This window comes from Cebidichthys violaceus, unplaced genomic scaffold (assembly GCF_023349555.1).
Source record: "Cebidichthys violaceus isolate CVI_PGR_0920_01 unplaced genomic scaffold, fCebVio1.0.p SCAF_20, whole genome shotgun sequence".
NCBI classification, from domain to species: Eukaryota; Metazoa; Chordata; class Actinopteri; order Perciformes; family Stichaeidae; genus Cebidichthys; species Cebidichthys violaceus.
Window position 1 is genome coordinate 5065318 of NW_027176373.1, and position 70695 is coordinate 5136012.

The window sequence follows — 70695 nt, forward strand, 5'->3', positions numbered from 1 at the left end:
TTATTTCTCCTGTTTCTTTGGCCTTATATGGAAGACTTCCTCAGTCACAATCACAGAAGTTGTACAATACGAGATGTTTTTTTTTTTTTTTTTTTACTTGAGTAGCAATAGCGGAGAATTTGAGGGCTTGGAGTGTCTCGTCATAGATGGAGGAACATGGGTTGATGTTGACCACCATGCTTGAAGTTCCTCTGCCACAGAAGAAACCCTGCAGAACCCGGGTCATTTTACTGTCCCTGAAGGGCACCACTTGAGGGGGTCGGGATCTGGGGATGTCAGAGAAAGTTGTTAAAAATATAGCTCTATCTCAGACAGCTCATTCCAATATCTTAGGATGCTGATAATTTACTACACCACTACTAACACATCAAAAAGAGTGTTCACCGGTGGTGTACCTTCTTTCCAAGTTATGGTTAAACACGTACTTGTTGTTCTGGTTGTGCCTCAGAGCAGCAATACAGCGTCCCAGTGTCAAAAGGGACGTGTTGATGTTGTTGGCCTCCTTCATCCTCTCACCATTACGCTGCTCTTTACAGCGTTCAGACCCAGCCAGATCACACACAGTCAGTCTAAAGAGGAGAGAGTGCAAGGCGCAGCACCGTTTTATTGATTTTGCAAACTCAAAAACAACAACAAAAAAAAAAAAAACATACCAAAAATCAACCAAAGCTCAAACTTAAAGTCGGTAACTGAAGGTTAACTTACTCGCTGATGTGCGTGGCCTGAGCTGAATCAGTCTCTGGGCGGACATGCAGGACACGGATGGAGAAAATGCTGTGGCTGAGTAGGTGACACGTTTATTATCAGAGATGCAATGAGTGTGCGCCAAGCACATTTGTCAAAAATATGGCAAAAGTTTAATGTGCTCCTACCTACGACTGGAGTTTTGGTTTAGGTGAGTGCTGGCAAAGCTCTGGTTACGACGTCCAGCCCTCAGAATCCTCCAAGCTTCCTCTGCACTGCGGACCTGGATCCAGGCAAGGTCTGGTATAACAAGTGGAAAAAGTAGAAAAAAGTAAGCGAGAAACAACAAAACATGTTTAATGTGCTACTGTACAGATTTTAAAAGTATCAATGACTATATTAAAAAAGCAAACATACCATTTAAAGTATTTTATCATCTATGGCAGTGTTTTTATATGGTGGCGTTTCACTTGCACCAAAAGAAGAAGTTTACAGTATTCAATGTAAATTCCTGTTTAATTAACTGTAACATCCATCAGAGGAAGGAAGCTGCATATTGGGATTGAGCTTCAGGAGGTCTCACACTCTCTACACGAAACAGTATTTCTGAGTGAGTGTTACCTTTCACATAAGGGTTGCCCTGCTTGTCGTCACTAAGCCGCAGCGTGACCCTCTTTCTGGGCTGCAGGGAAGGCGAAGCATCCAGTAGGTCATACAGGAACTCATTGTAGATCTCGTAGAAGGCCACCCAGATAGAAAACTGCACCCCTTCCGCCAGATCATCTGCTCCACTGTGTGAAAGGCTGTCAGGCTCCAGACAAACACTGTCTGTGTCTGCAAAATCAATGCATGATGGTCTTTTTAAAAAGAAAAGGCTTTTACAATCGCAGTAATGATTTGAATTAGAGATGTCAACGGAGAACATTTTTACGTCAATGGCGCACTGCAAATGAAATCCAATTAGGCACGAGTAATATAGCAATCCTGTTGACCTTTTTGCGTTGTCTTGTATTATGCCGTCTTCTGTAATTGGTCAACAATATCATACAACGATTTCCTACACTATCCACCCCTCATAACTACAACTGGCATTCTCCTCGACAATATGTGGTGTTTTATGCTGTTAAACATACCTCCTCTCCCAGTAAAAGTACTTGCATTTGCTCAAGAGCATATTTGAAAAATGTGTGTGACGGACTGTGTATCCATTTGGAATATACTGATGTCTTCCTCACCTTCAAGCTGGGTGGCAATGTTACTTGTAGAGGAGAGTCCTCCAATGCCGCTGTCCCAGATTGTAGTGTTACCACCTCGACGAGAAGTCAGATTCACATCCTGTAATAAACAACAATAAAGGATGTCAGCTCATATATTTGTCTAATCATGAATGAGTAAAAAAAGTTTATACTTCAGACTTTGTATTAAAAGATCCAATCTCTTCCTGTGTCTGATGTGCAAAGGGTGCTGGAAGTTTGTCTTAGTAAAGGAAAAGAACTCTCAAATACAAAGTATTTCGACACTACTTCCTTGGTTGTTGGTGTCATTTGCTTTCCATAGAGAGGTACATGGATATATTTGGAGATAAAAAAGCTTTTTATAACTGGAGCATCTATTGTGAGTCATGTGGTTCTAGCGGGATATTTTTCTGTCTTAAAACAGGCTGGTTGACATTGAACAAGATGGAATTCTAGGAGTTCAGCATGAGTAAGATATTGAAAATGACAATTTTACAAAAGTACATTATTAACATGCGGTACACTTGGCATCGATAAGACACTGGGACACAATGTAGCAAGAAAATTACATTATTAACTTCATACAACCTTGAGCATTTCTTCTTCTGTTTACCTCTTTGAGCAGAGAGTTTCTGCGGATTTCCTCCGACTTGACCTCACCGGAGTCAAGCTGTCTCACATCCTGATACATGACAGGCTTCAGGTCCAAGGCACCATAGAGGCGACCCTGCAGTTTCCTGAACAGAGATGCCAAAGCCCGGGGCAGGAGGCCTGCTTCTCGACCGCTGCCTGCAGGGCATGGTTCGAGATTTTACATTTGCATTCTAGGCATTTAACTGGCCACATAAGCGTTGGTAACACTATATCTGCAGCACCAATCATTCCACAGAGCTGCAAACACAACATCACAACCAATCCAGAGCTTTATACTGATGAAGATTATTGTTTTTTACCCTGTACAGTGTAGGTCTTTCCAGAATTGGTGACACCATAAGTATAGAGGAGCCTGTTTTCTCCTTGAAGCACATCTTTCACCATTTTCTTCATTGTAGACTCATAAAACTGTTGCTGTGTGGTCTCTGGCCCAAAAATCTATGAAAGATGGGTGATGAGAAAACATCAGTATGTGGCGTCTTTTCGTCTTCAAATAGAAAATATTAACAAAAGCAAAATGTTATTGCAATTATTGTTATTGCTTTACTTCAGGATACTCCTTGTTGTTGTTTATTACTGGCATTAGTTGCTATGTACACAACTAGCAATACTATAGCATTTAAGAAAATGCACAAGCATGACCCTACCTTTGAGAAACTAAACTTGTGCATGCTCTGGGTGATGCCCCTCTCTGCGGTCCTCATGTTCTGAGATTCTTTTGGAGCCTTGAGCAGGAGTGTCTCTTCATCTTGGACAGCCACACAACCCTAAAAGAAGAGTGAACGTTGAGTACAAAGTACAGGTGTACTAAAAACAATAAATGCACATAATCAGCTCACAGAATCATAGTCTTACCTGATCTTCTCCCCTCTGACCCTCAGTCTCAGTAAGCGGCCTGATGCGCAGAAAAACCTTCACCCTTTCTTTGTCCCCTTCGTCACAACTACCTTGTCTCACCGCTGCAGCTTTCACTGCTAGTTTCTAGAGACACAAATGAAAGATATCTTTATGTTTTGTTGCATATATTGAATAATTTAAAACCTTAAGAAGGAGACAGCAAGTCAATGTACAAAATAAAGGTTTCTAAACATTTAATAAAAGCCGTAGGGATACTCACTGGTTCAGTAGTGGAAGGCCGGGTGTCCAGGCCGGGGGAAATGACAGAGATCTCAGGTAGACGCGGTCTGGACGGGCATCCGTGCTCTGCTGCCGTAGACTCAAACACAGCCATTTCCTCGTCCTCATCGAAGGGACATCCACACGGGGAGGACAAAGACAGCGCCATGCTCACCTGTTACAAGAGGACACATTGCAATGAGTATGAAGTTGGAATAAAGTAATTACAACTCATTTCAAACCCTGACCGTGAGCCAGGCAATGCATTAATTAAAAAATAGATTCTAATGCTCAACCAATTACTCTCACACACAAAAGTGAAAAGGCCCCACCCGCCATATGAATTAAAATGAGTGTGTGTCATGAGACAAGGTGAGTAAACACACCTTGTCTCATGACACCCACTTTTTTTTACTTCAAAGCCAAACAGCCCAAAAGCAAGACTAGTTAAACAAGAAAATGAAATCCCAGGAAATCAACCTGTCTTGACAAGTTTAGTACTGAAGCAGAAGAATGACATCATCGGCATCAATAAAAAAATGTTTTGGCTGCGCTGGTTTAACCCTTCTTATAATAAACACCAAAACAGATTTGTTTTCAACAGTGGCAGCAAACACAACAAAAAGGCCCGTATATGACTGTGCTGTATTCAGAGTTAAACAACACGTGGAGTCTCCCAACAGTAAAGTTAACCGTGATACACAGAATGGATACGACTATGTGCTGGACGTCCTACAACAGACACAAACGCCGGAGAGGACGTTCAATTTAATGCTATTTATTTATTTAAAATAAGGAAACATCGAGTTTCGTTTAGATACATGTCATTTAACGTAATAGTATTATATATATATTATGCAAGACATTGCAAGATGTCGAGGTAACTTGAACTGGAATGTGTACGTTAACGTTAACCTTACTAGGAACATACTAAATACAGAGAATACTTAACCATCCAATCGTTTAACTTACCTCGAATGTCGAAAGTGCGATGAGCGGCTGGATTTCAGTAAGTTATCTAACGTTAAATGTTCTTAAGCTACTAAGTATGTTTATCAAAGCTACGTGAAACTAACCTACTGCTTCTTCTCGATACCGAAGCACTCTGAGCCTCCAGCTGATGTATTTTTACCGGACTGCGTTTGGTTTTTTGAACAATGCGCTTCCCCCTCAGAGGGAGTCGCTGATTGGCTAAAGCGAGTGACGTTGTGCTCAGAACATCCGACGCAACGCGACGTCGACAAAGCAGAAGTATCGCGATACTACTGCCTCGCGTCAACAAAACGTCACGTGACCATTCGTTTTCGAGAAGCTGTCTCGTTGGTTTTGAAAATGGGATGTAATTGTCAGTCTGCCTCAGTGGTGAACAAAAACAACAACATGAAAGCAGTAAAACCAATTCTATTCAGACTAATTCTGACTTTCATCATGGTCTCAGATTTAATCCATCCATACAAATGCAATACCAAGAGTTTGGCCAGCAGGTGTCGCATTTATTAACTATCAAATCAAATGAACCCCTTGAAATCAAATGCATCCAAATAGTGGACAATCAGTGCTTCAGGAAGCTTCGTTTCCCAAATGATAAGCTAAGCGCCCAACTGAAACTGTCACTTCTTAAATAAACACCCCTTTCATGAGGTCCTATTACCCTTGAAAATAAATGTGGCATGTCATCAAAACATAAGTGCATGGGTCAACAACATTATCACAAGTGTGCTTAAAGGAAAGAATCAGCAAAAGGAAAAAAGAAAGAGGACATCATTTTGTATGAGTGAGGGAGGAGACGGTTATTATTTTGTATAAAAAGTGTAAGTAAAGACAGGACGTGGATGACAGAGAAGTAGAAACTTACCCCAAAATTTAAATATCATGTTTATTTCACATGCATACCACACAAATTGTCAGACTACATTTTACATGATAATAGAAGTGATACAAATATGTTTAACAGGGGCTGGGGAACACAGGGTACAATCCTGCAGTGGAAAAAAAGCCAAGGAGCTCAACAAACGAAATCCCTGCCACTAGCAATATAATGTCATACATGAAACAGCCAAATGTATACATGTGAAGTACTTGTGGGTAATATGACCATATCATCTATACCGGAAATGCAGGGAAATAAAACACTGTATTGTCTCTAAACAAATTGTATAAAAGTTGAGTCCAAATCTAAATAATTTTGTTATCAAATTATATATTGATAACAAAATAATGAATTACACATTGCAAGATAACATCAATTCCTCTGAGGTATGAGCTGCATGTTGTGTAGATACTGAGACAAAGTACTTGAATAGTTTCTCTTAAACCTCAAACATTGCTCTCTACACTCCTCTACACTGTTATGTCAATATCAATAACTGAAACAGTTAAATTAAAACACAATTTTGAATGGAGCCTCATTCAGGGATAATTCAGTGTGATATATATATATATAATATATATATATATATATATATATATATATATATATAATATATATATATATAATATATATATATATATATATATATATATATATATATATATATATATATATCCATGTATCCACATATAAGTGTGTGGCTGCAATTTTTATTCACTATAAAAATCTAAATAGCCAAAAAATATATAATTAAAATAAAATAACAAACTAAACAAACTTTCCCAGACATTCAGCTTCCCAGAAAACAAGATAAAAATAGAGGTCAGAGGTTGTGACTGAAATGCTTTATTACATTTTTTTTTTTACCATATTTAACTTTCTGAATTCATGAACAAACACCATTCGGACATTAATGCATACTGGCCTTTTTATTTTTTATTAATTGAAAGCATTTAGCTTTTCTTGAAGATTCACCCACTGAATGCTTATATCAGTAAATCTGCATGTCACATTGTTTAGCCATTAAAGTCTTCTCCTGGTTCAAAGTTTTGCTCCATAGTGGTGGTGATGCTGTGAATACTGACGTGGTTGTGTGAATTTTGGAGCCTTTGTTTCTGCACACTGTGCTGAACACCATAACAGAAGTAGATGATCAAACCTGTTTGAAGAAAAAATCTTCTATGATCATGTTTGTTATTTTGATGCCTGTGAACATTTTGCTTAAATGAAAATGTGTATTTTATAGTGATAGTGATTCACTTACCTACTGCCATCCACACTGCATAGCGGATCCATGTGTCCGATCCAAGTTGAACCATAAGATAGACATTGACAAAGGTGCTGAAAACAGGAAGCACTGGCACAAAAGGAACCTGTACATATGAAAGAGCAGAAACATCAAGACAATGATATCAAATAAAAACTAAACTTCCCTGTTTGGGAGTACGCAGTTTAACATATGAAATGTTACTGGTTGGGTATTTTTTTTTCTTCCTGTTGGGACTGATTTCCTACATTTAGTAATGTAAATCATTAAATGTGCTTTTTAGCTTTGGTGAGCCATACCATGAAAGCAGCTTTGGTTGTGTTCTGTGGGTGTCTCCAGATGATCACAGTAATGAGGACAAGCACCAGTATGATGATAGAGACACAAAGCAAACACCACCACTCGAGGGCCTGCAGGGAGTCCACAGCCCCAGATATGACGAGGCTTAGGATGACAGCTAAAAAGACTGAGGAGAATAATGTAAGTTCCAATGATTGTGAACAATGGAAATCATCTATATGCTGTGTAATATTCAAGGATGGTGTTAAGTTCACTTACTCATAAAAACAGTTAAAAGAGACACATTCTTTGATGTCCGTGCCGTGGCTTGTGAAGGAGGAAATATGAATCCAGTAACTGTAAAGGGTTCTGGTTTGCTGGAACTTGAATCCTCGCTGAGGTCTGCTTGGTACCTGTGAAAGTGAGGAAATATAAGTAAATGCACTCAAGCATAATTAAATTATATATATTGATAAAGCTGTGACTTAAACAGTGCATTCTTAAGGTAGAAGCTGAAAGTATCTGCCAGCTGTTATAAATTACCAAAGTGTACTATTAGCTCATTAACTCATAAACATCACAAAACAAACAAAGTAACTATTATGATTAGAGTAATAATACCACACGTTCATTATCATGAATCATACCTTAATATGAGGATACATATGGCAACAAGTGTGTAGGCAAAAAGGGTCCCAATTGACATCATGTCAACTAGCGCCTTCAGGTCAAACAATAACGCCATGATAGCTGAAAAGACATGAATAATAATGACAAGAGTAATTCACATAAACTTAAATAATTTCCTCTAACGGTCATTTCAATTAATCATATTTTAGCTATAACTTTATCCTGAGGTTGGTCCACAATCAATCATCAATTAACACCAACAGTTTAAAGGGTTCCCTCTGCAGATTTACTCAGCTCTGTACGATACAACTTTAAAAGGAAAACATTATCCTCTCACCAAATATTTCCCCTCAAATAAATAAATACATTTATGTGTTTAGAATAAGTGGAGTTTACATAAACCATTTAACTCCTGATGTCAAAATAGGAGGGTATTTGAAAACAAAACCAAAACAGGATCAGACTCAATCTTTCGGAAACAAACTTTCAAATTATTGTGACTTGTGTTGGCAGTTTTACCTGCTACAACCCCTGAAGCCAGGGTCGCTATAACAGGACTTTGTCTGTCACTCATTCTACTGAGAGCTCTGAAGAGAAGTCCATCCCTGGCCATGGCAAAGAGGACACGGGGCATCGGGAACATCGATCCTAGTAAGCTGTGGGAATGGTTATTCATATTATTTGCTTTTGTTTTAATCCGTAATAGTGATTCCAATTAATTGTACTGAATGTTAGCCAAGGTGAAAGGTTAGCCGAGAATGAAACCATCCAATTAAAATTAAAATTTAAAATAAGGTAAATCCAAGTAATGATTGATTTGGCTTTGATTTGCAGAGTTGACTTGCGTTTCATACCTTGTTGACAGTGCACAAAGGGATCCCACAGCCACTACATACTTTGCAGGTCCCCAACCGATGTATGTAAAGGCCACAGGCAATGGGCTGTGAACACTGAGCAAATAGTATGGCATCAGAAGAGTCAGGGCTGCAGACACACCAAAGTAAGCCAGGAAGCAGATGAGGAGGGATGCCACGATGCCTAGTGGGATCGACTTCTGAGGGTTTTGAACCTCCTCTCCTGAAGAAAAAAAACACATTATTACTGAATAGTAACTTATTGTTCTAACTCACATAGGCTCTGCATTTGCCTGCTGAAAATTTGCACAAATGCAGCCGGCCAATCAAGACATGCCTCCTCGAATACGTACGGATCCCAGAGTTGGGGGTCGCAACAACACTTGGGATGATTGACCTCCTATGTCACGGTGTACACAGACGCATCCCCAACAGGATTGGACCTAACTGACAGCAGTGTATGCTTCATTATATACTCTGGGGTCTGCACATATTTGGGGAGGCATGTCCTGATTTGCCAGCTACGCTTATGGACATTTTAAGTGGGCGAATGCGTGGTCGTGATTGGAGAAGATTATTACCCATAGATGCCATTAAGAGACTGTGCCTGTGCTTATAGAACTAGGGCTAAGCCCCTGCATCCCCTTTAAGTCTTGCAGTGTACTACATCGGTGTTAGTTTACCTGTTGTGGCAATGCAATCAAATCCAACAAATGCATAAAAGCATGTGGCGGCTCCTGCTAATGTTCCCTCGAAGCCAAAAGGGAAAAATCCACCACTGCCATATCTGCTTGTGTCATTCAGTGATGTGTAGTTACTGCAAAGAACAGACATGTTGATGCTTGGTCATGCAATGATAATCGATGAATGATACATATTTCAAACCTACATTTAGCAAGAAAGGTCAACAATAGCAGCCTGAATAATACTCTTACTGTACAATACTGTTATTAAACACATAAAACCACAACATCAGTCCTAATTGAGTCAAGCCGTTTCACGTTGGTGTGGCACAGTATGGGGTGGAAACACTTTTCTTTTTCTTCATTATATAAAAAATACAAAAACCCATACTCATATCCATCCAGGAAAGAATCTTCACCGATGTACCAGTTGTTGATGTCCCCCTTAATGACTCCAGAGAGGATAACAAACAGCAACACCAGGATGTTAACTGCTGTAAAAACCTTATTTACAATAGCAGACTCTTTAACACCAAATGCAAGAATCCCTAGAAAGGAAACAGACAGAAAGTATAAAGTTGGTCATGATTACAATGGAACCTTGTTCATTAAAAGATACTCAATATGCATTAAACAATGTATTATAAAATGTCATAATCTACTATTATTTCCTTCAGTTTCCACACATGAATTACAATATTGAACTATTACACTTGGTTACAAACTGAAACTTGCCTGCCAAGAGCATTATGAGGCCAGCTGCAAAGAAGTCTGGGTAGGGAGCCAATCCAGGTAAGTTCATCGCAGCTTGTTTGCCCAGAGAGTTGGCGATGACATTTCCAATGAGATCGTCAAAGGTCCCACTCCATGCTCTGGCAACACTTGACGTCCCTTAAAAACAATTTATTTTAGATTTGAGGCTCATTTGAAGGTTTAGGACAGAAATATTTACAGGATACTTTCCCCAAGATGACTAATAAACATCCATCACATGCAGTAAATGTATTCAGAGAGTGGCACTATCTTTACCAATGACATAAGACAGCAACAAGTTCCAGCCAGTGATAAAAGCCCATATCTCTCCCACAGTCACATAGCTGTAGAGGTAGGCAGAGCCAGTCTTGGGAACACGAGCTCCAAATTCAGCATAGCAAAGTCCTGCAAAGACGGAGGCCACTGCGGCAATCAGGAAGGCGATTATGATACTCGGCCCGGCCACGGTTCTGGCCACTTCTCCCGACAACACGTACACACCAGCCCCCAGTGTGCTGCCGACCCCCAGGGCCACCAGGTCGAGGGTGGTCAGGCATCGCCGAAAGTTGGACACCTCTCCTTCAGGCTCCAGAGGTTTCCTACGGGACAAGCTCTGCAGGAATAGCAGTATCTTTGCACCAGACATCCTATTAATCAAGACATCGGGTTTCATTGATCGCTCAAGATAAAGCAACACAAAAAGGCTGAAGCATGTATGTTGAATTTAAAGGAGCTTTAAGACAAACAAGAAATGAAAAGATAGAATATTACTCAGTACACAGTTGTTTGAAAATAGCACACATTATGATTTTACCATACTCAATTACATTTTCTCTAGAAAATGTTAAATATAAGTACTTTTCCAAATCAAATGTTAGACACAAATAAAACCATTTGTAACTTAAATGTTATCCTAATCCTCAGTATTTGTCTCATTATTGTCCATTTCATCAGAATTGCATTGTATAAAAGTTGAGTCCAAGTTCAGCTATTGATAAAAACAATAGTTTAAAACTGAAATTGTCACAATGCCATCATATAGTTTTACAGTTTGTGCTGTAAAATTGCTGTAAAGCAGGAAGTCTTTCAGCCAAGCAATTACTAAGAAAATGATCACGTTGTACATCACATTCAGTAAACAGCAAGCACAAACACACACTAACACCCACAGTAAGTAATTAAAGGTCAGTGTTTATGAAACAGGAAGAAATTAAAGTAGGTAGTCGCTCCAATAATGTATGTTTTATTTTACTGTTTACATGATGTATCGATTATTAATCCCTAACTACATGAGGATTCATTTAATAACATTTAATTTAAAAATGATAGACATTTAGAGCTAAACAAATTATTATATTATCTAACAAACTGAGATCATATCCAGTAGATTCATAGACTCATTCTCATCAGAAAGACATCCTTACCTTTTCAGCTGAATACCGCAGTGTGTGTGACCACATGCTACTTGTGAGGATAAATCCATTCACTGTGAACTCTTTGCTGCTCAACATTTTTGACACATTATGTTACATTTCAGACATACATGCCATTTCTGAAAAATACGGGATACGAAGGATTTGTCTGAGGGCACTTCTGCAATGTCAAACAATAACACACATTTCAGAAAGGAGGCCTTTACGCCAGATTTTACTTGAATTTTTACAATGAACAAATTAACCACAATTCCATTTGTGATTCATATTTTTTACAATAAAACACAATAATAATAATAAAAATACCATGATTGGCATTAAAACATAATACATTTTACATAAGCATTAATGTCTTGATTGACCCCAAAAAATTACTTTGCTTTTATGAATTAAACTAATTCAAACAATACACAAAGAAAAGGTCATGTTGATGCAAAGAAACATGATCACTAACTCATAATTATTTCAACTCAAGGTTAAAATATTTATACGTTTTCAGATAACTTATTTTATTTTATTCTGTGCTAAAAAAACAATGCTGGGTGAAAACATCACACAGTTTAACAGAGCTGATTGAGAGTAATCACACTTTTTTTACTCAGTTTTTCAGTTACACTTTCTAATTCAAGATCCTGAAACCTGTTCAGTCTATAAGCCCTCAGTCCTCTTTCACATCGTCCAACTACTCCTTTTGTTGCTTTTTTGGACCTCTCTTTACTATACTTAAAGACTTAAATCATCATCTTTAGAAAGTGATTTGTTTCAGTTTGAGTTATAGTAACTATACAAGGAATGATGATATGCCAACTACAAAATCTGTAAAACCCTTTCAGTACTTTTTAACACCTCTTACATGTGGTGGTCCAACTGTGCTTTTCTTAACCCAGTTAAACTCTATTACTGATACTTTCTTCCAATGTTTCAAACTAATAAGAAACTATGAGTAAAGTTAGAGGGCAGACTTTTCATCCCATGTGCCCGACGTCTCGACGATGCACAGCTTTGGGTCGTGTCACAGATAAGTCAACATGTTGTAAAGTTAAATTGTTTTCACAGGAGACATCTGCCCAGCAACAAATTGAAGACCCGTTCATCAGAGCATAAGGAGGTAGCTAATTGTTTGAGGAACATAATGGTGCGATCCACTGCTTCCAGGGGTTCCTGGTATCATGCTGCAGCTCCTCTGGCAAAATGCAAAACAAGTTTAAACCTGCCTGGAAAAATTATCACTGACTGTCAACCCAATGAAGATCACACCTAAATGTGGGTACCAAGAATACTGAGAAACATGTTATTTATTGGAAATTTTTATTCATTTTGAGATGTCTTTTTAAAAATTAAAATATACCTTCATAAAATGTTTGCTGGAAAAAGAAATGATTATGTTTATAGTAATACAGACAAACATCCAGTTAGGCCTAAACAACTTAAAATACACGTTTATGAAGGCCGTAGACAAAGATAACCTTCACCACCTGTGTCTTTCTTCTCATGTTATTAGCTAGCATGCGTGACTGTATTCCTGTAGTTATGTGGTAGCAGTCGATACATTCTAAATCTCTCCCACTTTAGGTTGCGATGACTTTAGTTCAGGAGGAGTGAACTGAGTAGACTTCATTAGCTGAAGGAAATGGACTATCCCTCTCCCTGTTAATGATTCATCTGCAGAAAGAGGTTCAGAAGCTCACACTATTGTTCAGTGAATTCATTCAGCACCCTGGATATTTTAGGAAAAAGACCTTAAAATCTGTCTATGCCTGCAGATTAACTTTTTCATTTAAATCACGCACTCAGGAGTTCAGGTGGTAAGTTTGATTCTGTATCATTTTACATGTTTGATGTTTTTATTGTTTTTATTTTGGAGTTAAAAAGAACTGAATAACTGTTAGAGAGTTAGAATTCGTCAGCTTACTTTTTGATTCAGGTTTGATTAAGAATTGATCAGTTTTTTAAAACAGATGGTAATATTACAGTCAATTACTATATGCTGACTTAGCTTTGAAAACATTTATGTGTTTGTATCTATTTTTTATAAATTGTGTGAATTGTTATTTTGGCCTTTTTTTCATCGTTATTTAAAAAGAAGACATGGGGGACATTGGATACTAAATTTAACAATGGATAATTATTTGATTATACTCTATAATAATTTTGTTTAAATTGATAATTTAATGGAAAATATGCTTCCCATCCAAAATGATGACATTAAGAAAATTAAATATAATTATAATTCTGTGCAATGAACTTCTCCTAATACTGGTAATATGGCAAAGAGTGGCTCTTACAGCCGTTAGTCACTTCATTATCACAGCTCTGCCCCAGCATTTTTCCAGCAGTATTAGCCAGATGCAGTAGGCTTCTCTCCATGGTGACTGGCTTCACTGGCCACAGCATGAGACCGAGCACTTAAAAGAAGGAGGGTCATTAGAGTGTGACTTCACTCATGTATGTCCACAATCTATTTCAGTTCAGATGGATATTTCAAGCAGCATGACTGCAGCATTACTGAGGTGTGAAATGTTAAAATTAATCTCTTCTTAGAAACATTACCAGAGTAGTCAGCTCTTAAAAAAAACGATTTCCAGACTCTTACAAAAACATATAACTGCGTAGCCCTGCTAGAGAATAATAGCCTCGGGTCATGTTGGCTTTTAGCACCATTCTTACCTTTTTCCCTGCTTATAAGCGAGCTCAGTGCTTGGATTTTTTTCCACGCAGAATAAATTTTCAAGAAAATAAAAAGCATCTCAAACTAAAACAAAGTTTCCTTTTCTACATGTATGTTTATTTTTCAATAGAAATATATTGAATATCAGACTGTAGCCCATTTGACTAAAAAAAGCATGATATGTTTTTCCCTTTTCTCTACAGTCAGACAATCTCATCAGTGCAAACATGAATAACACAAAACAGTGCAGCAGGCAGATTGATGGGAGAAGATAATACTGAGAAGTACCTTCACTCTGGGGAGTTGTAGAGCATAATCGTACGCATTAGAAAAAAAAGAAAGATGAGATTAGTTTTGTATTACCTGATAGTGTTGGGGTCCAGTTATGTGATTTCAACCTATGGGCCCCATCAGAGAGCACAGATGACTGGTGATATTTTGCTCGGGGGTCTTTTCCCCATACACTTTGGAGTTGCATCCAAAGACCAAGACCTCGCAGCTCGGCCCGAGTCCACACAGTGTGTCAGGTAACATTTTTTTGAGACCGGTTTACATTTTATTTGACTGAATGAGTGTGCTCAACTTGTCTAAATCCATGCCTTGTTTGCTCTTACAGGTTCAATTTCCGTGGTTTTCGTTGGCTGCAGGCCATGATTTTTGCGATTGATGAGATTAACAACAGCAGTACTCTGCTGCCCAACATCACTCTCGGCTACAGGATCTTTGACACATGCAACACGGTGTCAAAAGCCCTGGAAGCAACGCTTAGTTTTGTGGCCCAAAATAAGATTGACTCCCTGAATTTAGATGAATTTTGCAACTGCACTGATCACATCCCAGCAACCATTGCAGTAGTAGGAGCAGCTGGATCCGCAGTCTCCACAGCTGTCGCAAACCTACTGGGTCTTTTTTATATTCCTCAGGTGAGTAACTGATTACTGGTCACAAGGCAACACTGTATCCTGAATATTATGCAAACATACAGTTTACTTGCAGTGGATTATACATTTTACAGGAACTGTAATGCATCCTGGATGATGTATTTTATCAACAAAATGACAAAATCTTTGTTAAATAATGATAATCAAACAGGGCACAATGGCAACCAAATTACCTGAAATCTTTACCGTTTCAGATCAGCTATGCGTCTTCTAGTCGCCTACTGAGCAACAAGAATCAGTACAAGTCCTTCATGAGAACCATTCCTACAGATGAGTACCAGGCCACAGCCATGGCAGACATCATTGAGTACTTCGAGTGGAACTGGGTCATTGCCGTGGCCTCAGATGACGACTATGGACGCCCAGGGATTGAAAAGTTTGAGAAGGAGATGGAGGAGCGAGACATCTGCATTCACCTAAATGAACTTATTTCTCAATATTTTGAGGATCATGAAATCCAAGCGCTGGCTGACAGGATTGAAAACTCCACAGCTAAAGTCATCGTGGTGTTTGCCAGCGGCCCAGATATCGAGCCTTTAATCAAAGAGATGGTGAGGAGAAACATCACAGATCGTATCTGGTTAGCCAGTGAAGCGTGGGCTAGCTCCTCTCTTATAGCTAAACCAGAGTATCTTGGTGTTGTAGCAGGGACTATTGGCTTTGTTCTAAAGGCAGGGAATATTCCTGGTTTAAGAGAGTTCTTACAGAAAGTGCAACCAAAAAGAGACAGTCATAATGAATTTGTCAGGGAGTTTTGGGAGGAAACCTTCAACTGTTATCTGGAAGACAGCCTGAGACAGCAAGAAAGTGAGAATGGCAGCACAAGTTTCAGGCCTTGTTGTACTGGTGAGGAAGACATCACAAGCGTTGAGACCCCGTACCTGGACTACACACACCTTCGTATCTCCTATAACGTGTATGTTGCAGTTTATTCCATTGCACAGGCCCTGCAGGACATACTCACCTGCACACCTGGACATGGACTCTTTGCCAACAATTCCTGTGCAGATATAAAGAAAATGGAAGCATGGCAGGTAAGATGTTAAACATTAACCCCAAACCAAAGCAATTCTTTACCAAATCATATACCTTTAGCCATGTTTGAAGCATCTAAATGTGTGGTTCTACCTCGCAGGCCCTGAAGCAGCTCAGACATTTGAACTACACCAACAGCATGGGGGAAAAGATGCACTTTGACGAGAACGCAGACCTGGCAGCAAACTACACCATTATAAACTGGCACAGGTCTGCTGAGGACGGCTCTGTGGTGTTTGAGGAGGTCGGATACTACAACGTGCACTTCAAGAGAGGAGCCAAACTGTTCATTGACAAGACAAAGATTTTGTGGAATGGATACAGTTCTGAGGTCAGTCTAACTGTTTTGTAGAGGATGTACACATTAATGTATTGTCCCCCCCCCCCTGTTATTTGGTGTATTTTCCTTTTCCTGGCATGAAAAACAAGGGAAACATTGACACCTTTGCACATTGTTACAATTGCTGCAGGGTCACTTAAAGCTGCAGCAACTGGATTTTTTTGTCCACTTGTGAGCGACAGAACTCACTATAGATACAACATTGATACCTCTTGAACATGTTATGGCAAACATGTTAGCAAATACTTGCTCATATCATTTGCTAGTCACTAACATTAGCTGTCTGGGCAGGAAGCATTCAGTGGCTTTACAAGTGCTGGAGACAAGTCGATAAGAGCAGTGAGAGTGAACCAAACAGTAAGTGTGAGGGATATAAAAACCAAAACAATGAAATGAAAGATGTTAAAACACTTTGTAGAGCTGAGGGGAATGGCAGAGTTGGCTGATAATTATCTTAGGTTTGTCACTACTACATTACTGCTTTTCACATTCCACATATTCATTTGACCAATTGTTCATAAAAATTGATTAGTGCAGCTTTAAGCTGATATTGGGAAATGGGGACCTGATTTTTTCTTAATCCTTTTACAATCCTTTGGATTTTTCTTTTTACTATTATTATTATTATTATCATGTAACAACAAAAAACAACAATAATAATAATATTAATGCATTCAATCATTAATAAATTAAGCGAAAACAAAAGACTACTCATCTTGCTCCTGATTTCTTGTTGGTTTTCTCTCGTGTTGACTTCATAGGAAAAGTATAAAATGCTTCTAAAATAGTTCACGCTTTTCCATCTCACTATTCTCCTTTTAATAAAAAACCTTACACCAATTACATTTGCTTTTTCTCATGCAACTTTTCTGTCTGTTTGCATCCTGTAGGTGCCATTCTCTAATTGCAGTGAGGACTGTGAACCTGGAACAAGAAAAGGGATTATTGACAGTATGCCCACATGCTGCTTTGAATGCACTGAGTGCTCAGATGGAGAGTACAGTAATCATAAAGGTATTGAGATGCCAAACATTCACAATCTCATATCCACTAATGTTACACCTGGCTAGTGTTGTGCTTATAACACAGATTATTATTCTTTTTTTTATCTATACAGATGCCAGTGTTTGCATCAAGTGTCCATATAACTCTTGGTCAAATGGGAATCACACATTCTGCTTCCTGAAGGAAATCGAGTTTCTCTCCTGGACAGAACCATTCGGGATAGCTCTGGCTATATGTGCAGTACTGGGTGTGCTCTTGACAGCCTTTGTGATGGGAGTCTTTGTCAGATTCCGCAACACCCCAATAGTGAAGGCCACAAACCGAGAACTGTCCTACGTTCTCCTGTTCTCACTAATCTGTTGCTTCTCAAGCTCCCTCGTCTTCATCGGAGAGCCACAGGATTGGACGTGCCGTTTACGGCAACCTGCCTTTGGGATCAGTTTTGTTCTCTGTATATCTTGCATCCTTGTGAAAACTAACAGAGTACTTCTGGTATTTGAAGCCAAGATCCCTACAAGTCTCCATCGTAAATGGTGGGGATTAAACCTGCAGTTTCTGTTGGTGTTTCTGTGCACATTTGTTCAAGTCATGATATGTGTGGTATGGCTTTACAATGCCCCTCCTTCCAGCTACAAGAATCACGACATTGATGAGATCATTTTTATCACCTGCAATGAGGGATCTGTGATGGCTCTTGGGTTTCTTATTGGCTACACATGCCTCCTAGCAGCTATATGTTTCTTTTTTGCATTCAAGTCACGGAAACTTCCAGAAAACTTTACAGAGGCCAAGTTTATCACCTTCAGCATGCTCATATTCTTTATTGTTTGGATCTCTTTTATCCCTGCGTACTTTAGTACTTATGGCAAGTTTGTTTCAGCTGTGGAGGTCATTGCTATACTGGCATCCAGCTTTGGGATGCTGGCCTGTATCTTCTTCAACAAGGTCTACATCATCCTCTTCAAACCCTTCAGGAACACCATCGAGGAAGTCCGATGCAGCACTGCAGCCCACGCTTTTAAAGTGGCTGCAAAAGCTACGCTGAAACATAATACAGCTGCGAGAAAAAAGTCTGGCAGCATTGGTGGATCTTCTGCCTCGACTCCGTCCTCATCCATCAGCCTCAAGACCAACGGCAATGACTGCGACGCGACTTCAGGAAAGCACAAGCCAAGGGTGAGCTTTGGCAGTGGAACAGTTACTCTGTCCTTGAGCTTTGAGGAGTCGAGGAGGAGCTCTCTGATGTGATAGCATATGTGTAAAAACATCAGCTTCATCTAACCCATTATGCGGTGGGTTTTGGGACTTTATTTTGAAATGCATTTACATGTAGACCTTTTCATCTTCCCGTGTTCTTAACAATTTGTCTGAAAGATGACCAGTCATAATAATATTCTGTAGTATACCTGAATCCTGTGACTCTTATTATTTTCAGCATAACCCTGATGTACACTAAGCTAATAACAACAATTTTGTACTATTAAAAAACATGGCATTAAATCTTTAAGTTGTTGTTTTTTTCTTTGGAGACTTTATATCTTATTTGCTTTAGTGAACTTTTAGTCTGTCTGTCTGTCTGTCTGTCTGTCTGTCTGTCTGTCTGTCCACTTAACATCTTAAATACACTTACAAGACAACACTGAATGGTCAGCACAAAGACATGCCTGGTGTGCCAATATTTGACCAGGCTCTTTAAGCGAGACAGGAGGATGTATGAGTCACACTGTAAATACACAATTACAGGATGTCGACACAACGTTCCATACTTCTATTGTGGTCAATGACAAGACAACAAAAGAAACGGATGTAAAGTCCGTCGACATTGCCAAATCCATGCCGCCTTATTCAGGGTGTATTTGGGTAGAACAAAGTGTGATACAAATTAGACATATTTGTTTGGTTTAATAAAAGAAACATCACTGCTGTCATCACAGTCAGACTAAACCACAACATCAAACGTGTCCCTATTCCGATTTAGACTCTTTCATAATCTATCATTTGGGATTTATTTGAGATATTCTGTATTTCTCGGTTTCCCTCCAGACAAAGTCTCCTTTCTGCATTCTTTCTAATGTTTAAAAATTACAAATGTTGTATTACAGCTCACACAACTGAAAGTACTTGAATTAGTTTGAAGTATAACCACGATCGAGGACAGGGGTGTCAAACATATGGCCCGCGGGCTGGATCCAGCCCGCCACATCATTTTATGTGGCCCGCAAATCCGCCAGCAAAAAAAAAATTTAATTTAATTTTTTTTGTTTTTTTAATAAAAAAAATAAATTAAAAGTAAAAATAAAAATAAAAATATCCCCCTGGTCGAAATTATGAGATATAAAGTCAAAATTATGAGATAGCATGTTGTCTGTGTGCTGACATTAAAACTATCACAACAGGTGGACAAGAGGCATCAGCCCGTAAAGTGGTTTTCCAACAAGCGATTGAGTTGAAAATGATCGACAAATAATCCCAAAATGTCCACGAAGAGACAAATTGATGCAGAGGGAAGAAAATTCAAAGAAAGATGGGAAAGCAAATACATGTTTGTGCTTCAAGGAGAAAAACGGTCTGTCTTCTGTGCTATGAGGCAGTGTCTGTGATGAAGGAATACAATTTACATCGGCATTTTGACACCAAACACGGAGCTAAATTTAGCCTCCAAGAAAAACATAAAATTGTCCAAGAATTAAAAGGCAGACTGCAATCGCAGCAGAATATAGCTGTATGCTATAAGGTATGTGAGCAGGTGTGCTGCGACACAGACTTTCAAAAACATCAGTTTGTGAAGAAACACCATTGCAGACCGAGTTCAGGAACTAGCAGACAATCTAACAACACAGCTAGCTGAAGATACAGAGGATACACGGATACAGCGCATCTATCAATGTTTATAGGAGGCTGAAGGCAGACCTGACCGTCAGTGAGGAGCTCTTGGGTGTCGCTCCCATGCACGGGACGATGGCGGGGAGGGACATTTTTAATGCAGAGAGGTGACAAAATTAGCTTTGAACAAAGTTAATGTAATAACTTGTGCTTGATGATATTTGTCTTTGTTATTTTCTTTAAAAGTTTGATCTTTGATAGAGTAATGTGGGTTTTTTAACCCTAAATTAAAATGATTCATGTTATAATAACAGAAATGTGCTTAAACATAATTTTACATTTATATAACTGCATGTACAATATTGTTACACTTGAATAAACAATAATCAAATGCAAAGACGGTTATTTAACAATATGTTAGGAGAAGTTACATTTATACAGTCTTACAGTTACAACCGGCCCTTTGAGGGCAACCATGATGCTGATGTGACCCAGAGTGAAAATGAGTTTGACACCCCTGATCTAGGATAACAACCAATATGCTTTTATAAATAACTCAAATTCTCTCAGAAATATAGATCTGAATAAAAGAAATATATCTGATCAAAACAAAACAATGAACATGCTGATAGAGGTCGATGGGACATTTTGGTCTCTCAAAGAACATTCGCTGCTTGAAATTATCACAAGTCTCTGACAACTGCAAACAGTACAGGCCTATCTCACATGTTAATGTCATTCTCGCAATAGGACTACACCTCACAGTCATGGCCTCACAGTTTGGAGGAGGTATAGAGAAGAGGGAGGAGCGGCTTGGGGAAGGCACTGTTTATTTTGATCCACTCAGAAATCAGTTACTATAAGCTGTCCTGAGTAGAAAAGACTCTTGGCCTATGAAGTAATAATATAACAATAAAATAACATACATATTTTGTAAAACAATATGAAAGGGACCATTCTGTATATGTTAAGTATATTTTGATTTATAAATTAAGTTCTAATTTTAAACATTACTTTTACTTGTTTTGTATATTTTCACTTTTACTTATTGTAAGAAAAGGATTTGAGTGCTTATTTTTCACATAATTACCAAGTGAAGGCTCCTGTAATGTGAGCTGAGAAGTGAAATACTTTATATTCCCTAAGGTCTTTGGGAACTTGTATGGTTAAATATATGAGTGTGACTCATTTATAGCTTGACAATGCTACCCTAGGATTTGCACCCAAGGAAATATTCATCAAGAAAATTCTGTGGTAAAATCCACTACATGCAAGACAAGATACTAATAATCAAATAAACTCAATACAGAGTGATATAATGTTAACAGGTCCAAACAACAGCAATTAATAGTAAGATACTGAAAATGCATCCCACTGTTTCTGTTTTACTATTTACACACAATAAAAAGTATGCAAAAAGGCGTTTGAGGACTGCAGGACCTCCCACATCGCTCAAGGGGAGGATGACATGCTGAGACATCCAGTGTCATAGACCTGAAACAGGCTGAGGAGCAGCTGGACAACCACCTCCTCTGTTGGCAGGAGGACAAGACATTTATCCTCAAAGCCAGTGCAGCAGAGAGACCAGCTGTTGTCTGTGTTTGATCTGCAGGATGGGTATTGCATGAAGGGAAAGTTTGTCACAGTCGTAGTCCTGGGCACAAGAGGAGCTTGTATAATTTATCCATATCATTTACAAATGGCTGAAGTCATATACATGGTTTTATTTGTGCTTCAAATAGTAATATTAAAATGAAATAGCTATGCAGTTGCAAAGTAGCATGGATCGATTTATATATATATATATATATATATATATATATATATATATATATATATATATATATATATATATATATATATATTATTAAACAAAAGTTGAAAAATAGCATGTAAATCAAAGAAAAACTAAAACAATTGTCATCAGGAGTGACGAGCTTTTACTTTGAAAACCACTTAACGGAAGTGTCCATACAAAACATGCATGGATATTATGCATCAAGCAACCTAAAAGACAGCAATGACTTCCTTTTTTGTTGATGCTGCCTTCAAAATGCTGTGTGTGAATCTTGTTTCAGTAGCATAATAAAACACACCGATATCTTGAGGTATCTGCCGAATACATTGCTGAATACATTGCTTTTTACTGAAAACTTTATAAATTTGTATCAATACGTATATGAATTTTCAGCTTTCAAGCTTTTAGTATGAAATACACCCAGCAGAAGTATAGTGTACTTATATTGACTTGACACACTGCTGGGTTGTAACATGGAATAATGTGAGCTCGTGTTAAAGGTAAGATGCGTCAACCAAACCAGTAACCGTTATCTGTAGCGTTACATCAGCAGTAACTGAAACAACAAGGCGTGTTCAAGCTCTGCACCGTTAACTTTTACAGCACTTTACAGTAACATCCGCATTCGTCGGCTAGCAAACAGCAGCTACGCTAACTCTGCTCAGAGAGCTCACCTTTGCGCAGCTGCAGGTTGCGGAATATATTTGAGCTTTTACTGTTAAAAAAAAATCACGGACCGTAACGTTAATGTGGAGACGACGGAGCTTTATATGAATAACGGTATGTTTCTCAGAGCTAGTGTTTGTTTAGCAACGCTCTACAGCGTAACATCCGCATTCCTGTCTCTCCATTCATGTTGTTGTATTTGTTATAGTTAGTGTTGAAATTCATGGCCTACAATTTAATTTAGTTGTATCACTGTAAACTGAATATATTGCTTTTGAGCTACCGGTTAGACAAAACAAGTGAATAGACGAGGTCAACATGTTATCTGGCATTCTTTAGATTGAACAATGATTCATCGATCTGTCAATTAATTAATCGAGAGATTAATCAATAATTAAAACTCGTTGGATATTTGATATATTAACATGTTCAAGTGAGGAGAAAAGTGAGACTCTGCAATGTAATACTAAACGTTGTCAAGGGGAAAAGACAAAAGACAGGTAAATAGCATTAAGTTACCATTTAGTGGTGTGTAACAGATTAAATGGGAAAAATAAGGAACCTGAACACTTTTTCTTTATTTGTTTTCTAAGATAACATGAAAAGTAATGGTGATATCTCTTTCAAACTAGAATCTGCCTTTTCAGGGTGCAGCTTTACATGATATCATGTGTTAGTAACAGAGTGATTGTGACACACACAGGACTATTCATGACAGTAACTTCATGTCTCTCACTATCAATCAACAGTTGTAGGAGAAGCCTCACCTCCTGAAACTGGATTTTGAGGGTTCAGCAATGGATTTTCACCAATAACTTTTTCCTTAATTCACAGTGATCATATATTTGATTCACTGTTTACTTCGGCATCATGTTTCATCGCCATGGGATGACTGGTTAGTGAAACTGTGGCTGTTGGTATTCTTGCCTAAATGTCCTGCACAGAAGAAATATCCTAAACTAGAACCTCCAGCATCTACAGTTTGCTACCTTTACTGTTCCACATCAGTGCAGTCACACAGCTATGGGCTTCTACTTGCCTGTGTGCAAGACTTTGCGGAGGGGCAAATATTTTCTCCTGCTCTTCGTTTCGCTGTCGGTGCTGGCATGGATCGCAACCTTTTCAGGCGAAACAGTGAAATCCGGTCAGGTTTTCTCAGCCGCGCCACAAACTCTTGTCAAAGCCGACAGTCTGGTGGAGAAACCCAACACTTGGACAGCGGCACCCAGTCGATTAAAAACTCCACCAACAAAAGTCGAATGCCCTCAGGAGTCACCATTGCTACGTACGTATTATGTTTGATATAGCTGATGTGTTTTCCATAAGTAATATAATTTGTAGAGGCTACAAGATAAATCGATTAAATGCAATATGAATCACCTATAACGGTATAACCCCAGAGACTCAGATTTGTGTTTGAATTTGCTAACCTCCACAGAGGGAGCTGTGAAGCTGTCCTTTGAATCCTCTCTGACGCTGAAGGACGTGGAGAGTAAAAACAAAGACGTGACTGAAGGCGAGTACGAGCCCTCAGACTGCACGGCGAGGCAGAGCGTGGCGGTGCTCATCCCTCATCGCAGCAGAGAGAGACACCTCCTCTACCTCTTGAACCACCTGCACCCCTTTCTGCAGAGGCAGCAGCTACACTACGCCATATATGTCATCCAGCAGGTAAACAGGCTCCACACCAGCACAGTTTTCTGTCACCTAGTTTTAAAACCCATCCAGGTTTAATGCTGATAGATCTGAGAGTATTGATTTATGATATCGGGGAACTGCACTGAGGTTGTACACATTATTTTTTATATATTTGTTATTAGTATTATTACTTAGTTGAAGTAGTTGTAATGCAAGCTCACAACTGTAACAAATTCCTCTGACTTTCTCAAACAAAAAGTAAAAATTGGCATAATTGTTTATCAACTAATATATGTCAGTCCCTGTTCACGACCTTTCAATTGAAAATAGAGACCGTTATTATGACCAATGTGTTGCAACTGCACCCAACTTTAGAGGAAGAAATGTGAGGAAATATGATGAATAAAATGTATCACGTTATATTATTTTTTTTAAATGACAAAATGTTAAACAGGTAAAACACAGAACTTGCAAGGAAAACTAAACAACTGGCTACTTGATCAATTGTTTTCCTCTAAATAATTGAAATGTGTTTCAGCCAGCAGTTTCCATCTTGTAGAAACTTGTAGACTCAAAGACTTCATGAAAGCAACCACTCATGTTCAGTCATGCACAGAAACACTGCTGCTGAAAACGAAGCAACTAGTGAAGCAAAACATTTTATGATGCCAAAGGCAAATCATCTGCAACCAAATAATGTTCTCAGTACTCCAAGAAAAAAAGGATCATTGTTAGTAAGGCAGACGTCTATAAAGAGAGACATGCAAATCATCAGTGAGTCAGCACTGGTTAAATGATTAGTTTATACTTTGAAAGCCGTGTTTAGCTATGAGTGTACGGCTAAGGGCTGGGCCACATTGAGAAAATCAAATATCACAATATTTTATACCAAATACTTCAACATCGATATTGCGATGATATTGTAGGTTTAATTAAACAGCTAGAACAGTCTGGTAAGTTCAGAAAATTACATCACTTGACTGTAATGCATCCTTTAAAACAAGGAAAAGACAACACTTATGCTATATTAGGATATCCAAAATCAAAGATGATATCTAGTCTCATATCACATCAATATATATGTATATATATATATGTATATACATATATATATACATATATATATATATACATATATATATATATATATATATATACATATATATATATATATATATATGTATATGTATATACATATATATATATATATATATATATATATATATACATACACACACATATTTATCCAGAGTAGTTTATTCTCTGTCTTGTATGAAATACTTTACAATGTTTTGGTTCCTATGTGATCTTCTGGTGCCATCCTGAGGCGGTCTATGGCGTTCATGGGGGTTATTTGTAAAAATCAATCAGCATAAAGCACATTAAACTCTTTCATATAAGTATATTTTAATAAGTATATTTTATTTAATAACTGGCCTACACAAGTAGCATTAAATCACTTTCTGAGCTGCGGTTGTTCTGTAGTTGACTCTACACTCCGACCCTCCTACTTTAATCTTAATCTTCTTTTTGATAAAGCATAATGACGCATCAGATACAGACATCTACACTGAACTTTAAACTGTTCAACAGCAGATAGTCAACTTTTATTGTGTTTTCTGTTCTTTTAAAGGCTGGTGATGCAACTTTTAACCGTGCCAAGTTACTCAATGTCGGGTATTTGGAAGCACTGAAGGACTACAGTTGGGATTGCTTTATCTTCCACGATGTGGACCTGGTTCCTGAAAATGATCACAATTTATACGTCTGTGACAAGCAGCCCAAACACCTGGTGGTCGGCAGGAACGCCACGGGATACAAGTAAGTATATGATTAAGAGTAATTTACTTTAAGTCACGAGTCAGCAGTCAAACTTTATATTACCCATGTGAATAAACTACACAATGTTAACGGATGGCGAGCTCCTCAGGCCTGATGTTATCTTGAAAGCTCGGATATAAAATCCAAACAAAGAACTGTAATGTTTCTTCGTATTCTTCCTCTCTCAGGCTGCGTTACAAAGGCTACTTTGGAGGAGTCACGGCTATGACCAAAGACCAGTTTTATCAAGTGAATGGATTCTCAAACACTTACTGGGGTTGGGGCGGAGAAGATGACGATCTTCGCATCAGGTGAGACAGAAACAAGAGAAGAAGAAAAAAGATCACATCTGGAGCAGATGTAGTACTCTCCTTCATTAATTCACATGTGGGTCTGCTGTCTGCAGGGTTGAGCTGCAGAAAATGAAGATTGTGCGGCCGCCCGCTGAGGTCGCTCGCTACACCATGGTGTTTCACAAACGGGACAGCGGCAACGAAATAAACAAAGACAGGTGAGTAAATGCAGACGAGGGGATAATGTGCTTGTCTCAGCACATTATCATTGGTCAATTAAATGTGATCCTGATTTGGGCTGAAAATGTAATCTCTTCATTGATTTTTTTTTAGGATGAAGTTGTTAGGACGAACACCTCTGGTTTGGAAAAAGGACGGACTGAACAGCTGCTCATATGAGACTATGTTGCTCGAGAGGCAGCCTCTTTATGTGAATGTTACTGTGGACATTGGTAAGCCACAGAATTGAGATTACAACTGGGAAGCTTTACTGTGACCAAAACATATTTTATGGTACACGTCTTTCAAGACTGAGCAATATTACTAACTATAGTGACAAATTTAAACAGTTTACCTGAACCACTCCTCTTCTTGTATTCATAGCTTTATTATAACTACAGGTTGCTCTTTTCACACTGTTGATGAACTGAATAACTGTTCTTACGTCTACAGAATGCTGCAGCCGTTAGGAAGCTCTTGAATTAGTTACATTGTTTTTAGATATACATTTTATACAAGTTGTTGGTGGTCGGTCTGTTCATTTCATGGTCATATTTCATACATATATGATTGTTTTAGGGTTGCTTTTCTCCGGTGGGTTGAAAACTTTTACATGTAAAAAATATTTTTAAAACTACAACTTCTCAATATGATTTTGTAAAAAAATGATCACAACCAAGAAAATTGTGGTAATATTGTAGCATCAAACATTTCACTGACATTTTTTTATTTGAATTTGTACTTAACAAACCCTTAATATGAATCAATGTTCAAAGTGATGCCATGTTAACTCTCTGAGAATGTCATCTGTTGGATTAATTTTAAATGTTTGCATGTTGATTTGTCATGTTTTGTATGTGTTGATGGGAGAACCCAGATCATCTCCTCTAACAGGATTTGTTCTCTTTAGAACACATATATAATAAATAGTATTTTCTTATGAATTGTCTTCTGGTGTTTATAAATGCAGGGACATGAACCTACAGTTTTGGCAAATCAATTTTAGTTTATTCAACAAGATATGCACTTGAATTTATAACAATGTCTATATTTTTGACTATGGATATTTTTAGGATAAAACAAATTCCTCTAAAAAGCTTCCCCCTGGTTATTTGAAATACCATAACTAATTGTACTACTAATATTTTATGGAATTAATGTTACAGTATGATTGGAGTAGTTAGCATATAATTGGCACCAAGATGGTAACAACCTGCAGTATGTGGATCTGACAGTAGGGGGCCCTGAGAGCACAAAGTGTGGATTAAGTTGAACACTGCATTACTGGGTCAATCAAATCAGCTGCTCACATTCCCATGAAAATAAGTTTAGTCCCTTAGTGACACATTGTTAGTGAGAGGAGAGATACAGAGTGTGAATATACATCATGGCATCCAAAACATGAATTGTCTTGCACCATATGCCGACTGTATCGCTGAGGGCAACTGGAATCAGTTTTACGATTGAATTTTCATCTTCACATCAACAACAGTTTTATATAAGGAATGTTGTGATTTCTTCTCTCTGGCATTTAGCCGAAGCTAAACTACGCTGCAGATATATCACAGCACTGCATCCCTCTGAGGACATAAAGGACATGTACTAAAAGTAAGGACAAGAATAACCCCTTACTATTCAGATACAATGAACTGTCTTCTCAGCATAGACAGCATAGCTTTTTTTTTGTTTACCAGTGCAAAGAAAGAGCGGGGTGTCTGACGCTTTGTATGGAAAGAATGATGTCATCTCCTCTTCCTATAGTGCAGAAAGAAAGCTTTGTCTTGTTGAGGCCAAGCCTGGTCATCTAGATCACATGTGACTTTCACAAAACACTTCTAGCACACAAAATATCAACTCTGCAAGTCAGAGCACTACAAACTAGTCCATTCAGATATGTTAAAATGCCAGTGGTGCCTGGAATGTGTACTTTATCGTTCCTGCTTGTAAATATAGCAACACTTGTACGAGTGTAGAATGTAGAGTGGGGTGTTCGTATCTTTATTTTTGAATAGCAAGGAGAGCAATAATTTATGGAAAAGCAACGCATCTGTGCTTTGGATTGAATAGAAACTTCTTGGTTTAGTTCACGCTTTCTCAAAAGATTATTATTTGATGGAAAAGTAAGCAATAAATACAATCATTAAAATCATGTTTTTGGTCTGTTTTGGTTTTCTGGCCTGCAACTTCACCATTTTGGTTCAGCGCTCTCATCAGTGTCGTTTTTGGCCTCATCAGGCAGCTATTGCTAAATATCTCTGATAAACCCACTTTATACTACCTGGCCAACATTAAATGGGCAACTGGGCAACTGTAGCAAAGAAGTTTGCTATATCAACTTAAAAGTGATAATTTGTCGATGTTGTTTCACAGCTTGTTTTCACTGCCACCAAGTGATTGCAGTATGCCACACTTTCATATGTTTTTAAGGCAGAGCTGTGACTTGGAAACCATAATTGTTGTGCCGTTATGAGGCTAGTAAGACTAGACTGTGTGTATGCCAACAAATCAAACCAAGTTTCCAAACATAGAGTAGCTTTTTGGCCTCCAGTTCTTGTGTCAAATTTGAATTTGATAAATTGTCTCCAACACAGTAAATCACTGTGGTTAACATAGATATACTGCAATTAGTGTTTAGGTTTTTAAATATCATCCCAGGGAAAGTTACAGCTAAAAAAATTCAGACCTCAATTTATGGAATTTATGTTTTAGGATCTGTAATTTTTCGTGTGAAACTGTTAAAAAGCTACAAATATGAGGAATATGTTCATCACTACCCAGGGAGTCTGCCATGAATTGTTTCAGGTTAGATTGGGGATGTAATTGAATTACATTTAGTAAAGACAGGAAGTAATAAAGACACTGTAGTACATGACTAACATTTAAAAGCTATACGTTTAATGCAATCCTTGATTACATCTTTGTGATAACGTTGCAGTCTGGTTTGAAAAAGAAAAACATAACATGCATAGCAGTTAGTAACGAGAACCATGTGTGTCGTCCATCTCCTCACCCTTACCCCTCCAACCCCTCCAACCCCCCCCCCCCCCCCATTTCCCATCTGTGCCCTTCAGGCCCTCACTTCAGTCACCTCCCACTTCCCTCTTCCTTCAGAACCCGTCTGTTTTTGTTTTCGAGCCCGGGCTCTTTGCACAGGAAATTGTATACATTGGGAGCATTCAGGAAGGCAGAGAACAGCTTTCCCGTTAGCTCCAAGTTTGGACACATGAAAAAAAAATGGATAGAGGAGGTCAGTAATTCCTAAACCAGGAGAGAAACAGAAGTCAGCTGTTCTCCTCCCCTCACTTGACTTCCCTCCTCTTTACACAGTCTCAACATTTCATAAATCTCTGCCACGAGTCCATCTCTAAATATAGAATATTCTAAAAATCTCAAAGTGGAAATCTGATTAAAAATAAAAACTAATGCTCCTGAGGGGATTTGCCTCTGTTCATATGCTTCCTGGGCTACAGAGGAGCTTGTGAAAAGGGGGGACTGTGGAATGAAGGAAAAGAGGAGGAGATAAAAAAGGAGCAGAGAGAGACTGGCTGGGGGTAAAAGAAAAAACAACAGGAAAACGACCGATTCTAATGCTGTTTCTGCAAATCCTTCAGAGATAAAGCAACAGACTGCCACGTCCCAGCCAAGCAACAGCTACACCAGGAATTTTCATTGATCATCACTTCAAGTTATGACAATCTAAAGGACTTAAAGTTCAAAATGTGACGTCACTTCTGCTCTCAGCCTCCAACAGTGTGGTTAATCAGAATGTGAGCGGATACAGAGTTTTCGGAGCTGTTCGCTGGGATTTCTATGTGGCTGCTTTTCTGACCTACAAACTCAACCTCTGTCGGGGTCATATGGATCGATCGCTGTGCTTCCAAGGATCTGTTTGTTTTAATCACCGGGACTACTAACTGGAGCCACATGAAGAATAAAGGGACTAAGCAGAAGTCCAAAAAGAAAGGAAGTGAAAATGTGTTCGGCTGTGACCTGATAGAACATCTCCAGAACTCAGGACAAGATGGTAAACTATTTATTTAGCTTTCTTGTACAACTAACACTCTTTTACAAACAGCTATCATCAAACTACACACGGTTTCTTTCATTTATTACTTGACTCATATGTTGAGGATAATATTTATATTGAAAATGTAGGTTCATTTTCTGGATCATAATAGCTAAAATAACCTTTTACATACACATCATGTGGCTAAATTAGGACAGGAAAGACAAAAAAAGTATATTCATGTAACAAATACAGGCTTTGTTCAAAGAGTACATATATGAATAGTAGGTCTACGTGTGTTCTACATTTACTGTAGTAAGGCCATTCATTCACACATTGGCTGTATTAAATGGTCATTTGTGACTTTGGGTGTGGCTCTTACATTTTTTGAGTCAATTTCTTAAGGTGACTATAGTTCCTATGGCTGGTTTTATGTCTGACAAAAGACTGGGCGGTGCTGCTGACTATGGATGAGAGGAAATCATGAGTTATGATAAAAACAGAAGAGAAACTAAATGTATCATTAAATATTAAAATAAGTGGTCAGGTTTATTTGGGAGAATATGTCATTTGATCTGTTTTCTGTCTTCTGATCGTATGTTTCTTTGTTACAACCATCATCTGTGATTTTTTTGGGGGGGAGAGAACCATGCTATGTCCAAAAAAGAGAAGTAACCCACGTGCAGAAGCATATGAATAGCGGTGTTGAGGATAACTTTAAGGAAGACCAGTAAGAGTGGACACTCTGTGAGGCGGTGCATTCAGTGCAGGAAGTGAGGGAGGAGGTTTGTGTCGTACCTCTCCGTCATGGATGTCCAGCAGACATATTGTGGTTTTAGATTGGGTAGTGCATTAATTTGTTACTGCTTTTGAATATTACTGCAAGCTCCTGACAAACTAACAGACACAAAGTAGATGTTAAGTTAAGAAGTAGTGACCATCAAAAACGATTTTAGGTTAAGATATATTTGTGAGCAGTTAAAGTGTACCTGATGCCCACGTGTTCCCTGCATAGCTCAACTTTTGTGTTTAAAGTTAAGTGTTGAAATAGATCACATTTATGCATCACAACTGCACAGAAAATGTAAGCTAATTTTTATTTTTATGCCTCACTTGCACAAATGACAATGCAAAGTTGCACACTTACAATCAAAACCCTCTCAGTATTTGTGAGAGAAGTCTTTCAAGAGAGAAAATACGATTGACCGTTCACGTTGATAGGGTTAAACATTGAAATATCTCAAATAATGAGCAATAGAGAATGATCAATAAACAAATCTGCTGGATGAAAAAAAAGTGTATGGTATCCACATTTCCTGTCTCACACAGACAAAAGTAATCATGATTATGTTCAGTTGTTTATAACATTATGTCATTGAAAAACTACAATAAATTCAGACTACAAAACAAACTTTAAATCATCAGATATACAAACATGAATCATCGGGAGGAGGAAATACACAAATTTAATCTTTTCACTTTGCCAATTCTATGACAAGGTTTTTGTTAATCTGGCCCTGCACCTTTAAAGTCCAATGTTACCATAGGATACGTTTATAAAACCCGACCAAAAGAAAGACTACAGGGCTCTTACGTGTTGTTGTAAAGCCAACCACTGAGTGTCAGCTGCAGTTTCAACGTTTAATGGAACGTTTAAGATTATTGTGTGAACAAACAAGTTGCATCTCTGGACTGTGTTGAGATTGAGTCCAATTGTAAGCTAAAGTTTACCTCTCAACACACCATTGAACGATTTGATTTCATGTGTGATCATAAAGTACCTTTAGAAATCTGTCCAAACTGTACTTTTGTTGCCAGCCTACAAGAAGCAGAGATCTTCCCTCAGTGCAGAGACTGAGAGGCGCTAAATGAAGGCTCCAGAAGTAAATTTGACCACAGGCATGTCGCTGAAAGTCCAATTAAATCAAATAGATGAGAATGTAAATGACAGATTCTTGGTGTCTGCGGCAATTTCTGAGAAATGAAACATTTCCAAAACTAGATGGATTTTGTTTGTTTTTTATTCAACAAGAGACATGGGAATAAGAGTGTAGTTAAAATTTTAAAGTCTACAAAAGTAACTACCAAAAAGAATAACTAATTACTAGGAGATAATGGAATAAAATAGCATTCGTTCATATAGCCAAAAGCATTAGAAATGTAAGGCAGCATATGGAAATAAAGACGTGAAAATGTCAATATTTTTTTCTGTGAAATATTTTTTCTGTGAAAGAAAGTTATGCCATATTAACTGTTGATGTTCAAATGTAAATATAAAGTATCTTCTTTAAACCTGCACTGACACATAATTCATTTCTCATTACTACTTAAAATCTCACACTGCTTTGAGGTAAAAATGTGTTGGTCCATGTCAGACTTTAAAAATGCAATGAAAAGCAAAGCAAAACCAAATTTAAAGCTATTCTTTATATCTGAATTAACCAATTAATCCATATTAATTAACATTAATATGGAGCCAGGATTAATCAACATTTGGTTTCCCATCATCTCTACAGTCTGTTCCTTAAACTTTACACAGAACTGTAGATAAAATACAGCTGATCTTGATTGTCTTTGTTTAAAAAGAAATCAAAATGCAATCCAAATCAACTTTTTCCAAGTATGCTGATTTGCATTCAATTGCTAATTTCAGTATTAGCTAAAGGGAAGTTGTGGCCAGACCAATCAGAACATGTGATTTAGCTGTAAAGCCACAGGTTTTTTTTTAAACTGCAGGTAAACACGCTTGTGTACAGAAGGTGATGTACTGTAGTTCGTAAAGCTGTGCAGGTCAGTGGTAACATTTCAAAAGCCATTTTCTATTAGAGGAAATGTCGTAAGTAATACCAGCTACAAGGACTGGGTGTGTCAACCTTCCTCTGAAACAAACAAACCATTTTTAACTTCCTGTCAAAGTCCACCTACAATCAGTGGCCCTAAGGAATAGAAAACAGACCTAGTGGAACAAACCCCTATATACCATGAAGTCAACCGTATGTGCATTGTTTCTGCCGAAACATTAGTCACAGTTCCTTCTCCTGCTTTTAAGATGTGTGTGTGCCCATCAAGTCCGGTATATGACTAAAAGTATATTAATAACACAGTTTCTTAACTTCAGTTCCTCAGGTTCTTAAGAAATGTGCAGAGTTTATTGAGGAGCATGGGATTGTGGACGGGATCTACAGACTGTCAGGGATCACCTCAAATATCCAGCGTCTCAGGTACTCATGCAACAATTACAGTAATGCTTTTGAAGCAAAAAAAACCCTCAAGTCATGAAAAATATTAGGTGATAAGAATTATGATTTCATTATAAAGCAGCAATGTTTTAACTTTACATTCTCTATAATTACTTGTGTTTACTTCCTGGTAATTAAGAAAATGATGCTCTCCTAAATCAAATAGTCCAACTACGTGGGCTGAATATATAGTCATGACTATCGTTAATTTACATAATATTGTTTTCTCAGATTAGTTTTGAGAGCGTTTAGCATTGCTTGTTTTTTTTTCCACAACAACGTTAGTCGACTGAATAGACCTCAATCTATTATGCCACATACTGCAACAGTTAGCAGAGGTAGGAACAATCAAAGCATTCAGCTAACTGTGTGTTTGTGTGTGTGTGTGTGTGTGTGTGTGTGTGTGTGTGCAGGCAGGAATTCTGCTCCGAGGCGTGCCCTGACCTTACAAAGGAAGTGTACCTCCAGGACATCCACTGTGTGGGTTCCTTATGTAAGCTGTTCTTCAGGGAGCTACCCAATCCTCTGCTCACATACGAGCTATACAGCAAATTCACCGTGAGTACATTCACAATTACAGTTTTGCTGAAGTGGAAAAAAAAATTCTGCGTGGCCTAGGCGTGGTTTCACGGCAGATACATGCTTTACAAACAATAATTAGTAACAGATAGTCCCAGAGTTGTGGCAACACTATGAAGACATTATTTATTACAGTTTTTCATGAATGTGGCCTCATGTCTTCAGCTCACTATTGATCAGCTGTTTTCATCTCTTCCCTGGAGAATGCAGTATCATTAGCAGATGTCAACTGAACTGAATGCAAACAACATACTGTATTAAGTAATTAAACTACAGTATGATTTAATATCATTCTTCATCTTTGTTATTAAAAGTAGTAGGTTTGCTGCTTATAATCATAAAAAGATGTCCCTGCATATACTGTATCAAAAAACTCATTGTAAGAGACTGAATTATTATCTGTTTTATCTTGTATGTGTGTGCTTTTGTGGGCAACACTGTTGCCAAGAAGTTCTGGCAAGTAACAATTTATTGATAATGCACTATTTAAAGGTTAAAACATGTTGTTGCTGTCCCTTTTGGATCTCAGGGGGGTTTAAGGTTTGTTAGGAAGCAAGAGCAAAAACATTCAAATTTAAATTTCCAAATGTATCTGCTAACCTGTGGGGCCAACATCGGGGTGACACAATCTCTACATTTAGTATTTTCTGGATGAACTGCAGATGTGAAAGAGACTTTAGAGAGGAGCAGGAGAGGAGGAATACCAGACTGTAAGACCTGGTTCATGCTTTCTGTGAAGCTTTCTGTGTACCCTGACGGGCCATTAGCATACCTTGGCATTAATACCTCTGGTGCGGCTCGTGCTTGAAAACTCCAGTACTGCATTGTTTTAGGAAAAGTCAGTTCCTCACAAGGCGTAATATAAAAAAAACCACCAAAACCCAGTTTAGCCTTTCTAGCCAAGTTGTCCTGGAAAGAATGAACTCTTAACAACATAGTCATTGAGCAGGATATGTACATTACTAGTGTATTATTGATTAATTCACCTATTTGACCTGGCATCATGTTTACTCATGCATAATGTCGATTTGAAGTTAATCTTTGTGCTTCGGCTATTAGACATAATGGCACAAGACTGTGCAAGAGCACGTTTTAACAACTGCTAATGTTGACAACCTCACACATGACTAACAAATGCAGCTAACATGCTCAGCTGTTTGGACCTCAATCACATTAGTGTGACTGCACGCACTCCAGCATATCTGTTTATCTTTGTTGAGCAGGGAAAACTGTTTGGAGGCTTGATGGAAGGACAGGGCATGCAATGGGAAATTAGATTTACCCTTTTACACACAGACCCTATTAACTGGCAATCTGTTTGTTTTGTATGTATGCAGACAAATGAAAGATTATTATTATCAGACAGAATTTCAAGAGAGCTGCAGAGACCACACGCGTAATAATTCAATTCATATCTGGCACTAAGTATCTATCGGAAGTAAAGTTTTATGGTGAATTCTTTTGACATGGACATCTTTCTGTTTTGCATGCAGGAAGTGGTCTCGGTCCAGGGGGATCATGAGAGACTTTTACACATTCAAGGGGTCATCAAAGAACTGCCGACCCCTCACTTCAGGTAAACTTCGGCCCTTCACACTCATTTCACAGCAGTAAAGACAACTGCCCTGACAGCCCAGATTTTACGAATTCTGTTGTAATAAATGTGACAAGAAGTGTTTGTCAACTCTCCTCAGGACTCTGGAGTACCTTACTAAACACTTGGCCCACCTTGCCACCTTAAGCACCCAGACAAACATGCATACACGTAACCTGGCCCTGGTTTGGGCTCCAAATCTATTACGGTGAGTTTAGCTTCACAGATGTGCTTCAAACACTAAAATAACCTTCAATAAAGAAGGCAATGTCGAAATACTTTCCAGTTTAAAAGATTTGTACTTTTTTGCTCCTTTCATTTTGTATTCATACTGAAAATGTTTGGAAAGTTTGCATAAATACATTTTTTTTTCTTCAAAGGATTCTAATATTTATTACTTTCATTTTGTTAGATCTAAAGATATTGAGGCGTCATGTAATAATGGAGACATGGCTTTCCAGGAGGTGCGGATACAACAGTCAGTGGTTGAGTATATTCTAAACCACACAGAGGAGATCTTCAGTGATTCTGTGCAAATCAAACCCAAAGAAGGTATTCAAAAAATGCATACAAACTCTTTTGTGGGAGATTTGTTAATTGCTAATTCACCATTTAAAAAAAACCCAACGTATTATACTTCTCCAGAACCGAGTTTGATGTGTGGGGAGAAGTATGCCACACTACCGATCAGTGGCCAGTGTGTGCCGATGAAACTGATGAGCCTGGAAGAAGCCCAGGCCCGTTCCTTAAGTCCAAACCATCCTGTGCATAAAGAACGTCAGCGAGAGAACAGTCTGCCTAACACCAGCACTGCCACGCTCTACCACACCGTCATAGACATATCAGACAGCAAGTATGACAGATTTGGATTCAGTCCATTGAAAGTGTTTGATTCATGCACAATTACTGTATTTATGTATTACTGTCAGGGTGCTGTTTGATAGCACTGGACTTAATAATCTCTGTTGGTCTGTTAGGAGAAAGTTTTCTGGGAAATCAAAGAAGTGGAAGTCCATCTTCAACCTGGGACGGTCTGTGGACTCGAAGGGAAAACTCAGCCGGAACGGCAGTGTGTTCATAAGAACACAAGGGACAGGTAAAATGTCCAAAGGGAGAGTTAACAATGATCTAACCATGTCAACAAACTATACATAATATATATTTTTAAACATTTTTACAGCTTCCCGACACTTATAATATTTTTGTCAAAGTGTGATAATGTTTTTTCAAACAGAAAAGGCAGCTCTTCGTCCATCCAGGAGCATGGAGTCGTTGTGCTCCTTACCAACAGGTGGGGCTAAAACCTGGATATTTAATTTAAACACAGGGCAAAATTAATATGATGGTGTAACACTTATTTTTACCACACAGATGATGACAAAACAGGAAACAAAAGTCAGGCCAGTGGATCCGGCAGCATTTCTGTTCCGGATGTAAAGTCCAGAACGCTGGACTCACTCTTTGATCTGAGTGAACACGATGCAAACTGGGAGTTTAAAGGGACGAAAACTGTAGGGGCAACAGGTGGCTGGAGCTCTAGCATGGACCAAAAAGGGGCACCAGGTGCCTCTGCGGCCCCTCAAAAAACACTGCCTGAGCAACTGAAGGTGTTCAAAGGTGATGACCTCAGCGGCTACAAGCCCACCTCTCCGAAAAGCAGGAGGATGTTGTACTCGGGCTCCTCCCACAACAGCTCCTCTCGGCCCTCCTTCCCAGGAAGCTTCTTCCCGCTGGAGTCGTCACCGAGGCATCAGCGCAGAGCTGTCAACATATCCGAGCCTTTTGCTGTGTCTGTACCCCTGCGTGTGTCAGCTGTGATTAGCTCCAACAGCACGCCATGCAGGGTGCACGTCAAGGACAAAGCTGCTGCTCTGAAACCTTGCAGAGAGAGCTCAGAGCAGAGCGTCAACAGTGGAAAGAGCAACACTTTCCCCCAACTGGAACCCAAGAAGCAGGAAGGAACGGAGAAGAAAAACAGAGAGGAGCTGCCCCCGAGAGTCCTGCCAGAGGGTGAGGACACATTATCACATGCTAAAGTTAGGTTTCTTATTAAAGTCATACATGTGTTATAAGATGTCATGAAAAAACTATTTTTTTTTATTCAGAAGCAAGCAAAGAAATATTGCAAAAAGGTCAAGGAGGGGTGAATACTTTGCAACTGGAACCAGCGTCCAATAATAATGCAAGAGAAGGCAAAGATGCAGCGCCATCTCCTGGGAAAGAACTGCACAACCAGCAGATAACTATGCAACTGGTAAATCATGTTTGTTGTGCTTCCACTTGAGCAGAAGTACAGATGCTATGTTAGATTGGGGCTTAAGTTTTCTGTGTGTAAGTTTTTTAAATATAAAAGGCTTAAAATATTTAAATAAAAAGTAATAGTGAACTGAACACCACCTGGTATCGGTATTGTTAATTGTTAGTGACCTCGGATTAATCACTGGTCCATCCACTTCTCAGAAGTAAGTAAAATTGAGTCAGATAACTGGGATTTACAGGTATGTGAATAATTCTCAGATATATAAGAATAATTATGTTGGTTTATGAATGAGTGGTGGAATCATTGATTATATGTAATCCTTTCTATTTTTTTATTGTTTCTCATTAATACTTCCTCAGGACAAGGGATCTTCTACTGGGAAAGAACTTTGGTCTGACCTCCACCAAGAGCTGAAGATAACTGAACCTGAAATCGACCTGCTGGATGAGACTTTCAAACCCGTTTTCAACTCCAAGAGCACCTGTGAGGGCATCAAGTTAACAATGGATGTTAAGTCAAAACGGAGCCGCAGCTCTCCGTCTCTGTCGTTGTTATTTAGGGATCAGCCTTCGTACACCTCTCTGAGTGATCACGTAATGCCCTCTGCAAAGAAACAGCCCTCAGAGTCTGACATCTCATTTCCTCTTCACAATAACACAGAAAGCGTTTGCGCTGATATGGTGGGTGCAAAAAAAGAGAAGAAGCTGCATCTAAAAATCAAACCCTTAAACAAAGATGACACAAAACAGTGCCAGCTTCCCTTAAAAGAAACCTGTTTGGATAAAGTCATGAATCCTTTGAAGATAGAGGATACTCCAACTGTTGTAGGCTTCTCAGGAGCAGATGACACCGACAAAAAATCGGAGAAACTTGAAATCCCCCAAGGAGACAAAAACGACTCTGCTGATGCAGCAAAAAAGAATGGGGTTCCTGCGATGGAGGTTATTCAGAGACTGTCGGTGTGTTTGGAGGAGAGACGTCACGCCTTGGAGCTGCCAAACCTCGACAACAACGAAGGATGCGGAGCAAACCCAGAGGAGCTGGACTTGGTGGAGCCCTGGGAGGATTTCTGCTCCACCAAGCAGTGGGTTACCAGTCCACTCCACTCACCTGACATAGAGGAGTTGTTTCAGCAGCTATCACCCTTCGGCACTCGTGGGGAAACTCAGATTTCATCTCCTTCAGTTGATAACAACAAACAGTGTCTCATTAAGAGCACTGAACACTTCTCAGGAAACGTTCCTCAGACTACCAGTAGCAAACCAGAGACTAAATGGACGCATTTGCCGTCAGGGATCAGTGGGAACAGCAGTAACACAACACAACCTCACACAGGGAAATGCAGCACAACAAAACAGAAGAATACAGCATCATCTCAGAGGTTTTACAGGCAGATGTCTTATGAGGCAGAGAAAAGAGAGGAAAGTTGCTTTTCTAAACACAGACCGTATTCACTTAATTTAGACCTGGGGCATCGATGCATCAGAGACATTTCAAATCAGCAAAACCGTAATTCATCAGTGTTTTCCTCTGGTCAGAGAGGATTACTGACCTCCTCTGAGTCTGTGAATAACAGGCTTCCCTCAGAGTTGGAGTTGTTTCTGAGTGATCGACAGGCGCCTCTACGCCGAAATTCAGCCCCGGTCAGCGTGTCATCAGTGCGAACAGCCTTCATGATAAAAACATGCCAAGCCAAAGCTGTGCCAGTCGTCCCACCAAAGCTGCAGTACAGCCAGATACCTCCCTCCAGACACGAGAAGGATTTTGATGCAGCGAAAGAACAAGAAAAGGAACATCCTAAAACGACTGCAGAGAAAAGCTGTACCGCATCTCCTCCAGTGATGTCAGATCTAAAGGAGGAGCTGGAGAATAAAGAGCCTGAACCCAAACACCAAAAACACCCACATGTTGCTGAGTCTGTGAAGACCACATCTACTCCAGAGCTGCCAGTCATAACGAGGAGACACGCGCCCAGTCTGGAAGTCTTTGTAGATTGTCCCAGACCCAACAGAGGGAACGTCTTACAAAGGCCGTCCTTCAGGAACAGACAGAGACCTCAAAGTCTCATCCTGCTCAGCCCTCCTTTTCCCATCATGGACTATCCTCCGTCAGGAGATGACGGCAAGCTCCTTTCGTCCATCAAGAGCCTGAACGACACCTCGGCAGCGAATGTCTTTTCTAAAGAGATGGCGGACAATTTAAGGACGCCGGAGGGGATCGCCCTTCAAAACAAAATGACCATTCCAAAAAGTGGACAGAGACTGGAAACGTCAACCAGCTGCTTCTACCAGCCGCAGAGGAGGTCAATGATCTTTGACAGCAGGAGCCACAGACAGATTGAGTGACTGCTGTCACTGACTGTGAGACTGGCTGTGTGTTTGAAGAGGAAAGTGAAAGGAGGGTGATATGATAACCTAACGTGAATCATAGCATTGTGTTTGCTATGATTCACACATTTCTTGAGGGAGAAAGGCTTTGTAAAATGTCAGTATTTGAGAAAGTTGTGAGGAAGCCGTGATGTATGTGAAAGCCATTTAAGCTTGAATGAGATCTAGAGCTGCAACTAATGATTTTTTTATTTTGCCGATTATTTTCCCAGTTAGTCGATTAAATGTTTGGTCTTTAAAATATCAGAAAATAGTGATTTGTGCCCAACTTATGTTTTAAAATGGTATTCAGTTTATTATCACAGAAGACTTTAAAAACAAGTAAAAAGTAGTTCAACAAAAGGGAGGATTAACTCAAGGTCCTCTTACTAGCTTTTTCAAGAGGTTTCAACCGCATCTCACAGTCTTTGTCAGAGGATGGAGTTTATTCAGTTGTCATGGAAATAGCTCACTGAGCAAGTGCCATCCACTGATGAAGACATGCGGTTGAAACCTCCACAAAAAGCTAGTAAGAGGAACATAAGTTTATATCTTTTTTTGTCTAATTCAAAAGGATTAGTTTTAAAATATATGTCTTTTTCCTCCTCCCTCATTCTAAAATATGTTTTTGTCCTGAAATAAACAGGTCACCAGGTTTCTAGTGAGCACCAAACAGTTTGTGGTCGTCACTGGAAAGGTGGACAAAAACTTGCTCATGTCAATTCTTTGAACAGTTTAACAACCACAAATTTGATCACGTAGATGAAGATGTGTTTATTTATTCCTTTATTAAGATACACATGATATGAAGTAAACGTGATACCTATATGCTGTATGTATTAATTGGCTCTGTGATAAGCTGATGTCAATGTGATTTTTTAAAACTAATATTTAAAAAGGAAATTCATTTTTCTGATTTCAATACATCAAACTAGATTGATAGTATTAACCCACAGAGGAACTTTAATTCATGTGTATCTTTGTTTTCCGTAATTGTTTGGTATTTTATGTCCATTTTTTGTTGTTGTTTGGTTTTTGACCAAGAGACCAAGAGAACCAGCATTGTAGAAAAGAGTAAAGAGTATGTGACGTTATCAACAGTAAAACCCTGGAGCTGCTCCGCTGACAGTGAACTGGAGGTTGACTGTGTGCACGCTGACTGTATTTCATGTGTTTGAGTCAAAGTCAGCTGATGGTATCTCCAGGATTTTGTCTATTTTCTTTGCATTTAAAGAACAACGGTTCTGATGTATTTAGCTTTATCAGCCATGAACACAACATAGTTTGGATGTTACAGTGTATTTTCTAAAGGTGCGGATGTTATTAAGGTGACAGTATTTGTTTTACTGAAGTTTGGATGGACTGGATGAATGACTGCAGTGTTTTGTTCAACCAAAAAAATGTTTAAAAAATGAGAATTGTTTTTTAAATTTGTTTTGTAACTTTTGTATACTTGTTGATACTGAAAATGATTGACTGAAGCCTCTGTATTCATAGGAAAAACAACTGAGCTGAGAATTTTGAGATGAAAGTTTTGCTTTAAGTATCTAATGGCGGCACCTGAAGTAATGTAAAAAAGATACTTGATGAGTTTTGTTAAAACCGAAGTTTATGAGAATAAAAAGTTCTGAAAATCACACGAGTCACTGGTTCATGTGGCTTTCATTGAAACATGCAAAGCAGTGAAATTCTAACAACCTGGTAAACTTAAGTCACCTGTTAAAAATGACTTTTTATTTTGTTAAATGTCACTTGAGGTCTCAACAAGCAGATGTTTCATTTGAACTTAACATTACACTACTGACAACTCAAAATTAATGAAATATTACAGTACTCTACAAAACTTTACAAAGATTATCACCAACTATCACATCAAATACAAGCTTTGTTATTGACTGCAGTGTTTTTGCCATCAAAGCACACTTTTAGCAAATTTGTAAAACAGGCGTCATACTGTAAAGGAGTCATGATTTTAACTTTCTTCCGGACTTGTTGTCTTTTCTTTCTCCTTCATCTCCCTCTATTCATCTCTGCTTGAGCACTATATCTCCTAAGGTATGAAGCTTTGCTTCTCTCTCTTTTTTTTAAGTATTTTAGCCAATGCATATGGAAACATTGTCAGACAAATTAAACATGTTCTCATATGTTGTCGAATTAGCACCTAAGTGACTGTCTGGTTTGTTAATCCAAATGTCAATAACTGTCTAACAATGTATATTATCAGATGCTATATTTTACATCATAATTTGAAATGCCTCTATTGTTTCAAGGGAACTTCATAACTATCATACAATCCTACTGGCAGCTTCTCACTAGAGGAGCAATATGAAAGAGGTCGTGGTGCTGCTGTGTGAATGAGGAGTATTCAGGTCCCCACGTGGTCTGGGGCCCTTTGGAGATCAGATGTGATCCTGCAGTCTGTTACATGTGATATGGTTGGGACCTATAGAAGATTTTGTATTCCTATGATCGTTTACTATTCAGAAATAATAATGTAGGCTACAGTGAAATTGTTGAACTGTGCATAAAATATATATTTTATTTTGTCAAAATTCTCCAAATTCTGGTTGTGCAGCTCCATGTTTATCAGCTAACTCTGGTCGTTGCCACCAGATGACGCTCCTGCTCCACACTGCATTTCTGAACGAGCCACTAAACTGCGGGATAAGCAGAGAGTCACACAGTGACACTCCGCGTGCTTCAGTGTATTAAGCGCTACAACTACTCAACATATACTGTGGCCGAGAAGGGACCGTTATCCTGTCTATACAGACCAAAACACCGTCGCCTTTTGAACCCTGCCCCATTTTGCGTCTGTGTGTTTACGCGTGTACGCGTGGGCTGTGCGCGCGGAGGGCGTGCGTTCAGCTTCCATTCACCAAAGGACCTGCACTTGCCTCTCTGCCGTCCTTTCAAACAACAAATTGTCACTTTTAACTGCGTGATGTCATAATGCAAAAAACACAATAAAATCCAAACAGTGTTAAATGCAGAGTAGTACTCAGGAGATGATACACAACAAGTGTTTTAAATAACACAGACCATTAGAGATGAAGACATGGTGTAAGAAATATTTTTTTTTTATAACATACCTTATATTTTAACTGGCTACAGTCACAAAAAAAATATTTTAACTGTTGTTTTTATATACCTCATTGACCAGGAAGGACATTTTCCAATTGTCTCGCCTCCTGTCCATGTTCACACGTGGACTGAGTGAAGGATGGTGAAAAAAAAGTCCACTGTAATATTTTATCCAAATGTCAAATCTAATATTTTGTCCAAAACCCCATTCAGCAGCATTCCGTTTGGAGCTGCAGTTGCGCTTGCAGAGGTCACTTCCATGTCTGCGCAGTTCATTATTTGTCGACCTTTGACACTGCTTGTGTATGGGCTGAGAATTAGAAAGGCGCATTCTCAAGCTCACTGAAAAAGGCAGAGCACGGTGCGCGCGTTGAATATTCAATTAGAGGGGGGGAAGTAAGGGAAAGGGACGCTGCGTGCCAGTCCTTCATCTTACGTTACTGATTAGCTGTTAAACAGATTATACACAGCTGAATGGGTTCAAATGTTGCTGCCGAAAACAGTCCGAGTTCAATGCAATGCGGTTTCCTTCCCTGCCACTTCAGCGGAATGAACACACTTTGTCACCACTAACAGCTCCATAATGAAACATGTAGCTGTTAAATTTTTACCACTTTAACCACAGTTGTTTAAAAAAACAAAAGCAAAAAAGCATCGAGAGCAACTGGAAATGCAGGTTGAGTTGTTCGTATAAAGCTCTACCAAAATATAGATATTAATACCTTTTATTCGGACTATTAACATAATTCATATTAAGCTGAATTCCCAATGTTGATTCAAAGGTATCACTTTTGCCAATTCATACACAAAATTACTCATATTTCGATATCAGCAGTCTATGTCCCTCCAATGTATTGAGGAAACAGCTGCACACCAAATAAAAAATGACATCAAACGCCTTGAAGTACTGAAATATGAAGATAAAGGTGCATTACACTATTAAATACTTGTTTTTGAAAAACATCCTCTTGAAAATAGCCTCCCCTCTGCCAACAATGACCCAGTTCTCTACATTTACAAGCAAGGCTGGAAGCCTGGAGCAGCAGGCGTTTTTCTTTTAAAAATGTGCAAACATACACGTTATACATGTGCCAAAGTGTTAAAAAGTTTCTAAACTACTTTGTTAAAGTTTGTATGTTAACATGTTAGATTTAGTATAAACATTTACTAAGCTGGATAAGTTTAAAGTAGTTGAATGTGCAGTGCCACAGCAAGCCACGCGGGTCCAAAGGAGCTCTCATTGAGAAGCCACGTGTCCGTTTCCAAAGCCTCTCCAACTTAACCACCTCCTTTGTACGACTAACCCACATCGGCAGCGTCCCTCCACATAAAGGGATTTGCAATTTCAAGATATTTCAGCTTAAATGTTTTTGACAGTTCCCTCGCTTTTACTTCGGCTTGGTTATTTTAACTGTGCCAAATGGGTCACCTTGGGTTGCTGTCTGCGCGCAAAGGGCTTTTGCGCGCATTCAGTCTGAATTTTTTCCAACTTTCCTTGACGGGGAAACCAGCTGCTGGTCGTGAAAAGACGGCTTATTAATTGTCCTTTGTCATGCAGAATTGCTTGATTTCTAAAGAAACGTACAAAGGCTCTTTTTCAGGATTCAAGTATTTTGTTTCGTGCGTATTTTCAAACCATCGAATCAGCTGCAGCGCCGCGCCGTCTACCAGACTCTCAGGTACTGACTGCCTGCTCCCTTTGTCCCCTTTTAATGCTGTTGTAAATCGTGCAGACTGATTTGTTACAAGCTGTTCTTTTAATCTGATAGATAAGAGACATGTCAAAGAAAAGCCGTAAATAAAAAATTAGCCAGAATAAAGACAAGGGCGAGTCTGCTAGATGGGCGCCTGTTGACTCAAGCGGCTCTCCAGCGTCAGGGGAGCCCTCTCCTTAGCTCCGTCAAGGTTACGTCCACAATTCCCTTTTCTTCTTTTTAAAAAGACACCGTAGTCCGTTTTGCTTCAATGAATTGATCGGCACAAAATTAAGAATAAATAAATTGAGCATTTGGAGCACCGAGCGTATAAGCTCCCCCAGGGCGCATACCCCCGGGCTATTGAATGGATAAAGGGCGCTTTGCAGAGGACGTTGTGAGCAAAATGGGGCTCTATGGTGCAATTAACAAAATAGTCTAATCCCATATCTTAACAAATGCAAATATTTGAGTTTTGTTAAAATGGTTAAGTGAACAATTAAATGAAAGTTTACAAGTGAAAATTCACATCCAAAACGGCACACTGATGGAGATAATGTGCTGCACGCAATTTAAGAGTTTTTACTCCTTTTTTAAAAGCATAGAGATACGTTCCCAGTGAAGCAAATATATATTAAAGCCTATTCAACATAGTAAATATTATTTTGAGAACCAAAGCTTCAGTCAGAGAGCAGGTGTAGCGGTGCGTAAAATAGGCGAACAAAACTGGATCAACTCCTGGTTTGTTCTTTAAGGAGATGTTTTGGTGATCCGATGACATATTTTTTACTTGAAATAAGAACAAATACATATTTACTCCTTTTAGACCTATTTTACCAGAATAGCCAACAGAAGTATTTTGCTTTCAAGAAATTTATGTTTGAGGATGCTGCGTACTATTTTACTTGGCACATTATTTCAGTTTGTGGGTTTAATGACTTGCCATGAAAATAACATTATGTACTAATTAACGATTATGTTTTTGTTTTATTATAACATAATATTGGTGGAGCCGAAGAGGCTTATATTAACTCTTAAACACACCTGGAGCTCATAAAACCGACAATAAACTTGACCACACTGGTGCGTAACAACAATAAGAATAATGTGGGTCATGGACACCAAACTGTGTCTTTTCCTCATTTATTTTCATGTTAGATCGATATCTTAAGATATGCAAACTCCTGATGCACCATTATACACCCACCATGATTATTAACTCAGTCACACGAGACGGATCATTTCAGCTGGGACTAAACTTGAAAGAAGCTCCAAAGGGCCAGGCAGCGATATTTGCGTTGAGTGTCCCCCAGGGAAAGCATATAAAAGGACCCCATAACAACGTCTTTATCACCTCTTAGTGATAAAGATTATTGAGCATTTGATTTACTCCTTCAGGGTGGAGTTCAGCTCATGTTGCCTAATGAGCTTCTTCTAGATATACAAGTACACTTTGCTTGTCCGGAGTGCAAGCTGGGAATACTTTTGTCCTCCCCAATTTATTTTTGGCTCTCTGAGAAGACATTATGAGCTTTGTCAATCACCGTTTTAGTGGTATTCTCCTACACCAAACACCCCTCACCCACATTAACTGTACCTTCATGTGAGAGAAGATAAAAATATATATTTAAAATGGCAAAGAAAATGGGTCTTGCGTCTAAAATAATGCACTGCGCATGTTGCCACATACAGCCAGGACGAGATTACATGTGTGTAGATGTAATTCATGTTACCATTTTGACCAAAGACTATCGCACAGTATTTAACATTGATTGTCTTCTCACGGCGTATTTTTTTATATAATTTAATGCCCAAACTGCTGATATCAACCCGAGGTTACGTGCGCCACTGTGCGCACTCAGCGGTGCGCAAAGACCAACATATTTAACTCACACCACAACATCGTCTTCCGCTCAGAAATATTTTTATTTAAGTATCAACATTTTTAAATAAATAAATATTTTTTCAATTACACTGAAGATATAATTTCAGAGTCATTTCAGCAATGTGACATTGAGGGAATTTATCTCCAACTTTCCATATTTGAAGTCACAGTTCCATCCACAGAATGAATCTAACCAGTAGTCACCATGTATACAAAATACTGTCTGCCCCAAAATACTAATAAACAATGTTGCTATTGTTTTTTTGGGGGTTTGTCTTTACAAATATGCCTACCATACTCATCGGATTGGCAACAACAAATGGACCGTTTTCAGAAAAAAACTACATACAAAACGTACAACATGTATACAGCTATACAATAATTCAGGGCAAATCCCTGATTAAATATTCTCTTTCTATGTACAGACGACTGAACACAAGTGGAACAGTCTATTTTTTTGGCTGTATTCAAAATCAAGAGGACCAAAATGTTTTAGAGGGGAGTAAGCGGGAGAGTTCAGGGGGAGACGGAGAGGTCCACGTCTTCCTTTTCGGACGAGGAGGGAGATATGGGAATGTCATCCTCCTCTTCCTCCGAGCATCTCGCGGTTGACAGGGACGAACATTTGCAGTTGTGTGATCCAGTCCTTTGGCCGCTGCTCTTGCCCTCCTTTTTGTGCTTCACTCTGCGGTTCTGGAACCAGATTTTCACCTGTTTCTCGGACAAGTTCAGGTATGTAGCGATCTCGATGCGCCTCAGTCTGGAGAGGTACATGTTGGAGGTGAACTCTCGCTCCAGCTCCAAAAGTTGTGTGCTGGTGAAGGCCGTGCGCATGCGCTTACTGCTCTGAAGTTTGCTGTTGCTGTTTTCTGTGAAAAATAAAAGAGAGAGAGAGATCGTCAAGCCACGGCGATATTATGCCAACACGTGAAATGTGGCTTTGCACACGCAATGAAACGTTACATGAGCCCTTTACTCACCGATGGAGATGCAGTGGAACTGTCGCGGGTCTGGGACCGAGTACGCAGCTTGGTATATCCCCGGTCCGTGGCTGAGGTTGGATGAAGCGTGTTGCCTCGACAGAGCCGAGTGGCAGTACTGTGAGCCGAAGGGAGAAAAGGACGCCTTGAGAAGCGGCAGAGTCGGTGGAGACGGGTGGAGCTGGGTCGCGGTCATGCACAGCGGACAGAAGCACAGCAGCCCGGCTTTCCTGGAGTGGCAGGAGCCCGGCAGCCCGTGAGGGTGGTGCGGCGAGTGCACGGCGTACGGGAATAACGGCGGGTGGTTCTCATTCCCCTTATCGTTGGCCTCCCGTAAAATCAAGGAATCCACGAGAAAAGACCTCGGCATGTTTGCAAACTTGTTGCTCTGCAGCGTGGTTGAAGTTGAAGCCTGCGCGCGGTCGTGTCAGCGTGCTCTCCTCAGGACGGTGGACAGCGAAGTGGTGCTGAAGGCGCATGCACTGCTCCTTAAATAGCCGCCGAGGACTCGGTTCGGCCATGTGACGGTTACGCCGTAAGCGGCCAAGAGCTCTCAATAGGGTTTTGTGCCTTTCTCTCGGCATTCCCACTGCACGCTTCCCCATTATTTCACTTGTTAACTAAATGAACTGCATAATGTAGTCTATTCTTGTCAGCCCCACCCACGCCGCAAGAGGCGGCACTGCCCATTCTCCCTTTTATCATCACTCTCATTTTATCATAGAGCACAGCTTAAATTTGCGAGAGAAAACGTCCCTGTCACATTTGGAAAGCCGGTATATGTATTCAACTTTTGTCTTAGACATTGAGCAGCCTATTAGGTATGTATGTAGTTTTAATTATGTCTGTATAACCAGGGTGAGAAGGGGAAACTTTCAGAAATATTTACAACTGCTAATGTACTACACTTATCTTATTAACAGTAGGTAAATGACAGAATCATTTCCCATCGTTTCTTTAATATTAAAGGATAACTGTATCTCTTGAGATTATGAGAATGTATTTATCAATAGCTGCATTTGTAGGCCTGTATCTACTTTTCGCCACGTTATTTTTCTGAATAAACGCCAATCATTCTTGCATCCATTTTTGTAAGTTTTAGTAGTTAATTATTTATGTGACAGATCTTCTGCACTTGTGTGGCTACTTGACTGAGTGTTGAGCGCAAACATAAATGCAACAGCTGAATGTAAAGTTTATGCATATCCATTTTAAGGTTAATGTGTCATTTCTGGGCACAAAAAAGGGACAAGTCATTGCCTGAAGGCAGTGCTGTTAAAGAGCAGTGATTAATTCCTTTGCTCGGGCCCCTGCCGAGTCGGGGGAAAGAATATGTAAAAATAACCAGGTTTTCACTCTGCGGCCCTTATTGAATGTCATTGTGGAGGGTTTTCAATGAGAGAGAAAGAGAGTCGAATTAAAGTGTGTGACAGCGGCGGATAGACGCAACAAAGGCGACTCTGTCATAGAGGAGCCCAATGCGCGGCGCGTGAAGCCCCCGCCTCGCGCACTGATTGAATTAAGTAATAGGAAAACATTTTCTTTCACTTTAAGGCTCTCTGAACAAGACCTTCAAAGGGACGGGACCCGTAATGTGTGAGTAAATAGTGGAATGTGCTTTCTCTTCCTACGAGTAAACAGTTTGTTGATATCTTAAATTAAAGATTAATGTGAGATCATAAACAGACAGGGTTAGCCGCAATGCCTCGGGACGTTATGTTTGATGGAGGGGGCAATGATAATGTCAAATACATTTACGTTATTGCATCGCTACGTCCTAGAGTTTAACCTGCTTTCTGCTTTATTATTCGTTCTCACTGAAGAGGTTCGCCTATTTAATTATTTTGATATTGTCGTCTGTCAGGGTCTATATATTGTCTGATTTAGGCATATTTCCCATAAATTGTCACGTCCAGCGTATTAGCTCTTCAGCTCCAAAACATGCCCACATGAGGGTGTGATGCTATCTGTTTTCTCCTCATTAAAGAGGCCTAATGCGCTCAGCTTCACACCGCTAATCTTCCATAAAGGCTGGACCTGTAATTAGGCTGCGCCATTAAAGTAGGTACAAATTAGGAGCAGTTAAACCCTTTAACGACACAAAATATCTGTCCGAATGACTGTTGTATCTGCGAGAGCCATTTCCATTTTTCTATTAGTCTGTCCTTTCATTTCCTGCCAGGAAACAGCCATTAACTAGTCTGTCAATCTTGTTGCACTCTATGAAACCTGTAAATACAAATCTATCGCTTTTATTCCGATTCTTAATGAGGTAATAAGTTAATGACATGTTTTCATCATACGTTAAAAGCACCATTATTCTCATGAAGAGTGTGCCAGATTATGTGCTCAAGCACAAAATTAAATCGGCAAAATGTGTATTTTTTTCAGCCCTGGGCTAAACACTGCAGATTTAAAAAGTATCGTGTCTCAAATCCTGCTTTTTGCAGCGGCAGAGAGGCTGCATGTGGTGGCAGCTTGATGTATTGCTTAACATAAAGATGTTATCAAAGGCCCTAATTTTCAAATTATGTACAGCAGTCGCCCCGTGGATAGGAATAGAGGTTTCATGGGTCGTCACGCAGGGAGGCTCATCCTAATTTGCAAACCCAACTGGAGACTGACAAATAGTTTTGACCTCCCTCTGGAGGCGCGGGCCAGAAGTGCAAAGAATCTCATTCTCCATAATCACTTGTTACTGAGATAAATAATCGAGGGGAAATAGCTCACTCGCATTATTTCAACTCTATTACATTTTTTTTTGCTCTTGTCCCAAGCTAAAAAGAAAAATATACATTTACAGCCACTTATGATAAGATTGATGCATCATCACATCCATATCTGTGTTTTTCCCCACAAACCAGTGAGCTCCATGTGTTCAGTAACTAGCATACAGCTGTGGGTTGGTAAAGCTTCTTAACGTTTATGTTTGATAGGGGGAAAGCAATGCCCTGAAATAGTAAATTATTTATAAGATATTAAGTTGGAACAATTGCCATCACTCAAGTTCATCCCCGATGATAACACTGACCAGTGCCTGCTGTGCCGTTGGAGAAGCACATTTTCAGGGGCTTTTATGCAATTATACCCAAAGATCTCGTGCCTGATGACATAAAGAGAGCAGTCTGTTTATGGAGATGTAGTCAATATCTCCTTTTCTTTTTGGTATGAATAATTCATAGTTTAAGACACTATCCCCCCTCACTTAATATGTACACACACTTAAACACCCACACATCTCTAATACAAATGATGGTTTTAGCTGACAGTGTAACAGGATTTAAGGTCCCAGTGGGGTTTGGCCCAGCCGTGGATGGGCGCTGTGACTGTCGACGTGACACAGAGGGCCGGCTGCCCCTCCTAATCTCCCCCTGAGGCAACATCACAGACTGCGGATCTTGCTGCACCTCTATGGACGCACAAAGGCCTGATTATCATTCATATGCTCACCAGAAACACCAGTCCAATAGATAACAGATGACACATAAGTACCAGCTGAATGGTGCAATATGTTGAGGCTGCTGGAGTCTATAGGGACTAATGAATCCTTAAGAGAGAGGGAGAACGACAAAGAGATGCAGTCGTTTGAGGTATCATGAAGTGTCAGATATAAGGCTCTACAGGTGAACATGGACTTGAGTGAAACTGAGGAAACTAATTGCTTAACATTTTTGTATTTGCAGTTATAAGGAATAAATAACCAACTATCTTAACTGTATTTATAATGCTGGACAGTGTCTGATTATATTTAGAAAGTCGAGCCGTTTCAGTGATCATTTTAGGATGATGATATTCAAGCGACCATTTCAAAATAATAAATGAAAAAGTAGTGCTTTACTCAGCATTGCCTCACAATTAAACAGATCAAATCACATTTTTACTTTAATTTAAGTTAGGAGAAACATCCAGCAAATCAACATTAGACTTCAAATTGTTTTCAGATGCGTAGTTTCTTTTTTTTTCTAGTTATTTTAAGTATTGTGCTTGAAAATGTGTTTTTTATTTACTCAAAAATGTTTGCTGTCAGAAACCTTTCTTTCACATTTCTCTTCTTCAGTACTACATTGTTAAACTTAACAAGAAACAGCCCAAATGTGAGCCTGAAGAGGGATTTTTACTGTGTTGGCTGACATCAGAATCAGAACCGTATATTGCGAAGTATACATTACACATACGAGGAATTTGACTTGGTGAATGGAGCATAACAATAAACACTGTGCAATAATCAAAACATCATTTAAAAATAGTATATTATATAATATTAAAATGTACAATAAATATGGTAGACAAACAAACAGATACAAATACCTTAAAACAAGTATATTGTAAAAGACATCTGGTTGATCCTTCACTTTACTTTTTAATTTCAAACATTGTTTGAAAGTACAAAGCGTCACAATTGTAGCTCGATGAATTTTTATACAAACCCAATTTCACTACCACAAAAGTCACATATTTTGCAGGAGTGCATACAGGACAGAACAATACAATTAGGTGTATACTGAATTTGTGCCCCTGTAAATATGGTTGACTTATCATTAGATTCATTCTGAGTAAATAATAAAATAAAAAAGTGCTACAGCATAATATGAAAAACCTTTTTTCTCTTTTTAAATTTCTGACAACACAACGAAGACACTGAGTCTCCCCTGGTTCCTCAACAAGTGTCGGTCAAATTCAAAGAAAAGCTATAGAGAAAGCAAAATGTCGACAAATCTTATAAATTATAATACAACTTTCACACAGCTCTCTGTCCCTTCCTTCATATAGTCCTTCCTATTTTCTTTCTATGTTTATTTATGTGCTTTCTGATGATTTGAAATTTCTACTTACAAGCTGCAAAGAGAGCACCATTAATAAGACAAAGCCACCCAATAACAACGTCTGACTATCAGTGACCTGAGCAGTATCACTATCATCTTTACACATTTGATATTAAAAGTACATATCTTAAAATACTACAAGATTAGATTGTGTCACAAACACTATGCCTCTTTGCCGCCTCAGTTTTTTGTGTTTATACATCCACTTGTAGGCTTCAATACATTTCATATGTGGGATTTATTCTGCTGTGAATGTTAAGTTACAAATATACAAACTGAAAAGCAAGAGGCAACACTGCACACAGACACATCTCCACATGTGTGAATATGACAAATGACGCACCATACGTCATTCTGACAAAAGTCTGAGCTGCGGTTCATTGAGGAGCTTCGTAAAAATCTCCTAGCAACCCTCCGTCATGGAGGTCCATTAGAGAGTTTATAATGAAAGTCAAACAATGTAGGAGGATCATAGTCGTGTTTACGAAAAGTCACTTCTGCAATCAGCAGCATTGGAGAAGCCACCTTTGACAAAATGGAAAGACATCATACTAATTATTTGTCTGCATTAAAAATGTCTAAATACGACTAGACGTGTGTTATTTATTTGGTTGAGTTGTGTGAATTATCCCAAATGATTCCAACTATTTTCAAACCAAAAGAAATCCGTTATTATAATCAAGGCATTGTGTCATTTGGTCCCCATCAATGTAGTCATATCCTTTAGCACAAACGTCAGCATTGTAGTTGTCTGCCAGAAGCTGTAATAAATTGATCAGATTTTAAGCCACGTTTTGTCTTTTTTATCTATATCTTTTAACAAGATGAAAGATTTGAATCATCGAACATCAGATTGTATCTTAATTTATCAGAGAAACAAGCTGAGCAAAGGTTAGCAGCAGCTCGGCTCGTATAACGAACAGCATCAGAGAAGCACTGATTTTTAACTTGGAACTGCTATCGTCAGTGTCTTTACTGGTTTTAATCACTGGGTCTGTTTATTTTGGAGAGAAGGAGACTTCTGTGATAGTTGAAGGAATCCTGCAATCAAATCAAATCAAACTTTGAAATTGAAAAAAACTGTTGACCAAAGTGCTTAACAGACACAAAATACAAATGAATACAAAGCAAATACAAATACAACAAAAGGAACAGAAGAAAAACAATAAACATAATGTGCACATAATAGTATTAAAATTTGCAAAATTGCGGCACAACAGAAGATGAAGTCAAGCTCAAATCAAACAACGGCCAAAGAGACATCAAGGTAACAACTCCCATGATCTCATGCTACTTCACAACATCACAAAACTTCATCTTTTGTTATTGTTTTGAGGATGAGCGGCAGAAAATTACATATTGTGCCTTTAAAGTTACTGTTTCAAATTAAAATAATTTAGAAAAACTAAAAACAATTGCTTAATTTATGCCTCAGCCTGATGTGTTTGAGTCCAGTTCAAGTGCTGTTGCTGCCTCTACATGGCTGGCCACACTGACTGAATGACTGAACAGTTAATGAATAACTAATACACACAATTAAACAGCTATCTAACAAAGAGCTACATTGTTGATGGAGGTCCAATCAGTGACGTTGAACATGACTATACTCTCAGATGGTTTTCAAGACAGTGCCAAGCTTGTTTGGTGCTGGTTGTTACCACAAACCCTCTGAGTTTAGTTCGGTGTTTTAGCAAGCTTATTTTTTTGTTCACCATTCTTTGTTGTCCAGGAAGTAAATGTAGCAAAGTACTAAATGTTGGGAGCTACCATGCAGATATGATGCGCCATGCAGTTCAGTGGTTCAGAGTCTCTTTATCACGTCGCATTTTAATATAAACATAAACACCAGTATGGAGAAAGTTACAAAGTGCTTGGGTTATTGACTGAGATGCATCATTTTGTGTCTTCCCTTGGGTAGTGCCTTGGCGTAACGTCTACTACTGATGTGTTGACTTTATGTTAAGTAAATCCCAAAAGATCATGGAGCAGTCTGGTGTAACTGGACCAAAATGGAAAAAAATAGCAAAAACACAAACTCACTGTCTACGGCCTGAAAACATTTATGGGCACAAAAAAGAACCAAGTACAAGATAAATGAAAGGGGAAAAAAACAAAAAACATATTAGACTAATGCTGCTTTCACATGGAATCAGGCATTCGGTAGGCAGCGGAAGGCAGCATGGGGAAAACACAGGAAAAGTCAGAATGGCAAAACGTGAAAACGAACATATGAAGATATGTTGCTATGGTGATATTCTATTGTTTACAAAGAATATAATAAAATATATTAAATGAAATGATTTGAATATTCTGGTAATGCATGTAGCTATCAAAGCAGCTTTCTTTATATTGTGTTGCAGTTAAAAACAGCTACGTAACATCAAAAGTTGATGGGTAAAAAATGTACTTAAAAATATATGAAAAGAAAAATATTTTTGGACAATTTGTTCACGATTGTCATCCAATTTTGGCACTTTTTTGTGCAAGAACAAAGAGCGATTTAAAATAATTTTATATTCATACTCAGCAAGAAAGTGCATGCTGTGGGCCATTTGACTAGAATTAATGGGAAATAGATGCAAACCTGACAGTCTGGCCTCTCTAATGAGCCCATTTACATCTAAATGTGATGATTTTCTGGGAACTGAAATGGTCAAAGATGTCTTCCATGAACTTTTTCAACTTCAGAATAAAACAAATGGTACAAAGCAATGCCGTTTGCCATCCAATGTCAGTCATACTAAGACACAAAGCATTTGTTAACTATTGAATTGTCCAACTGTGTCTTCTGACATGCGAGACTCATCAATCCTCACACTTTCCTCATCAATGAAAAATAATTAGAAATTGGGTTTTGCTCAAAAATACTGTCAGAAAAACTCCACAGAGCCATTAGAGGTCTAAATATCTTCGGATGATTTCAAAATCCCTTTTGATGTAAATCCATTGGTTCTGCTATAGATATGTCTCAAACTTCCCCTTTGACCCTATTCATATAAAAGCCTTGAAATGCTCTTCAAAAGGGTTTGTTACCCTGTGGAGGTCAGTAGGCTATTACGTATGGCTGACTCACATTTTTCCAAATCAGCCGACTTTTGGCCAAGAAATAACAGGTCAAACCAATGAATTTAATGAACTCTCCCAGACACAATGAATGCCTCTTGCCATTTGAACCCCAATAAAGGGATATGGGCAGGTCAGCCAGCCCTTTCAAGGGGTTTGTACACAAATGTGACAGAATGCAGTTGCTTCAGTGTCTGCGCTGACAAGTTGTTCAAAGTGCTGGGGATGTCAGTGATAGTGCCTCCGTCCACACTGCCCCCTTTGTTCCCTATTTTGTGTCTGTTGCTCTTTCATCAACAGTCCCACACGTACAAAAGCGAAAGAATGCAAAGCGTCTTTTGCAATGTTCAATGTTTGCCTCATTTCTCTATGCCGAATTTTATGCTGTAGGCCAACATGCAGTAGGCTTTATTGTCGGGAAAACAAAGCCAAATTACGGCGCAGAACAACTTCTGATGGTGACTCGCTACTCCTCCCTCCTTTTCACCGCTTTACTTCTCTGTTCCTCCCCTCTTGCCTCCCCTCATTCACTTTCTCCTTCATTCATTGTCTTTTTTTCTTTCTGAGTTTTCATTTTTGATGCTCTGATGTTTCCAGTAGGTTTAATTCTGAAAATCAAAGGATGAGAGAACAGAAAAATAAAAGGAAAATAGCTAAATTTCCTACTATTTCAACTTCTGTCTTAAACTTTAACAAAAGTATCGGCATCAAATATGTTTAATTGATGCAGCTGCCAAGCCGTTTTGTGCTTGGTCGAGAAAAAACTTCTTTAGGCATATGGTATGTGTGTGTTCACTTAATTGAATCAATTGGAGGCCATGGGAAACCACCAAGGGGGGTAAGGGTTCGGGAGGAGGGAGGTCAGAGAGTTAGAGCAGGAGGGAGGGGGATAAACACTCCAAAAACTACTCATGTAACCATTACTTACCAATTTTCAGCTCAGCAGTTCATCATTACCTCATTCTCAGAGTGTTTCTCTAAACAACAGGATGGGGATGAGCTTCAGGGAAAACTCTTAAAGGAAGCTGACTCAAAGACCACGGTGATTCCTTTAAGTTTATGGTTTTCTCATTAATGACCTCCTGCGGTTTGCCCCATTTCCTTTCCATTCATCTCACATTAGCCTCCTTTCAGAGGTCACTATTGTTTTGGGATTGTTTTAATTTTTTAGGATACAAATGTTTAAATATCAACAGAAACTTTCCTGACATTTGAAAACTAAACCATTGTCATTTTGCCCACTTTTCAGCCACACAACCTAAAGAAATCTTAGGATACATTTTCTTTTTTCAGTAGTTTCTGAAGTTGTTGTTTTACATGTTAGTTGGTTGGTTGGTGGTTGGCTACATTTTCCAAACCTCAAATCGTACCCACTCTTCAAAGGATGGATTTGAGTCTTTTTTGAGCATCACTTTCAGGGCAATGAATGAGAAATTTATGGACGTTTGCATAAATAAGAGCCCACACCCAGTATGATTTTCATAACTTTTCTTCTCAAATTTCTATTGCAGGCCTTGTGATTTGGAGTGAGCTTTTGTTTGATTTTTTTCCCCACACTTTTTGGTTGTTTCATTTTACTTCTCTCCCCCCTCCCTCCATCCTAATGACCTCTGTGACGGCTTTTTACTCCGTCTCACACACTGCTTTTGACAAAACGGGGAATATATGGCTCGGTCTCAAGAGTTATGACGTAAGCAGTGTGAAGAAGAGGTTTGGGCTAATTCAATGTCTATATATGACCATATATGTGAGAGTCTGCATTATGACGGGTCACTGCCCATCTCACAGGGTCCCCCAGTTTTCTGCAGATGCGCTCTATTCAGGAGGCGACACGCGGCGGGACGCTGCTGGGAGGTAGTTACTATTTCTCCATTACCATAGAAACTAACACACTGGCTTTCAGCTGGACTAGGCCAGGGGTCCACTGACACCAACTTTCACACTACTCCAAGTCCTGACAAAACCCCAAATAGATCCCAGTGCACTGAATAATACCCATTTGTACCCAGTTTAATGACAGAATGAGCTGCCAGCAAAATACTCAATGCTATGACACCAAAAAAATAAGAGGCCTCCTTTTTGGGACACTTTTTATAACGAGCACAATGGTGATGGGATGAAGACTTGGGCACTGATATGGAGTGACGCCTTCAAGTAAAAACTATTTTTATATGGGAAATGCAAGCAACAGGTTATCAATATCTAGATCCACGTTTATCTGGTGCAAGAGCAGTGTAGGGTGTTGTCAATTTAAGCTGGTTCTCTCGCTGTGTAAAGTGTTTAGGCAATAACAGATAATTCACAATTTAGTCCAAGATGAATAGAATAGTTTGACGTTTTGGGAAATATGCCTATTTGCTTGGTTTAAATGAGAAGCGTGATACTGCTCTAATGTCTGTACAGTAAATATGAAGCTACAGCAAGCAGCCGGTTAGCTTCACTTAGAATAAAGACTAAAAACAGTGGGAGTGAAAACGTTAATCTTGCTCTGTCCAATGGTACTAAGAGCCACTTACCAGCAGCTAAAAGGCTAAGGTTGTCTGTTCAATTTGTAAAAAAAACTGAAATATAAAAATGACAAGTTGTGGTTTTATGGAGGGTTATGCAAGATTGTTTGCCATCTCCGTGCTTTGCTAAGCTAACTGGCTGCTGGCAATACTTATTTATCATCCAGACAATATCTTTATTAATGTTCAATTGTCAATGGGAAAAAGTGTGGTTGTGGTCAGGCTAATATCTTTCTCTGCTGGTCTGTACCCATATGTAGGTCCTTGCTCGGTCAGCATTTTTTCGTCGTAGTTTGTACTGTTAGCTCTGTTAGCACCGTTAGCTACGAGCCGGCGGCTCAGATGATGCAATCGAAACGCTCACAATCTCGTATTAGGCACCTTTAATGACAAAAAATATAATTTTCTGTCTAACCTTAATGCATTTTGTATATGGTATGAGTAATCCATGGGCATTGTGGAAAGTACATTTCCATTGAAAAAACTAGCACTTGGACACTGATGGGGAGTGAAGCAGTCAAGTAAAAACTACAGAAGTTTACATTTTATGATGACAAATACTAGCAAAAGCAGGTTAACATTATGCAAATGAGTGTTTTTTGTACAGTGCAGGTTGGAGTTAGTTTAATATCTTTCCTGTTTACATCCTATTTGCTCTACTCTTCTGAAAATAGCTTCTGCAGCTGCACAACTCCCTGGTTTTAATGTCAGAAATGTAATTTTCCTGTCCATCCTTAATGTATGATGTATATATTACATGGTATGGGTAATAATTGGGCATTGTGGAAGGTACGAGGTCAGAGTTCACAATTGATCCTCTCACCCCTGGCAGGTGCAGCTCACAGGAGTGAGAGGAGGCGGCCCCTCGTCTCCCGCACCTCTTCACGCTGCTCAGCGAGAGAAAGGGAGGAGTGTAAATGAGTGCACTCCAGAAAGCCATCACCTGCTCCCTCCACCCTAAAATCCCCACTAACTCTGCCAGACAGAGATATCCAACAACCCCAGCTCAAATTTCTCCAACTCCGGTTAATGAGAGAGACAGAGAGAGAGAGAGACTGACAGACAGAGAGAGAGGGAGGGAAAGGGAGGGAGGAAGAGAAGGGGAATTAAGAATTTTAACTATTAGCATCCATGCCGTGATTTTGTTTTTTCGCCTGTTTTGTTGTTCCGAGTATGAACGCATTCATTGGCAGCAAAATGTACATTTGTCATGCCTATAGAGGGAACTGAATTGGACTGGAAGGGGCATTGAGTTTGTGCGCACAGAGAGCCCAAGGGTGAGGTTGTGTATTGATGGGTGCCCCTCCCAGCTTCTCCCAGATTCCCCCTCTATTGTGACTTTGAGTGAATGTATCCTCTTGCTAAGGGCACTGGAATGTGTCTTCTCAACTTGTGTGATGGATGGGGCCTTGTTTTGCACTCCTCCGCCCCTCCCTCTGAATCCCTCTTTCTCTCCCTCAGCCTTTGACTCTTTCATCGCATCCTTTTATTCGGCACCAATAAAAGTCAGTGATTCTTCATCAGCCGTTGTGCAGATCTGAGGGCCGCTGTTATTTTTCATCAGGAGTGTGTCACACATCACCATTCAGCCCCTCCGTCACACAAATTCAGACACTGGCACAGAGGCAGAAGCAGGTGGAGATACACCATCAATGAATTATTCAAATGAGACACTGGGCATATCCTTTAAATTTAATTTAAATACTTGGTTAATGTTGTATTGTGGGTCTCTATTGCCATTTATGCACGAGGGTGATATACGGTTTTAGCTTGAATGAGTTCTAATAGTATGAGTAGTAAAAAAGATATACTTCTACTATTAACAATAATGATAATAAAATAATAATAAACTAAATAAAATAACAATGAATACAGATAACAGATAACAGAAAAGACATTGGTCATACATGTTCTTGGTTGTAGATTTAATTTTTAGCCCACATTTTTAAACCTTTCTAACCTTTAGAGTAATGAGAGAAGTAAAACATAAAATACTACAAACTACATGAACTGTATAGTGAACATGCAGATCACTTTCTAAAAGATGGCCCACAGTGAAATCTCACTGGTGTGCAAATAAACAAACACAAACCAACACGAGCTACCAGAGCGTCGTGCTCAATCAACTCCATTGTTTGGTGTTTTGTGAGTTCATCCTAAAATCTTGACTGTCATGTAGGGCTGACTGATGATATGCCTGAAATCAATGTGACAAATTATATTAATAAGGATATCACAAAGAGACAAATCTCTCCAAAATGACATTATACAATAATCAAACTTTAATGCCTCATATTCCACTGTTATGTATTACAAGGCACCAAACTACAATTTAATATTCAATTCAAGATTTTACTAAAGTAAAAGTATAAAAGTATTAACTGTAAAATATACAAAAAAGTATCAAAGTAAAAGTACTTGTTGGCCATAATGTTCCCTTTAACAGTTATATTATTGCAATATTATTACTGACTCTTTCACACGTAAGCAGCATATTAATGTTCCAGCCGGTGGAGGTGGAGCACATTTGAGCTACTTTATATGCTGTTGGGTAGTTTAAGTATCTAAAATTGTACTTAAGTACAGTACTTGAGTAAATGTACTACTTTCCACCACTGCCCCAGGTCATTTAAATGGATCACATCACCCTGACTATACTGTGTAATAAAACACATCAGAATATCCACCTGAAGAAAATACCATCAAACAAAGTTAAGACAGTTTTGAAAGGATTTCTTTGAACATTCTCTTTAAAATTGCACATCCAGAGAAACAGTAGACAGTATTCAAATAATTTCCATTTAGCTGTATGCATTACAATCCAGTACAGCACTTCCTGTTTTATCATAACATATTTATTCACTCTGCCATTCACCATCAAAGTTGAAGGCACCAGATCTTTGCAGGAAACCTGTATTGAATAATTGTCATGTGCTTATACTTAAATATTTTGTATCCTTCACTCCCATTATCTTCCTATTTTTTCCCCTTGTCGCATATCATCCCAAGAAGAAAGCGAGAGTGTCTCTATTTAAAAAGTATTATTCAACAGAGTGTTACATAAGAAGCTCCAAACAGGAGTCAGGCCTCGCAAATGAATCATCAGCTCAGTCATCATGTCAAACAACGATGCTCTGGTACTTACAGCACTTTATGACATTTTACACAATCTAAAAAGACTCATACACACCTAAATACAAGCAGAAGTATCACTTAGACAAATATTAACACATTTGACTCTCAGCTTTATGCGTGGACACACAGAAATGTCAATACTGATAGCAGTAGACGTAAGCAACCCATTGTGGTTATTGTAAAAGAAAATGTATCAGGTTTAGATTCAGTTATGGTACTCTGATCACAAGTGCAGATTTAACTACTTCAAAAACATAATTTAGAGGGAACAATGTAGATTGTAGATGTAGTCAACATATTGCAGATCACAGACAAATAAATCCTTTTACCGTACTTGAAATATTGTATCATAGATAATATGATGATATTGCAATCTACCCATCGTTAGCTGGAATAACATATTGCCAATATTTATCATTTACCTAATTAATTAAGCTTATTAATTACAGAAAGGAAAACTTATGTGATTGCTTACAGATATTGAAATGTAATTTGTTTATTAATCTTACAGACAGATTTGCAGACAATGTTTTTGTGTCTCAGTGTTTAAAATGAAGCGGTGAATTTAGTCAGCTGATTGGCTTCGAGAGGTATGTCTCTCCATAAAATGCTGCCATCCACTTTCATGTGGCTCGTTACTCCATGCAGCAAGCATCACTCCAGTAGATGCAATGAAACATGTTACTTCACTGTCCGACTTATTAGGCCTGAATCAGCTTTGACCTTATCTTTGAAATCATTAGTATTTTAAGATGTTTCCAATATTCTGTACACCATCATGACCATTGATTATTACAAACACATCTCATGAAGTTCAATACAATATAATGAAGGCATCACCTGAAGTCCAGCTCATTTATTTTTTTATTTATTTACCACGGACAGTGTACGATAATCAACATTTCAGTTTCCACCTCAATGTAAATGTGCCAGAGTTAGCTAGAGAGCAAGTTATTACAATTTAGATGCCTAATATTATCAGTACAATTCAACAGCAAACACTATAGTACAACACTGTATGGCACAATACAATACTATACAATACATAAAAACAATGAGAGTATGTAACGGCAGTGTCAGAGATGAGGTAGTATGATTACTCGTGATTACAGGTTTGGTTTGCTTTAAGCCATCTCTTTAGTTTTTGTTTAAAGGTTAGGTAATTAGTGCTTTCTCTTAACTCAATAGGAAGCCTGTTCCAGTAGTTAATGGCTCTGACTGAGAAGACTCTGGTCTTTGCACTTGTTACCCTGCCGCCACTATCCTTCCACATTATGAATTGATTCAGTGTGGGAGGTGCAGGCCCATTCAGAACCTTAAAGACGAGGCAAGCATCTGCAAAATGTTTAAAACTAACGACATTAAATAGATTGTGCTTTTCAACAACTCAGCAATAATTATAGCGATTGGGCTTTCGGTTAAGTGTTTTTACTATCTTTTTGTAAAGGGACTCAATTGGTTTCAGAGTTGTCGTGCTTGCTTGTGACCAGCTATAAAACAGTTTGTAATGTGAGAAAAGATCACAGCATGCATAAAGAGTTTGGCTGCTTGTGATGTTAGGTATGATCTTATATGCCTAAAGTTAGCCAGGATGAATTTGATAGTACAGGCAACCCTTTTAGCATGCTTTTCAAACGACAGATTTCATTCCAATACATTTGAAATCGGACACCAGCTTGAGCATTTCTCCTTTCACAAAAACATCAGGTTGGTGAATCTCTGTTTCCTTTTAAAGGATCAATCTGTCACTTGAAACAAAAGTGAATGTGATTGGATGACTGATGAATGATTAGAGCAGAAAGTCAAATCTGTTTGGACTCTGCAAGATGTGTGATGATGACACACAATTCAATCATAAAAGAGAGACTTTAAAGTTCTATTATTATTTCAAACAAATGTTTATCATGTATCAATAATGCCTCTTCCTGCTTCTGTGACAAGTTTGGGAATAGTATATGTTGAGATGAAATAGAACAGCTGCACGTCCAGGTGTAATGTGGGCTATAATTATTCCAGCACTTTGATACACAAATGTAGGTATGCAGCTTAACCAGTTGCAACATAAGTTTTGGCATGTATAAAAAAAGTCATAGGAGTGACAGCAAGTGAAAAACGTACACACACCAAGCAAGAAAGACAAAATGAGACAATGCCATCTGGTGTCAGGGATTATGAGGTAAACATATGAATGTATGACCTGCAAAGGCAGGAGAAGATCATGATGGAGAAGCCAGTCCCTATTTAATTAAATGTCTATAAACTACATGAAAGAAGATGCCGATGCGGCAGGTTAAACAGAGTTATTAAGATTTCACATTAATGATTCTCTTCTCTGTTAAGTTATGAGGTGAGTGAAGTTTCAGGTTGTTGAGCAGAAAGTGAATGTACAGATTGAAGTCATAAGAGATGTAGGATTACTCACAAAAATAACAAAAATATTCTCATAATGTGGCAAATTTACACATGAATCCATGCATTTGTGATTAAATAACTTTAAAGTAATGTATATTCACATATGAGTTTTGTTGCTCATCTAGTTATAATTCTATTGTTGGCTTTAACCTTACTGTAAAATTTAGTCAGTACTTAATACTGATTATACGGATCTTTAGTTGTCTGTTTTGAACCAAGGAAATTAGCAACCACAACAACAACATCAAAGAGGCCTTACAACCATGTGATATTACATAACAGATAATTATATTAATTGTTAACCTTGGAAGTATTATAACATCTTACCATCACATTTATTTTGTTCATATGTTGTGTCAAAGTCAAAACAAATATATTTATTTTCCAATTTTCTGATATGAAAGCACAACATGGCCTACTTACTGTACACTGATCACAAATAACTAACCTTCACTAGTATCTTATTGTATTTTTACCAGCGCCCTCTGCAGGCCAGGCATGTACACCCACACTGAGCAGTGTCGCCTAAAACGTTTTTCACTATTTGTTGGCCATTTATTAAAAATTTCTTTAGAGATAACATTTAAAGAAAGATTTTTAATCTGATCTTGAAATGTAAAAGCAAGATTCAAAATCTTGTATAAATAAGTGGCGGGATGGATAGCTTATATGACAATAAAGCTACACTTTTTTGTTGCCACAATATAATCTATTTATATTTTAAATCATTAGAATAAGAGTATGAATTCTAGAGGGGAATGATTTTTAAAAGAATCCCTAAAACCAAAATTAAATTCTCAGACGCATGAGATTAATCCCCAAATTTAAATGTAGCCACAATCAGCTTCTGTGCATTATATCCTAAAATAAAATGTCTTAGAATACAGCTGCTACATGTTGCATTATGTCCTGGTGAGCTCAATTACAGTTCAGCATTTTAAATTGTAACTGCTTTGCTGAGTCCTTTTCTTTATTGGTGTTGAAAGCACACAGCAGCATTAAATCTGCACAATGGACTCATATTAGTTTTATTGTGCCGCCATCCTCCTCTTGCTCCCACTTCACATCGTTTTGCTAACGGTTGGAGGAACGATGGAGGAAAGGGATGAGGGATTGCTCATCTTGCCATCTCCGCGTCAGGTGCAGAGGATGTTAACTGTGTGCACAAGTTCAGGATATTTGGTGTTGTTTTGTCTCAGTGATGTCGGAGGGTCCCATGGAGGCAGGGAGCCATCAATAGAGGCAGATTTAGTATCGCCTCCCAGCAGCTGCCTCTGTTGCCTCGGGCTAGAACGGTCGCTCTCTCCTTCAAGTTTAAATAGTTTTCTGTTTTATTATATTTTTGGCATAATTTTTAATGTTTAAAAAAAAAAAATCTGGATTCACCACATTTTATTTCTCATTTTATTTTACTGTGTAATTTTCGGGGTAAAAAAACAATAAAAACCCATTTGACTTACTTCAATTTAGATTTGTTTTTTTTCCAGCTTTTGAATTGTTCACCTGTTCTCACATTACTGTCATTATTGTGATGGTTTCAGAAAAATATATTGTATTGATGTGCATTGTACACTATTCTTTTTTAAATATGTCTCACTTAAAAATACACTGTGCTGGAGTAGTATTCATAAATTTAACATCATTAAAGTAAATATCCATCACTTTGTGGATAATTTATCCTTTGTCTAAATATTTTCAGTGACTCAGAAATCAGAAATCATATAATTTTGGATATACACATATATATATATATATATATATATATATATATATATATATATATATATATATATATATATATATATATATATATATATATATATATATATATATATATATATCTTTTATTAAATGTATTATCAAATGTACTAAATGTTTTATTAAATCTTCCATTTCATCTCCACAAGGTTCGAAGATGTGATTATGAACATTTAAATCTATATTTCTATAGATACTATTTGGAATAAAAATATTGTCTCATCGTTTAAAATTAAAAAACATTAAAGAATTAAATAAATTGCATTAAAGTATCTGAATATTATTTGGATGCAATTAGCTTTTCTTTTAGAGGAATATTAACGCGTGAAACGTAATTTCTCAGGTTTACACAGACAGTATATTGTAATTGAGCACAAATTCGAATTCTTAAATTAAAAAAATGAATCCTCTTGGTGACAGTAATGTTATTAATAGTTGTTTATTTACAATTTTGTCATTTAAAGCTGATATTGTCTAAATTATTGTTGAAACATAACCTTTTTCTAACGACTGAAATAATATTTCGGGTGTAACACTTCACTTCACACTTCAGAACAAACAGTTCTTTAGGAGGATGACTGACGGCAGGCATATCTTACAGATGTTATAAATGACGTGTGTGTGTGTGTGTGTGTGTGTGTGTGTGTGTGTGTGTGTGTGTGTGTGTGTGTGTGTGTGTGTGTGTGTGTGTGTGTGTGTGTGTGTGTGACAGTGTATGAGGCAAAAATCTTAATGTGCATGTTTTTAATCAGTCCTGGTATAACCTCTTGAAGCACGGAAAAATGGCAGAGGCATTAAAAACATAAAAGGGAAAAAGGGCAGTAATGAATTTAGAGGAAAATGGACATTAATGGTATTAGCATTACTCATGTTCCATATAACAAATTATTGGAAATTTGACAAGCACACCAAATTATCTCCTCATGCCTGACGGGAGTGTGGTGAAGTCCTCTCTACCTGCTGAGGAAAGACAATTTCTGCTCATTTTACTATTTTTAACAATAGAACCAACCCATTAAGACAAATTAATGTCATTATCAAGTCTCTATGAAAATGACAAATACCACCGTTTCGAGCAGCTTTAGAGGCTATTGACAATAATGAAATTCGCTGTACAGGTACTGAAAAGAAACACTCCAAGTAATTATTTTCTAGTAGCTTGTTTGTCTGCCATCCGTTCATTTGCTTTCAGCTCAATTATCTGACTCTGTGAGCATGTGGAGGCGCATAGTGCTCTGCGGCCCACAGAGCGAGGGCCCTAATTGGGCAATTACCGTTCTGTTTCGGGGCTTTTAGCTCCAGTGGAGAGTGGAGGGAGACCGCGGTGTGTAAAACCATGAGGACCTTACATGCACAAAACCACACATATACACTGTTTAAACAAAAACAAAACCCCGCGTCCTCTATACACATAACACAGACCTATACGGTGTAGCTTTAGCGCAGCTCATGCGACAAACACTAAAAACATAAAAGTGACACAAGCCGCATGCCAAAACACCGTCCTTTCAGTGACACATAATGCAGGTGCAACACCGAATTATGTGTAACTTTTCAAACACCTCATGTACATATGCATTCTTCCAGGTTTCCCTTTAAACAACATCTCATCTGAGTAATCACCAGCTATAGCTGAGAGTGCTTACTGTATAACCCTGCAGAGTATTTTTTGGGGGGGTGGGGGGGTCAACAGTTGGTACCACTTTAAAGTGTAGTGCATCATCACCAAGCTGGAAACTACAAGACTCATTTCAGAGCTTAATAATCAGGTTTCAGCAATGCTTTTGCCATTCGCAATAACTTCAAGTGCAAGTAAAAAAAGTCAAGAAACTTTGTGATGGATTCCTCTGTCACCACGTCAAACCTGCACAACTTGTTGGACACCACAGAAACACAGAGAGGGACAAAATGAAAGAAAAAGACCTGACTTAATGAGTGGAGAAACATAACGAATGCAGACGGTTCCACGCAGGATATGAGGGGTCAGGAATCAGATAGTGTTTCCTTCACAGTCTCCAGATCGCAACCCAACTGAACACTTATGTGTTAGTTAGCACTCTGCACCACCATCACTGAAACACCAAATGAGGGGACTATCTTTTGGAAGAATAGTGTTCATCCCCCCGCAGACTTCAAGAATGCAATGAACACTTCAAGAAGACATGTTTCCTTTAACTATGTTCCCCTTTTACTCTATTACAAAAGCAACCGAGCCAATCAGACCATTGTAGGGTGGATTAAGTTGGAATCTTGTGCCAGAGTCAAAAAGAAAATTGCGACAGGAAAATGACCACAAAAATCAGTCTAAAAGACCGTACAAATAGTTCTTTGACTTATGTGAAAAAAAGTTAAGCTACCTTCTCCTGTAGCAACTGAAACTGGAAACTGGAGATTGATAAGGCTAACGGAAACATTAAATCTGACTGAATGAGGATGTGAAACAAAATAGTAATCCAGATGATCAGACCAGAGAGACTCTGCAGTTTTGTTCAGAATCTGCATTTCTCTAAAGTTCTAAAATAAACAGCTGGAAATGGCATCAGCGGCTCCTGAGCTGTTTTGGAAGGAAATAAAAAGGATTTTGATTTGATTTCACTTTCTCATCAAATCAAATATTGTTGGTACTATAAATATACAGTTTGATATTATCAAATTACATTCTGGGGGTAGCTGGCCTCATGTTTGTGACGCTCATCTGTAGTAATGTGCAAAAACAGAAGCAAATTCTAGACTTTAAACCTGTGAGATAAAAGTTGGCACCCTGACCCCCCTTCCCTCCCCATCTCACCCTCCTCCTCACTAATTTTCATATTATCCCTGTGCTGTGCGCTCTCCCCCTCACTTTAACATTCTGTCACGCGCTCCCTGGATCATGTAGCTTGTGTTAATTAAACCCTCTTTCAGATCATTTTCTTGCTCAAGTGGCCTCAGTGCAGCACCCATTAGGCAGAAAGCTCTGTTATCTGAATTTCCAAATGTAGCTCAACATTTATTAAAGTGAAATTCATCCAGTAATTGCCCGCCTCGGTATGCCCCATGTCTCCCTCTTACCTCCAGGGCCACCTGCTCAGAGACACCTCCAACTATTTACCAGCATGACGCAGGGTAATTAGACCTCTCCGACCCCGTCCACTAAGAGCCCGGTAATTGCGTTAATAAAAAAAAATTAACAGCAGCAGCATGAGGATCATTCGGTAAAAATACCCGGTAATGAAGCATTAGCCTTGATTTTATTTGGATTAAAAACAGCTATAGGCATTTAAAGGTTACAATGTCTCCTAAAAAAAATATCAGAGGAGAAAGTTATTTTTTTTTTCCATTAAATCTCTGTAGCAGACAAAATTAAATTTTAGCACAAATATTTAAGATTTCCTCACATCTCTGTAACGATGGTACTTTTTCATGTGAAAATGTTTTTCAGACATATAAATGACTTTGTCTGCTTCATCTTGCATAGTAGGGAGTAAACAACAACAACGCATGCAGGTGCACAAATTAATTGATGATGTGGCCTTTAACTTGGCATGGTGTGTCTATCAACTGCACTTTATTTCTTTGAGGGAATTTGTCCTTACCTGCTCCACATTATCCAATGTTCAAAAAACCTAATTCAATGTCATCAGCCCACTTTTCAGAATGAATAAATAAAATCACTTCCTATTGTAATAGCATGTATCTACAGTACCAACTCACACCATTAACCATTTAACAGAAGGTTCAGTATCACTCTGTTTCATAAACTCAGGAATTTGTTGACTAAATTCATTGTTTCAGTCTATTTTCTTTTCTCATTATGCACTGTATTATGGCAGAAATGTGTATTATCAGGGACTGATGTAACTGTGGGTTTAGTGGTGTTTGATGTAACTAATTGGTATGTATTCAACTTAATATCAGTAAACTTGTACCAAAGCTACATGGTCTGTTATGTAAAGTCTCTTTCACTGCACTTTGATGGATGATGATCAGTTGTTTGCCAACAGTTTTAAGTAATATAACATATTTATCTTATAAGTGCCACTAAGACAATACGGTGCTTTGTGATAGGCTATAAGTTATTTTGATTATTTCACATAAGTGTTACACGTCTAAATTGAATCTGAGTTAAAACCAGATTGTGTCATGAAGCATCGTACATGTAAAGAAGTAAATGTAAAGAAGTGCATCACAAGTTGTATTAAGCTAGAATAAAGTATGACTGACTTAATGAGAAACTACCAAGTTTGTACATTCAGCTGTACATAAACTTGCCAGACTGTATAAGAGATGTTTTAAGATAATCATCTATATAGTGACATCCAATGGACAAAGTGTAAAACTGCAGTCACTCTGTGACAAACCTGATTACCGACAGAATATTATCAGTCTGTTAAACGATTAATAATAACTCCACACTGATACACTCAATGCGCTGCCTGAGTTGCTTTTGACTACACCTCCAATCTGTTATTACAAAGTTGGAGTAACAAAAAGCTATGCAGGATTTTGCCAAACCTACACTGTAGCATTTCAAAAAAAGATGAATTTCAGCTAACTTTTTCAGAATAAGCTCTGGTCATTTACAAGTCCGGTATCATTAACACATTGTGGTAGAAATCTTCTCTT

The 70695-nt window shown here is 38.6% G+C and overlaps 6 protein-coding genes across 8 annotated transcripts in view; 3 read left to right on the forward strand and 3 right to left on the reverse strand.

Moving 5' to 3' along the window:
* The window catches only part of kif20a (kinesin family member 20A), an 8452-nt gene extending 3661 nt beyond the window's left edge, over positions 1-4791 (reverse strand). Inside the window, exons 1-12 of the mRNA XM_068715782.1 lie at positions 4662-4791; positions 3691-3864; positions 3429-3554; positions 3221-3340; positions 2873-3011; positions 2533-2708; positions 1920-2019; positions 1306-1518; positions 873-984; positions 706-780; positions 426-569; positions 98-266 (exon numbers count right to left, since the gene is read on the reverse strand). Coding sequence (XP_068571883.1) covers positions 98-266; positions 426-569; positions 706-780; positions 873-984; positions 1306-1518; positions 1920-2019; positions 2533-2708; positions 2873-3011; positions 3221-3340; positions 3429-3554; positions 3691-3858 — 1542 coding nt within the window. The 5' untranslated portion in view covers positions 3859-3864; positions 4662-4791. The remainder of the gene's footprint in view (positions 1-97; positions 267-425; positions 570-705; positions 781-872; positions 985-1305; positions 1519-1919; positions 2020-2532; positions 2709-2872; positions 3012-3220; positions 3341-3428; positions 3555-3690; positions 3865-4661) is intronic.
* Positions 4792-6431: 1640 nt separating this feature from the next.
* zgc:175280 (cationic amino acid transporter 2 family protein) lies at positions 6432-10671 on the reverse strand. Its single transcript, XM_068715783.1, has 11 exons — positions 10302-10671; positions 10008-10163; positions 9658-9820; positions 9273-9406; positions 8590-8812; positions 8255-8391; positions 7753-7855; positions 7385-7518; positions 7126-7292; positions 6824-6932; positions 6432-6718 (listed from the first exon to the last, which is right to left on the reverse strand). The coding sequence occupies exons 1-11, from the start codon at positions 10669-10671 to the stop codon at positions 6576-6578; spliced, it is 1839 nt and encodes a 612-aa protein (XP_068571884.1). The 3' UTR covers positions 6432-6575.
* A 3797-nt stretch (positions 10672-14468) lies between these two features.
* casr (calcium-sensing receptor) lies at positions 14469-18695 on the forward strand. The gene is made up of 6 exons (XM_068716533.1): positions 14469-14653; positions 14743-15049; positions 15262-16101; positions 16203-16433; positions 17333-17456; positions 17560-18695. The coding sequence occupies exons 1-6, from the start codon at positions 14469-14471 to the stop codon at positions 18693-18695; spliced, it is 2823 nt and encodes a 940-aa protein (XP_068572634.1).
* A 3772-nt stretch (positions 18696-22467) lies between these two features.
* On the forward strand, positions 22468-27649 carry b4galt4 (UDP-Gal:betaGlcNAc beta 1,4- galactosyltransferase, polypeptide 4). 2 transcript variants are annotated; one of them, XM_068715785.1, is made up of 7 exons: positions 22468-22568; positions 23484-24019; positions 24173-24405; positions 26006-26193; positions 26382-26504; positions 26600-26704; positions 26820-27649. In XM_068715785.1, exons 2-7 carry the CDS (start codon positions 23758-23760, stop codon positions 26953-26955), a joined length of 1047 nt encoding a protein of 348 aa, XP_068571886.1. In that variant the 5' UTR covers positions 22468-22568; positions 23484-23757; the 3' UTR covers positions 26956-27649. The 2 variants fall into 2 exon arrangements, with proteins under 2 accessions (XP_068571886.1, XP_068571885.1); XM_068715784.1 differs by lacking the exon at positions 22468-22568 and adding an exon at positions 22628-22848.
* Positions 27650-30101: 2452 nt separating this feature from the next.
* arhgap31 (Rho GTPase activating protein 31) lies at positions 30102-42386 on the forward strand. Of its 2 annotated transcripts, none has more exons than XM_068715787.1 (12): positions 30102-30729; positions 33830-33932; positions 34364-34508; positions 36023-36105; positions 36224-36331; positions 36536-36675; positions 36769-36976; positions 37101-37219; positions 37358-37414; positions 37495-38133; positions 38229-38377; positions 38743-42386. In XM_068715787.1, the coding sequence occupies exons 1-12, from the start codon at positions 30630-30632 to the stop codon at positions 40726-40728; spliced, it is 3837 nt and encodes a 1278-aa protein (XP_068571888.1). In that variant the 5' UTR covers positions 30102-30629; the 3' UTR covers positions 40729-42386. The 2 variants fall into 2 exon arrangements, with proteins under 2 accessions (XP_068571888.1, XP_068571889.1); XM_068715788.1 differs by having other exon boundaries at positions 38232-38377.
* A 5056-nt stretch (positions 42387-47442) lies between these two features.
* Positions 47443-48832, reverse strand: gsx1 (GS homeobox 1). Its single transcript, XM_068716465.1, has 2 exons — positions 48393-48832; positions 47443-48281 (listed from the first exon to the last, which is right to left on the reverse strand). The coding sequence occupies exons 1-2, from the start codon at positions 48760-48762 to the stop codon at positions 47929-47931; spliced, it is 723 nt and encodes a 240-aa protein (XP_068572566.1). The 5' UTR covers positions 48763-48832; the 3' UTR covers positions 47443-47928.
* Between the last annotated feature and the right edge of the window lie 21863 nt (positions 48833-70695).

What these genes read in the sequence shown, in the direction of transcription:
- zgc:175280 (XM_068715783.1), bottom strand. Translation starts at nt 10,671, where the DNA reads ATGTCTGGTGCAAAGATACTGCTATTCCTGCAGAGCTTGTCCCGTAGG. An exon ending in CTGGATGGATATGAGTATGG is followed by an intron (nt 9,407 to 9,657) that starts GTTTTTGTATTT and finishes TGTTCTTTGCAG; the next exon opens with TAACTACACATCACTGAATG. An exon ending in CTTTGTGCACTGTCAACAAG is followed by an intron (nt 8,392 to 8,589) that starts GTATGAAACGCA and finishes CCATTCCCACAG; the next exon opens with CTTACTAGGATCGATGTTCC.
- casr (XM_068716533.1), top strand. Translation starts at nt 14,469, where the DNA reads ATGAGATTAGTTTTGTATTACCTGATAGTGTTGGGGTCCAGTTATGTG. An exon ending in GAGTCCACACAGTGTGTCAG is followed by an intron (nt 14,654 to 14,742) that starts GTAACATTTTTT and finishes TTGCTCTTACAG; the next exon opens with GTTCAATTTCCGTGGTTTTC. An exon ending in GGAATGGATACAGTTCTGAG is followed by an intron (nt 16,434 to 17,332) that starts GTCAGTCTAACT and finishes TGCATCCTGTAG; the next exon opens with GTGCCATTCTCTAATTGCAG.
- b4galt4 (XM_068715785.1), top strand. Translation starts at nt 23,758, where the DNA reads ATGGGCTTCTACTTGCCTGTGTGCAAGACTTTGCGGAGGGGCAAATAT. An exon ending in TCAGGAGTCACCATTGCTAC is followed by an intron (nt 24,020 to 24,172) that starts GTACGTATTATG and finishes TAACCTCCACAG; the next exon opens with AGGGAGCTGTGAAGCTGTCC. An exon ending in CCATATATGTCATCCAGCAG is followed by an intron (nt 24,406 to 26,005) that starts GTAAACAGGCTC and finishes GTTCTTTTAAAG; the next exon opens with GCTGGTGATGCAACTTTTAA.
- arhgap31 (XM_068715787.1), top strand. Translation starts at nt 30,630, where the DNA reads ATGAAGAATAAAGGGACTAAGCAGAAGTCCAAAAAGAAAGGAAGTGAA. An exon ending in GTTGTGCTCCTTACCAACAG is followed by an intron (nt 37,415 to 37,494) that starts GTGGGGCTAAAA and finishes TTTACCACACAG; the next exon opens with ATGATGACAAAACAGGAAAC. An exon ending in CCCGAGAGTCCTGCCAGAGG is followed by an intron (nt 38,134 to 38,228) that starts GTGAGGACACAT and finishes TTTTTTATTCAG; the next exon opens with AAGCAAGCAAAGAAATATTG.
- gsx1 (XM_068716465.1), bottom strand. Translation starts at nt 48,762, where the DNA reads ATGCCGAGGTCTTTTCTCGTGGATTCCTTGATTTTACGGGAGGCCAAC. An exon ending in GTTCCACTGCATCTCCATCG is followed by an intron (nt 48,282 to 48,392) that starts GTGAGTAAAGGG and finishes TATTTTTCACAG; the next exon opens with AAAACAGCAACAGCAAACTT.